This window comes from Mirounga leonina, unplaced genomic scaffold (genome assembly GCF_011800145.1).
Source record: "Mirounga leonina isolate KUSES-001 unplaced genomic scaffold, KU_Mleo_1.0 Mir_376, whole genome shotgun sequence".
In the NCBI taxonomy this organism is placed as follows: Eukaryota; Metazoa; Chordata; class Mammalia; order Carnivora; family Phocidae; genus Mirounga; species Mirounga leonina.
This window is the reverse complement of record NW_023270718.1, coordinates 3872418-3940980: the sequence shown is the minus strand read 5'-3', so window position 1 is coordinate 3940980 and position 68563 is coordinate 3872418. Positions and strand designations below refer to the sequence as shown.

Below are 68563 nucleotides of genomic sequence, written 5' to 3'. Positions count from 1 at the left end.
CACACCAAACATCAGAGCATTCGAGTGCCTTTCCAAGAAAACAGCAAGTGCCCGAGCTGCATGGGCAAGCACCAGGCCGCCCAGCTGGAGAGCATGGCCCTTAACCTTCTGCGCCAACAAATTGTGCCAAGCCCATCTGCTTCTTGGACTCTTCTGAATAGGACACGTGGACAGCTGGACGTCCATGGGACTCTGGATAACAACCACACCCTCTCCCTGTGCATGGGTGTGAGTCATATGGAGTGTGCCATTTATATGCTCAGCACAGAGCCTGATTTATAGGAAGCACTGAGCAAGTGGGTGGTCTTACCCTTCTGCCACCAGACAAGCCCCCACCCCCCACATCTCCTCCCTCTTCTCCCACCTCTCTGCCCTGCCCGCACCCATGTTTCCCATTTCCTCTCCTTCTCTGGTCTCCCCCTCCCCCGCCCCGCCCATCCCCCAGTCCTTGGGCTTCTCCCCAGCAGGTTTCCTTGGCCTTGACCCGACTTACCACCTGCCCCCACCCTCTTAGGCCAGGTCAGCGTCTGCAGAATCCAAGAATGTTCATAGCAGCTCTATTCATGGCAGACAAAAATGGAGACAGCTCGAGTGGATGGACCAACAAAATTATGGTATATCCATACAGCAGCTGCCACTTAGCAATGGAAAGGAACAAACTATGGATACACACAGCAATATGGGAGAATCTCAAAATCCTTATACTGAGTGGGGAAAAAAGCCAGGCACAAGAGATGATATACTGTGTGATTTCATTTCTATGAAATTCTATAGGAGGCAAAAACACATCTATTTTTATTTATTTATTTATTTGAGAGAGAGAGAATGAGAGACAGAGAGCATGAGAGGGAGGAAGGCCAGAGGGAGAAGCAGACTCCCTGCTGAGCAGGGAGCCCGATGAGGGACTCGATCCCGGGACTCCAGGATCATGACCTGAACCGAAGGCAGTCGCTTAACCAACTGAGCCACCCAGGCGCCCCACATCTATTTTTAACAGAAAGCAAATCGGTGGTCTCCAAGGTTGGAAGCATGGAGAGAAAAGGACTACAAATATGCCCCAAGGAGCTTTGGGGGGTAATGGGTGCTGATATCGGATCAATTACAATGAACACTTCAGACCTGTATACTTTATTTAATGCAAATTAAATAACAATTTTAAAAGTTTAAGGAAAGATTTTTTAGAAGTGTGTAAGCTTTTAATGTAAGGGTTTCTTGGTGAGAAGCGGGGATTTGAGAAGGATTAAGTGAGTCAAATCATATAATTTTTTTTTAAGGGAGGGGGCAGAGGGAGAGAGAGAATCCCAAGCAGGCTCCACACAGAGCACGGAGCCTACTGCAGGGCTCTATCTCAGATAGAGATAGATCTCCTAACCCTGAGTTCATGACCCGAGCCAAATCCAGAGTTAGACATTTAACCGACTGAGCCACCCAGACCCCCCAAATCATATAAATCTTAGCCAAGCCTGAGCTTCTAAGTGCTCAACAAATAGCATCCACCAAGACGATGGTTAATGATAGCATCACATAAAGAACTTTCTCATTGTCTTTTTCTGCTTCTGTCTCTCTCCAACCCTCCACCTGTTGCATCCCTTCCCTGCCTTCTTGTCTGGGTCCCCAGTCTCCATCTGTCACTCAACTCCTCCCAGGTTCCCATCTTCTTCATCTGTTCCTGACCCCCTTCCTCCTTTCCCCTCCTGCATTTTGGACTCTCATCTCTCAGTCTCTGTATCTCTTTCACCCTGAGTCTCTGTAGCATAGAGTAACTCAGGGCTGGACCAGACCCCGGCAGCACCAGGTATCTGCTGTGTAACTTGGGGCAGGCAACTACACCTCTCTGAGCCTCGGCAGTCTCAGCTGGACATGCAACAGGCTGCATGTAGTGACTTCCTTCGCAAGAGCACAACTGGATAGACCCTACCACAGCCAGATGATTGTGTAGCCTTGATCTGATGTGAACTCCACGGTCTTCCTCTCCAGACCTATAACCCCAATCTAGTCATGAGGAAAACTTCAGACAAATTCCATAGAGGGGTGTTCTCCAAAATATCTGACCCATACTCCTCAACACCATCCAGGTCCTCAAAACAAGGAAAGTCTGAGAAACTACCCAAGCTGAATGGAGCCTAAGGTGACGCAGAATGTGGTGTCCAGGACAGGATCCTGGAACAGAAAAAGGACATTCGGGAGAAACTAAGGAAAACTGAATAAACTAAGGGCTTTAGTTAATAAGAGTGTATCAATATTGGTTTACTCATTGTAATAAATGCACCTGCTCAGGTAAGATGTGAATGGAGCGCTGGATATGTATCTTCTTAATTTTTCTGTAAATCTGAAATCACCCCCCCCAACCCTCCTTCCCAGACCTTCCCCCTCCCTCTGTTTCTCCTCTCTGGTGGGAGCGCCCCTCGCCCCCTCTGCTGGGCGCTGCCTCCCCCCTGCTCCCGCTTCCCTCTGCTGCTCCCCTGTGGCTGTCGCCGCAAGAGGTTCTCTGACCCTGCCCTGGTCCCATTTATTTAGCAAATGCTCCAATCCTCTTAGGTCAGCCCGGCCTCAGCAGAGCAGAGAGAGAATTAGATCAGGTGGAGGGGAGGGAAGGGGGGAGACATGTGACAGGCTGTTGGGGGAGGGCAGACATATAACAGAGTGGACAGGCCCGGGGGCTTCCAGGATGCAACAAAAGCTCCTTCCGCTTATCCAACAGACGCTGGTAGGGACAGACACAGAAGGGCATCGGGGAGACAGGTGCAGAGGGCGGGGAGACCCAGCACAGAATCATCGGGGTGGGCAGTGTCGGGCATCTTGACCCGCTGAGTGCCTGCAGATTTCGTTACCTCTCATCTAGATATCTAGGGGGTCTCTAAATAGCATCTCCCTCTGAGGGTACCCTGAGGGTTTTTTTGGCGACGAGGCTGACCCCAGGTCTGAGGTGGGAAAAACCAAGACAAGCCTGGAACATCTTGTCCCCCACAAAGATACGAAGCTCTCAGAGATTACTGAGCTTTTATGTCCAAGGACCCAGGGACCACCTCCAAGAAGCTTCAATTTAAGCTTCAAAAGAAATACATCTGCAACAGGTTGAAATACATCAGAAACATAAACACTGATGGGTTCACAATGGTCCTCAAAAAAGAAAGAAAGAAAAAAAAACTGGAGAAAGTTGAGACTCCAGTGTAATATTCCAAACACTGCTACATTAGGAAGAATCGTGTATTCCTCCTGCCTTTCTTGTGGAAACTGTAATTCGGTGTAAACAAATAGCTAAAGAAGGAACCTTAGAATTAAGTAATCTTGGGGGCGCCTGGGTGGCTCAGTCAGTTAAACATCTGCCTTTGGCTCAGGTCACGATCCCAGGGTCCTGGGATGGAGACCCGCATCGGGCTTCCTGCTCAGTGGGAAAACTGCTTCTCCCTCTGCCTGCGGCTCCCCCCACATGTGCTCTCTCTCTGTCAAATAAAAAAATCTTAAAAAAAAAAAAAAGAAAAAGAAAAGAGCTATTATGCCATGAAAAGACATGGGGGAAAGTTAAATGCATATTCCTAATTGAAACAAGCCAATCTGAAAAGGCTACATACTGTATAATTCCAACTACATGATATTCTGGAAAAGAGAAAACTAGGGACACAGTATAGCGATCAGAGGTTTCCAGGAATTAAGGGGGAGGGATGAACAGATGGAGCACAGAGGATTTTGAGGGCAGTGAGGGTGTTGCAATGGGGAATACATGTAGGGTATTATAGGGTACTGTGATGGTGAATACATGTCATTATATATTTGTCAAAACCCATAGAATGTACAACACCAAGAATGAACCCTAATCTAAATTATGGACTCGAGGTGATAACGTGTCAATAGAATTTCACTGATTGTAACAGAAGTACCACTATCGTGGGGGGGGGGTTGTCGATTTGGGGGAGGCCATGCGTATGTGAGGGTAGGTGGTATACAGGAACTCTCTGGATTTTCTGCTCAACTTTGCTGTGAACCTAAAACTGCTCTGAAAAAATAAGGTCTTCTTTTTTAAATATTTTATTTATTTGACAGAGAGAGAGCACAAGCAGGGGGAGCAGGAAAGGGAGAAGCAGGCCCCCTGCTGAGCAGGGAGCCTGATGCAGGGCTCAATCCCAGGACCCTGAGATCATGACCTGAGCTGAAGGCAGATGCTCAACTGAATGAGCCACCCAGGGACCCCCGGATAGGCACATCTATAAAGTAGATTAGTGGGTACCATCAGATGGAGGGAGGGAGGAATGAGAGGTGGGTGCTTAATGGGTTCAGAGTTTCTTTTTGGAATGATGAAGTGTTCTGGAACTGGAAAGTAGTGATATTTGCACATGATTGGAAATGTACTAAATGTCACCAAATCAATCGTGTACCTTAAGATAGTTAAAATGGTAAATTTTAGGTTATGTGTATTTTACTTCGATTCAAAAAACTGCAGGGTGACAGGTACAAAAAGAAAGTGTGCTGGCGGGGTGTCTTCCTCTTCCTTCCTGTTTTGGACACAGATGTGATGCCTGGAGTTGCAATGGCCATCTTGCCACCATGAGGCAAAGAAGCAAGCAGATAAAAACCCAACAAACTAAAGAGAAGAGAATAAAAAGAACAATTCTGAAACCTTGATCACATTGTTGAGCTGACCACCAACCTCAAGACTTCTTAACAATACATGTCCTTGAATTTCTTTTAAATAGGCTCCACCCGCAATGTGGGGCTTGAACTCACGCCCCTGAGATCAAGAGTCCCACGCTCTATGGGCTGAGCCAGCCAGGTGCCCCAATAAATGTCCTTGAAGTTAAAAAAAAAAAAAAAAAAAACACAACTTTTTTTAAGGTGAGAGGAACAGCCTGTCATGAGGCACTGTGACATGGAGCCGCTGCGAGGTAGGGCTGAGGGGAGAGGGGGGTTCAGTCTTTCCCCCAGATGGAGAAAAGTCAGGAAGGGCAGGGAGGCAAGACAAGCAGTTCTCTGAATCACAGGGAAGATGCTACAGAAGCGTCGAGGGCAAAACCTCTCATTTTGCACTTGATCCTGGTGACGCCCAGCCTCCACCTGGCGTTGCTTTGATACCTCACCCCCATTTCCCTTGCTTCCTCCCTCCATTAAATCATCACCCTGATAGGTGAGGACATTTGTCTGAGGTCCCACAGCCAGCAAGTACTGAAGCTGGGACTGGTTATAGACTAAATGGAAGGGGCCCAGAGAGAGCCCTTGAAGAGAGAGAAGATATACTTTTCCCTTCTGTGTATTTATTTGAAAAGGGTCATGTCACCACGCCAAACATGGTGATTCACTCGACTACACGAAATCTCAACGACCAGAAGGGGATGCTCTGGTTACCCGGAGGGATGCGGGGGTGCTGTTCTCAAAATGGCCACACGGTGTCGCTGTTGGACAAGAATTCACTGTGTCTCCCGGTTCCGGAAAGGAGGGACCTTCCCGGCTGCATTCTTTTTGTTCTTGAAGGTGTGAACTGTCCCAGTTAAGCAAAAATAGGATCGTGGCACTTTCTCTTCCAGGCACAAGGTAAAATTAAAATAAAAGGACCAGGGTAGGTATTTCTAGCGCTCACCAATTGTTCCAGATCACCTCCCCTTCCTGAATACAGGAAGACTGCAGTCCCCTGCCCAGTTCTGCCGGTGGGCGGGGCCGTGTGCCCGTTCTGGCCAATGGGCTGCGAGGAGAGCGGGTGAGCGTCACTTCCTTGCTGACGCCTTTAAGAGACGGTGCATGGGTCTCTCTGCTCTTCCCCAGCCAGGTGTTCTGAGGATGCTGTGGGTCCAGACGCAGCAACAGGAGTCTCCAGAAGTTTAGATCTGCAGCTGCTCAATAAGGGAACTGGGGGCGCCTGGGTGGCTCAGTCCGTTAAGCATCTGCCTTCAGCTCAGGTCATGATCTCAGGGTCCTGGGATCGAGCCCCCCTTGGGCTCTCTGCTCGGTGGGGAGTCAGCTTCTCCTTCTCACTCTCCCTCTGGGCTCGCTCTCTCAAATAAATAAATAAAATCTTTTAAAAAAAATAAGGTAACCATTGGCACATGCCATGCGTATTTGATTGTAAATTTATTTTTAATTATTTATTTTTTTTTTTAGATTTTATTTATTTATTTTGAGAGAGAGAATGAGAGACAGAGAGCATGAGAGAGGGTCAGAGGGAGAAGCAGACTCCCTGCCGAGCAGGGAGCCCGATGCGGGACTCGATCCTGGGACTCCAGGATCATGACCTGAGCCGAAGGCAGTCGCTTAACCAACTGAGCCACCCAGGCGCCCTATTTTTTATTTTTTAAAAAGATTTATTTGAGAGAGAGAGAGCATGTGCACAAGGGGGAGGGGCAGAGGAAGAAGGAGAGAGAGAATCTTAAGCAGGCTCCACGCCCAGCGTGGAGCCAGATGCAGGGCTCAGTCCCATGACCCCAAGACCACCACCCCAGCCAAGACCAAGAGTGGGATGCTCAACCGACTTCACCACCCAGGCGCCCCTGAATGTAAATTTAAATAAAGTAAAATAACACATTCAGCAGCTCCTCAGTGACACTCACCACATTTCAAGTGCTCAACAGCACCGTGGAGCCGGCAGCCATATTGTTGCACGGAAAAAGTCCATCCTCAAAGAAAATTCTGCTGGACAGTGCCTCTCTAGACCACTGAACGCACGCACAAAGGACAGTTGCCCTGGAGAGGACTTTGCATGTGTTGTGTTCATCCATTGAGATTTGGGTTTGGTTTTGTTTACTTGTTTCCACTGAAGCATAACCTAGCCTAGCCTCACACGTCGGATGTCTTGCGTAAAGGGCTTGAGAGTTTTGTGTCATTTAAATTGTCAATTGGCGGGGCGCCTGGGTGGCTCAGTCGTTAAGCGTCTGCCTTCGGCTCAGGTCATGATCCCAGGGTCCTGGGATCGAGTCCCACATCGGGCTCCCTGCTCTGCAGGAAGCCTGCTTCTCCCTCTCCCACTCCCCCTGCTTGTGTTCCTGCTCTCGCTATCTCTCTCGCTGTCAAATAAATAAATAAAAATCTTAAAAAAAAAAATTGTCAATTGGCAGCACAACCAACGCTAAGCCAAATGGAGAAGTGAGAGCTGCAGGTGGTGTCGCTAGGCAGACCCCAATATGAACTGAGCGGGCAGACGGGGTCAAGGTCAGGCTCCGACAAGTCTTAGTTGCCCACTTTCTGTGATCTGTCTCTACCTGGCTTAGAACGCAGCCACCAAAGAATAGTTTGACTAAGAAAAGCGTCAGAATCCTTAGAAATGAAGACATGCTCGGGGGTGGGGAGCACTGTTTCTCACTGCTATTGTTGATGGTTGTCTTGGGACTTTTCCCGGAAATCACAGCGTATAGATCAGCGGAACACAGGCACAACCTCGTGAGCCATCGGCATTGACTTCAGGCAGGAACCACATCATCTCTGTCCTCCTGGAACGAGCGGCTCAGGTTTGAGAGTTCTTCAGCTTAGAACTGTATCTGAGTTGAGGCAAGTGGCCTCCATAATTCCAAAAGCATTAAGAGCTCCCCAGTGCTGAGGAATCTAACGGTCTTTGTGTGACCCACCACCGTAGAGGTTAGAAAATATCATTGCTGGGCGCCTGGGTGGCTCAGTTGGTTAAGCGACTGCCTTCGGCTCAGGTCATGATCCTGGAGTCCCTGGATCGAGTCCCGCATCTGGCTCCCTGCTCCGCGGGGAGTCTGCTTCTCCCTCTGACCCTCCCCCCTCTCATGTGCTCGCTCTCTCTCATTCTCTCTCTCAAATAAATAAAATCTTAAAAAAAAAAAAGAAAATAAAATATCATTGCCATGGACCCAGCAATTTCGCTTCTAGGCGTACACCCAAAGGAACCGAAAACAGGTGTTCAGACAAACCCTTGTGAACTCATGATCACAGTGGCATGATTCACAGGAGCCAGAAAGTAGAAAAACCTAAATGTCCATCAGCTGAGGAACTGATAGACAAAAGGTGGCGGATCCATACAGTGGAATATTCTTCAGCCACAAGAAAGAAAAAAAAAAGGAATAAATGCTGATCCATGCTACTATGGGGATGAACCTTGAAAACATTACACTAAAGTGAAAGCAGCCAAGACACAAAAGGCCACGCATTGTATGATCCCCTTTTATATGAAATCTTCAGAATAGGCACATCCCGCAGAAACAGAAAGCAAATTACTGGTTGCTCGGGGCGGGGAGTGGAGGGGTTTCCCTCTGTGGTGGTGAAAATGTTCTCAAATTGTTGTGCTGCGTGCTTGTTATCTGTGAATAGAGTAAAGCCGTCAAATTATACACTTTAAAGGGCTGTTGGGGGCGCCTGGGTGGCTCAGTCAGCTAAGTGTCTGCCTTCGGCTCAGGTCACGATCCCAGGGTCCTGGGATCGAGCCCCGCATCGGCCTGCTTCTCCCTCTCCCTCTCCATTGTTCTCCCTGCTTGTGCTCTGTCAAATAAAATCTTTAAAAAAAAAAAAGAAAGAAAAGAAAGAAGAAGAAAGAAAGAAAAAGAAAAGAAGAGAAAGGAAAGGAAGAAAGAGAAAGAAAGGAAGAAAGAAAAGAAGGAAGAAAGGAAAGGGAAGGAAGGAAGGAAGAAAAAGAAAGGAAAAAAGGGAAAAAAAGAAAGAAAAGAAAGAAAGAAAGAAAGAAAGAAAGAAAGAAAGAAAGAAAGAAAGGAGAAAGAAAGAAAGAAAGAAAGAAAGAAAGAAAGAAAGAAAGAAAGAAAGAAAGAAAGAAAAGAAAAGAAAAGAAAAGAAAAAAGAAAAGAAAGAAATGGCCCTCCCTGAAAGGTGTCCTGAGATACCAAGTCAGTGGTCTGTTTGAAGTGAGACTGGAGTGGCCAGCCTCCCTGCGGGTCTTACAAATGGTCCAGACCCATGAAAAATTCCTAAGTGGGCTTGTGAGACTTCTGATCACTTCCCCCCCCCCGACAGTCCCAACGCTGTGGTCCGAGGGGCGCCCGAGTCTCTATCCTCCGCCTGAGAGGCCGTTAACAGCCAACCCAGCCCCGTGCCGTCATGTGAAGGCTGGCCACGGGGTCCTCAGCGAGCTTGTCCGCCGCCGCCATTTGCCAATCTTGCTCTACCAGGGGCTAATCCAACTCAACCAATTCCTAATTTCGCTGGCAAGTGCTAGAGCCCACCCAGGATCCCAGTCCCCTAGCCAGTGGGCTCAGCCCTGTGACTTGCTCCAAGAGCCGACAGAATGGAGCATGGAAACGGCTCTCCTATACTCTCAAGGTGGTGACCAAAGCTGGCTCTGACGTCCCAGGACTCCTCTGCTTTCTGTCCCATTGCTGCTGGACTCACCAGCCCACCCAGATGCAGAGGAAGGGTGCGAGCCCCAGCTCCCATGGGAGCCCTGTCATCGTGGGCTGAACTCAGTACCCCTGCCTCAAGCTCACATGCTGAAGCCCAGATTCCATGGGAAAAACGGACACTCACAGACCCGTTCTGTTAAGCTCTTCCAATGTTTATTGAATAGTGAACTGCTGTCGATACTGCTGAACTCTGCCACTCACTCACCCGGATCCCTCTCTTGGCCACCCTGAGAAGGAAGCCAGGAGCAGGACCACCCCAAATGCCAGAGAGTAGTCAGGGGGCTGGGGGATGTGGGGAGATGGGAAAAGGCGGTGGGGGGAAGAGGAAGGAGCAAGGCAGGCAGGGTGCAGGGCTACACTCTGGGGGGCTGGGGGGCACACACGCGCACACACACAGGCAAGGACCAGGGGCATCAGTCTTTGCCCCCACTCGGCGGCCGCAGGGACATCAGGGAAAGACCAGGCGTCCATGAGACATTTCAGTCCTTCCCATCATGAAGCGTCTGCCACGAGGGGCTGGGCCAAGGTCACTGGACTGTGCAGAGAAGAGGTGGAGAGGAGTCAGCTTGCAGGGGATGAGACCAGTGGGGACCCCATGACAAAGAGAGACAAGTGATGGGCAAAATGCAGTCCCAGGGAGAAACTGAGGCACAAGGACAACTGGATGCCCAGGAGGGAAAAGTTGTAATCCAACAGGCAAAGTGGGTCAAGACTTAGTTCTCAATAAAGCTGGGGGGCGGGGGGGGTGGGTTGCTGGACAGCCACTAGCAGAGACGACAGGACACCTGTCACCTGTGCCCCACGGGAACACTTGCTCTCCGGACAAGCCGTCCGCTGAAATGGGTTTCCGTGATGCCGGTGACAGCCCACGCCCTCCGCGAGCCCCGGGAAGACCGCGGGGACAATGAGGTATCCTGGTCCTGCCCCATCGCCTCTCCCCTTCGCTGACTTTCACGGCTATCCTGTCGCTATCATCATCTGTAACCACGCGTGTAACTTTGCTGATTTCTGGAAGTCCTTCTAGCGAATCCCTGAACCCGGGGATGGTCTTAGGGACCCCTGGGAATTGCACCCACAAAAGAGGCCAACAAGAGCCCCCACTCCCTCCTTTCCCTTACATAAATCCCATTTTTGCTTATGCGGGATGAAAGCATCCACTGATGGGACCTCTCGGAACCCCAGGCAACCTCGTGCTGATGTAAGTAGCCCCCTGTGAGTTACCGAGAGCTTCGAGAAGCAGCTAAGAAGCCACTACTGGTGTTTATGCCAGGGATGTGCTCTATTTCGGGTTTTAAGACTTGCAAGCCCTGCCCCCATCCTCACAGCCGAGGCACATAACTGAGTCCGCTCAAGCCGCTTCGGAATTATGTAATTCTTGACTTTCTCTGTGTTACTTTGGGGAGCCCTCCATTTCAGACCTGCACGGGAAGCAAGACACCGCTTTGTGCGTATCGCATTAATTCAATCCGCACGTTCAAATTCACAGCGAAGGTGACCTCGCTCTGCCCTAGTAAAGGACTCTAAGAAACAGAACTTGAATTTCAAGCATTTGGAAACCAGTCCGCTGGAGCCAAGCCTCCTGGGGACAGGAACTTGGGTCCACCATATACTGGGATGGAAGAGTCCGTTCCGGAACAACAGGGGAGAAGGGGGAGAGACTGGTGCTCAAGTAGAGAGAATGGGAGAGTACGGCCAGGCTCTCAGTGTCAGGAGCCAGAACCTGGTTCTGGAGTGGGCTAGCATCGGGTGCCCAGGTGCCCAGTTCTAGAAGAGGTGGGGTTTGGAGCTCATCTGGAACACACGGGCTTGGAAACGGGAAATCAGGCTCGGGAGGTACTGAAAAGCAGTTCTATGACCCAGAGAATCATATGGACGCCACTACCCATTCTAGATAATATCGGGTCGGAAACGAGTCTTAGGTTCGGAGTACGTTAGGAACTGGCTGTCGACTGCGGTGTGTAGGAGATGGGACCCCTCACCTCTGCCTTCAGGGCACATTAGCCCTGAGCCAAGGCGGCCTTGATGGCGGCCACCAGCTTCAGAAACTTGCTCTCTGTGTCCACGTAGCCATCACCTCTCTGGGGAGGGGAAGAAGAGGGAAGGGGTGAGATCCCAACACCCAGCCAGCCTGAGAACAAGGCGAGACGGACGGACAGACACCATTACCTTCTTGGAGTGAACCAACTTCCCGGCTACCATCACTTCAAAGAAGCCGGTGGCCTGGGGAGTCCCCTCGCCGCACTGGGGAGAGAGATGTTGTTGGAGGGGCCGAGCGGCCCACTTGGGGACACCTGCACCTTCCCGGGAAATGGAGATTATGGGGGTGAAGGGCAGCCCAAACCACCCTGCTGCCGCCTCAGGGTTGAGGGACACACAAGGAGACCCATCTCTGATTCTCTTCCCCATCCCCAAGACTCACGATGTCCAGGCATCCGGGGAACTCATCTTCTAACTTCTTCTTGAGCTGAAGATACTGGGAAGGAGGCGTGGGGGGTCACAACTGTGGTCAACAGGGGCCAGACCAGCTCGCCCTCCTCCCTCATCTTCCAGGGACATCTCGGGGCTGGCCCCTCCACTTACCTTGGACTTGTACCCTCAAGCGCCACTGGTGGGAGAGAGTCCAAGAGAGTGGGTCCCAGGTGAGAGAGAGAGAGAGAGAGAGAGAGAGAGATGGTGGGGATCCGGGGAGAGGAGGAAGAGGAGAAGAGGCAGGCGGGTGGGGGGTGGGGGAGACCCAGGGAAACGTAAGGGGGCCCAAAAAGACATGAAGAGGAACGCAGACAATAAAACCAAAGAGGGGACAGAGAGAGGAGAGGACAGACACGCAGAGAATGTTGGAAGGGGCACGGGGACGGGGGACAGGAGGTGGACACCCACACACAAGGAAAACCGATACAGAGCAGGGGAGCCAAGAGACGGAGAGGGGGCGCAGAGCAAGTGGGTGACAAGGAGAGACCATAGGTATGAGACACAGGCGGGAGGGAGGGAACAAAAAACGGGGTTAGGATGAGAACCAAAGAAGCAGCACCCCCACCCACAGCCCCGGGTGGTGGGGTAAGGTGTCCCGAAAACCTTTACTCCCGGATTCCCAGGTCCTCCCAGTCCTGAGGCCGGAATCCAAACGCTTCCCCAACCCCCACGACAGGCTATTTCAGGACAGGCCGCGTGGGGCCTCAAAATGTCACTCCACCCTCCGCTTTGCTTGCGGAGGGTGCGGGGACATTTCTAACGCGCCCGCCCGCAGATCGGAGCCTTTCAGAATCAGCGGCTGCCCCAGGGCATTTCACTCCAGCTTCGGACCTGACCCCACCCTCCCCTATAAGGAAGACGGAGCTAATATTCTCCTCCTGCAAGCACTTTCTGGGAGGTGCAATGCGCTGATCGTGCATTTACTAAGCGCCCACAGGCAGGCCTGTCTTTGCAAGTCCGCACAGTGCTAGGTGCCCGCAGGGGGACGGAGCAGTCAACGAGAGAGAAAATCCCCTGTCCACTCGGGGCTTTTTCACGCTAGCGGGGAAGCTGGCTCAAACATGCACTCCCTGCGTGGTCACTACCGAGATCACGCTCTCACCCTCTGCAGATGGGGAAACCCAGACCCGAAAGGAAGGAGGGCTACTAACGATGGGCACCCACAGTCTTCATTCCTTTCAAACCCACGCTGGAACATTCTCGAACCTTCCCGACTCTCGCCGTCCCCACCCCATGACCGTTCATGGTGCTGGGGGAGGGGAAACCTAAATGCTGACAGAGGCTCCTCTCCCATTTTAAAAGTGACCCCCCCACCCGCTCCGCAAACGGAGCCCCCGGAGTCGGGTGTCTTAAATGGCCACACACGTGTCTCGGTTCCACCTTCGATAACCTGAGCTGTCCTGAGTGCCACGCACTGCGGAGGTGGATCAACGCCCTTCCTTCCCGCCGGTCCCCTCACGCCCACCCCACCCGCAGGAACCCCTTTTCTCGGGGAGGGATCTCGTGGGTCCAGCCCCCAAGCCCCAGCGCCCAGCACCGTCGGGCCGAGGGGGGGTCGCGGAGGGGGACCCCTGGCCGTCGTGCTTACCAATAAACGACGCGGATGGCGAGGGCCATGGCTGGGGACCGTAGCATGGGCGGGACGCGGACGGCGACCCACCTGGGGCGGGGACGGGCGAACTCCGCGGCCCCGCGCCCGCCGCACAAAGGTGGTTACTCGGCGTTCCACGGCGCGAACCAACGCGGCGGGGGAGCGGGGACGGCGGGGGACGGCGGGCCCCCACGGCGGGGGTCCAGGGACCCTGCGGCCCGCCACCCTGAGCCCCCACGCAGTACCCTCCCTTCCCCCGCTGGGGTCAGGCTGCGTCCCGACAGAAGCCCCGGGGGAAGCCTCTGCGCGTCCCCTCCCGGTCCCCCCTCCGAGCCAGAATGGTATGGCCCCGCGGGGCGGGGTTTGGGACCCGAGGATCGGCGAAGAAAACACAATTGCCAAGGAGGGTGGTGGTTTTCCAGCGTGGGCCGGGAGGGGGCAGCTCTCGGGCCCCTTTCCTCCCGGGGAGAGGGTGGGAGGGCCGAGTCCGAAAGCACTGGGGTACGCAGGGGCCCGCCCGGGAAGCCCAGGTCTCCAGCGCGCCCCTCGGGCCGGGCAGCTGGACCCGGGCGCCGCCTGAGCGCCGTGGCAGTTCCTCCTCTGGCGCTTTCCAGCTCCCTCCGAGGGGAGGGGTTCAGGAAAGTGCTGGAAGCTGGCCGCTAGTTAAGGGTTTAGGGCGTGGGCGCCTCTCTGAGCCTCAGTTTCTCTGTCTGGAAGATGGGCGTAATTGCCTTCAGGGACGACTCATTCATTTACCGAATATGTACTGCAGACCTACCTGCAGTCAGCGATGAAAAGATAGACAAAATCCCTTCCCTACTGGGAGTGGTTTAGCCTGGGGGCTGGAGGATAAGGGAGTTGATGTGCGCGCTCAAATTGGAAGGGCCTGAGTATCTTGCACTTGGAGATGGCTCAATAAAGACCAACTCTGCCAGAGATCTTCCTGCCCCACCTTCTGTTTCTGCCTCCTGGTCCTTGGTCCTCACCTGCTATAACCCTGGCTCAGGGCGGATGGCACACAAGGTTCAAGTTCCACTCTGCCTCTGTTGTGTGACTTCTGATCCCGGTGGTCTTGGAAGGATGTAATGAGCCTGGGATATAGAGCGCCCAACACAGGGCTGGGTGCAATCAGTGTCCCCTAAATAGAGATCTTCCAGAGCCGTCAGAACAAAAACCCAAATCTTGGCACCATCTGCCCCTGCCTGGTCCCATCCTTCCCTTCTTGCCCCCTCTCTCAGTGCCCTAGCCACCCGGACCTCACCCACTTTCCTGCCTCTGGGCCTTGGCACATGCTGTTCCTGGTCATCCTGCAGGAATCAGCTCCAACAGATTGTCACCAGCTAGACCCCAGGACCTGACCTTGACTGCCCACCTGCTGGTACTCCTCGACCTTTGTCCCACATTTTTCCTTAAGCTCTTCTTTTCAGCTCATCTCTTAACTCAGGCAAATGGAAAGGAAAACCACCCCGCCAGGCATAGCAACTGCCCTAAAAAGACCTCCAGACCCCCAGACCACCCAGACCAGTTTGAGCTCAACCCCTGACTCGCACCTGAGCAGGTGGACGGAGGATGGAGTGATCTCTAGAATGACAACTACCTTTATCTCATTTTTTAAAAAGATTTTATTTATTTGTTTGACAGAGACAGAGCGAGAGAGGGAACACAAGCAGGGGGAGTGGAAGAGGGAGAAGCAGGCTTCCCGCCGAGCAGGGAGCCAGACATAGAGCTTGATCCCAGGACTCTGGGATCATGACCTGAGCCGAAGGCAGACACTTAACGACTGAGCCACCCAGGCGCCCCGACCTTTATCTCATTATAATACTGAAATTCCCACCCAAGGTGGAGCACACGCCTCATTTACATAACATACAATGCATGTACAGGCCTGTTGCCTTAAGGTGCCTGCGGGACCTTATGCCCGCCTCTATCTAGGATGACAAGGCTTCCCTATCTAAATATTCATCCTGGGGCGCCTGGGTGGCTCAGATGGTTAAGCATCTGCCTTCAGCTTGGGTCATGATCCCAAGGTCCTGGGATCAAGCCCCACGTCCGGCTCCTGGCTCAGCAGGGAGCCTGCTTCTTCCTCTGCCTCTCCCCCTGCTCGTTCTCTCTCTCTCTCTCTCTCTCTCTCTTTGTATCCCTGTGTCTCAAGTGAATAAATAAAATCTTAATAAATAAATAAATACATACATACATAAATAAATATTCATCCTAACCCTAAATAAAAGGAACCCATCCAGCCTTGCTTGGGGAGTCACTTTTGGAAGCTATTCCCTGTGATCCCCTTATTTGCTGCAAATAAACTTTTTCTTATATGACAGCTCAACCTGGTATAGTTTCTGACTCACCAAGGAGCGAACTCATGTTGGTTCAGTTACAATATTATAAGGAAAATGTTGTGCTTCCGTGGAAAGCAATGCCTTCTCCATAGTACATCTATATTTGTTTGTCTGTCATCACAAAGTACCATAAACCGTGGCTTAAAGCACTGAGATTTAGCTCACAATTCTAAAGGTCAGAAGTTGGGAGATCTAGGGGCGCCTGGCTGGCTCAGTCGGTGGAGCGTGCGACTCTTGATCTCGGGGTCGTGAGTTTGCGCCCAATGCTGGCCGTAGAGATTACTTAAAAATAAAATCTCAGGGACACCTGGGTGGCTAAGCTGGTCAAGCATCTGCCTTCGGCTCAGGTCATGATCCCAGGGTCCTGGAATTGAGTCCTGCATCGGGCTCCTTGCTCACCAGGGAGCCTGCTTCTCCCTCTGCTGGCCGCTCCCCCTGCTTGTGCTCTCTCCCTCTCTCTCTCTAACAAATAAATAAATAAAATCTTAAAAAATTAAAAAAAATAAAAATAAAATAAATAAAATAAAATCTCCCCCCCAAAAAAGTTGGAGATCAGGGTGTCATAAAATTGGTTCCCTGTGAGGGCTGGGAGAAAGAATTCATGCTTTTCTCCTCACTTCTGGTGTTTTGCTGGCTATCTTGATGTTCCTTGTAAAAGCATCACACATAGCATTTTGTGTGTGTGTGTGTGTCCAAATTTCCCTGTTCTATGAGGACATAAGTCATGTTGGATTAGTGGCCCACCCTACTCCAATAGGACCTCATCTTAACTACGTACATCTGCAGTGAACCTATTTCCAAATAAGATCACAGTCTGAGGTCCTGAGGGTTAGGACGTCAACATACATGAATTTGGGGCAGGATGCAATTCAACCCATAACAAATCCTTCAGAGCTGTGGGCTTTGTTTTATAATCCTGTGAATTGTGGATATGTGAAAGGGACGCACAATAATTCTCCGCAGACGTGTGTGTGAATTCTGTCTGTGGAGGGACAACCCTCTCCACCTTAGCTTGAGCTCCTATAACAAAATACCACGGACTGCATGACTTATGAACAACAAACCTTTATGGGGGGGAGGGACACAAATATTCAGGCCACAGCACCTCCCCAAATGTTCTGCCTCCAGTATTTGCTTCAACATTTCCCAGTCTGTAAATGTGTCTGTTCTTTGATCCTCCCCTGAACAGGGAGAGTCCAGCTTCTAACACAGGTTCCCGTTTAGATCTGTATGCGTCATGATTTTCCCATTTTCCCCAGAGCCCATCTTGTAACAATACTGTTCTCCAGGAAGGTCTCCTAAGCCCCACGGGCTGGGTCGGGGTCCCCTCGGGGCTCCCCCCATCTCTGCAGCTGCCGTTCTGGTTCTCACAGGTCTGGTGACCTCACTGGCTTTCCCAGCACACCCAGCAAGTGGCCGGGCACAGCACAGAAGCTCTGAGAGTGTTTTGTTGGCCCGGCTCTGGGCTGAGACCTTGCCAGGAGCTTCAGAGAAAAGGAACAGCCCCCCCCCTTCTGCCCTGAGAACAAAGGGGTCTCTTGTCCAGAAGTGCGGGAGGCTGGAAGAATTAGTCATGATTTTGGGGGCTGGGACTCTCTCTCTCTCTCTCTCCCCCTCTCACACACACATAAACACACACATGCACACAGACCAAGGGTAACACACAAGGACTCACCCCCCCCCCCACCTGGCTACACCACTGCATGGCCAAGCAAACCACAACCCAGCCAGAAACACAACACAATAGCCTACACCTCTCTAGCCGGCCACACAACGACGCCAAAGGCACACCAGGACCCCTGCAGACAACAGCTGAGCCAGGGTCACGACACCTCCAAATGCGCCAGACCCAAGGGCAGCCACCTCCACCCGTGGGAGGGGGGACACACAGCCGCGCTCCAGACACACAAGAGCGTGACACAAGGCAGATCCAGCCAGCTCCCTGGGGGGCACACAATCACAGACAAGGCAGATCCTGCTGACACACAACATCATAGGGTCATTGATGCCCGCGACACATGGCTCCACCTGTCCCTGGAACATAAACAAATATGTACTACGTGAGGGCGTCATGAGTGCTGGGAAGGAAAATAAAGCCAGGAAAGATGGTAGGCAGGGCTGGGGCAGCCAATTTTGTAAACAGAGCGAGGGAGGCCGCTATGTCATTCATACGAGCAGCCAGCCCTTAAAGAGGCATGAACGGTGAAGAACCCATTTCACAGACGGGCAGACTAAAGACACTCACCTGAGGTCAGGTGACCCTAGCTGACTTGCTGCGGAGCCTGCACTCTGAGCCGGCTTCCTGTGGGCAAGATGAGAAAGGTGGGGCCAGGCTGGGTGGGGCCAGGGGGGAGTTGTGAGGGACCCCAAAAGCCCCGAGGGGTGAAGGAGGCCTGAACTTCTAAGGGTCCAGGACACCCAGCCTCTGCCTTATTCCAGCCCCAGGGAAGATGAAGCTCTGCTCTGAGGTTTTGTGTCCAATGTGTTCCTGGAGCTTGACAAGCCAAGCCCTTCTTTTTTTTTTTTTTTTAAAGATTTTTATTTATTTATTTGAGAGAGAGAGAATGAGAGAGATCAAGCACATGAGAGGGGGGAGGGTCAGAGGGAGAAGCAGACGCCCCGCCGAGCAGGGAGCCCGATGCGGGACTCGATCCCGGGACTCCAGGATCATGACCTGAGCCGAAGGCAGTCGCTTAACCAACTGAGCCACCCAGGCGCCCGAAGCCCTTCTTGTTCTTCAGTGTCTTTAACACTTGGGTGCAGGCGAGGCCAGCAGCCAGGCCACTTTCGTCTGTCTGTCTGTCTGTCTGTCGTTCTGCATGGGGTCAGGACCTCCCTGGAGCTGTGGCTCCTCCTCATGCCTCCTCCCCCCATCCAGGGATGACCACTGAGCCCTGAGCAGACTAAGCCCCAGACTGGGGAGGACCCCGTCTCCACCATTCTTGGGACCTGCATGAGCCGAGGCTCACTTTTTACTTGGGTTGTCGATCTTCTAGATCGTTAATTTATAAGAGTTCTTTATATATTCTAGCTACAAGTCCTTTGCTGGACATAATGTTTTGCGAACACTTTCCCAGTCTGTGATGTGCCTTCCCAGTTTTGCCTCAGCGTCTTTTGAAGAGCAAAGGATTTTAGTTTTGATGAAGTCCTGTTTGTTTTTGCTTTGATTATACTTTGTCCTTTTTTGGTGTCATATGTAAGGTATCTCTGTCAAACCTAAGGTCACTAAGATTTCCTCCTATGTTTTCTTCCAGAAGTGTTTGTGGTTTTAGCTCTTCTTTTTTTTTTTTTTTTTAAGATTTTATTTATTTGACAGAGAGAGCACAAGCAGAGGGAGAGAGAGGGAGAAGCAGGCTCCCCACTGAACAAGGAGCCCGATGCAGGGCTCAATCCCAGGAACTTAGGATCATGACCTGAGCCGAAGGCAGATGCTTCACCTACAGAGCCACCCAGGCGTCCCTCCCTCACCTGGCTTCTTATCTTGTTCAAATCAATCATTGCCACCAGGCCTCTGAGTGGCACCGGGGGGAGGAGAGAAACCGCCGTGCTAACCTTCCCTGCTTGTGAGCTTGGCCCTCACTTAGCATCTGGGAAATTGGCTGATAAACATTTCCTTCCAAGATATAAAACTTCCCTAAATGATAAAGGGGCTCACCATGCCTCGGCCCTTTGTACAAAACAATATGGTTCATGCTGACACCTGCTGTCCTTCTAGAAGTCTGGAATTGGGGTACAGGCTAGGCAGATGGTGCCTACGTACCAGCCCTACCCCAAATCCTTGGGTCCCAAGTCTCTAGTGGGCTTCCGTGGGCAAAAGCATTGCACACAGGTGGCCTCATGTTTGCTGCTGGGAGGGAGCCAGCACGTGGATCCCTCCAGACCACACCTGTCCTTTCCCGTTATGATCCGCAGGGTGTCCTACTCTGTCACTATAATAAATCAACTATATACCGACTCCTATGGGGTCTTCCAGCGAATCTCAGAACGCAGGGGGTGGGTGGTGGTTTAGGGGCCCCAAACCCACTGGTATCCCTTGCCAGACCCTGAGGGAGAGGAAAGAATGTGGAAGAAAAAGTCAGTAAGACACAAAGGCACCCATGTTGTTTGATTGTGTTTGGGCTTGAGGGGCCTGATTGGGATCACTCTACGAAATAAAAATTCTACTGCGCTAGGTAGGGAGAGAAGGGGTCTTTTGCAGGCCGTTTGGGGGTCTAATGCAAATTCCAAATGCATATTTCCAGCCCCTGAATTCCAGATTTTCACATCCAACTGTCTACTTGGAACCTCAAACCAGGACTCCAGATTCCTCCCACCCCCACCTCTGGGCCCCTCCTTCCCATCTGGGAACGGCAGCTCCAGTCCAGCCATAAACCTTGGCTTTCTCCTTTTCCTTGTATATCAGCCACTTATGGTGGATTTAGTCTCAAAGTGTATGCCGGGTGCACCCACCCCTCCCCACCTCCACCTGCCCCCCCACCTCCTACTGGGGCACACTGGGGTCCTCCTGCCCCATCCTCATCCTCTGTCCCCTGCAGCCTGTCCCCCTCAAGGCTGCCAGGGGGCGCCAGGCCCACGTCTGGCAGCTCAGGCCCCTCTTCTGCTCAGAACCCTCCATGGCTTCCACGTTGCTCAGTCTAAGCAGAGTCCTCACTGGGGCCCACAAGGGGCCCACACCTTCTGACGCCCTCTCTCATCTCTGGGCTTACCCCCCCTCACAGAGTTTTTTGTTTGTTTTTTCTTTTTTTCTTTTTATTTTTTTAAGATTTTATTTATTTATTCATGAGAGACAGAGAGAGAGAGGCAGAGAGAGAAGCAGGCTCCCCACGGAGCAGGGAGCCCGATGTGGGACTCGATCCCAGGACCCTGGAATCATGACCTGAGCCGAAAAGCAGACGCTTAACCGACTGAGCCACCCAGGCATCCCTGTTTTTTTTCTTTTTCTAAAGATTTTATTTATTTATTAGAGAGAGAGCGAGAACAGGTGGGGCGGGGGGGGAGAGGGAGAGGGAGAAGCTGACTCCCTGCTCAGCAGGGAGCCCAACCCCAGGACCCTGAGATCATGACCTGAGCCAAAGGCAGACACTTAACCAACTGAGCCACCCAGGCACCCCTTTTCTTTTCTTTTTTTTAAACAGGGATAATTCACATAACAAAATTAATCATTTTAGAGTGTGCAATTCAGTGGCATTTAGTATGTTCACAGAGCTTCTTCCTAATTTTTAAAATGATCCTTAAGTCTTGGGGCGCCTGGGTGGCTCAGTCAGTTGAGCATCCAACTCTTGCTTTCAGCTCAGGTCATGATCTCGGGGTGGTGAGATGGAGCTCCACGTCAGGCTCCACGCCTGTTGGGGAGTCTGCTTGAGATTCTCTCTCTTCCTCTCCCTCTGCCCCTCCCCCCGGCTAGCACCTGGTCCCTCTCTCTCTCTCTCATAAATAAATAAATCTTAAAAAAAAATAAAAAATAATGCAGTGCCTGGGTGGCTCAGTTGGTTAAGCATCTGCCTTCGGCTCAGGTCATGATCCCAGGGTCCTGGGATTGAGCCCCGAATTGGGCTCCTGCTCGGCGGGGAGCCCGCTTCTCCCTCTACCTGTTCCCTCTGCTCTTGCTTTCTCTCTCTCTCTCAAATAAATAAAATCTTTAAAAAAAAAGTCTTTTTAGTAAGCTTATCATTGGGTTGCTTATATCAACAGCTACAATTGTGAACATTGCGAATTTTCACAAAACCCATCTTGAAAACAACACACCATTTAAAATATCGCAAACATTCAAAACAATCACATCATGTAAAAACTATATGTAAAACAGGAAAGGGAACTGAGGCATTTGTTAGCACTGGGAGGGTCCTTATCTTCCTCCCCACCCCCCGTGATAATTTTTATCTCTTTCTAGGCAAGTACCAGGCGCTCAGAATCCAGGCAAATCGTGGTGTGCATGTGCATGTTTAGCCGGAGGGGCGGGGTGTTCATTTCCTTGCAGACCTTGGCTGATAAGAAGCAGATTTGCATCCTTAAAAGGGAAAGGCATATTTCAGATTTTATAGGTTTAAAAAGTAGGGCTTATAGGGTCTTCCTCCACTGGGGGCAGATTTGTCCAAAGTTGCATGGAGTTCCCCTCAGGCCTCTTCCGTTCCCATGGGGCACGCGGGGCCACCAACACAAGTGCAGGGGGAAGGAGCCAGGTGTGGCCTCTTCTGGCAAGTAGGGTACCCAAAGGAGCTACAGCAAGTATTTAGGTGTGGGCCACACCAAGGACTATGTGTGCCTGTCCCTGTGGGAGCCTACAGGCACCCAGTGCTGCCGGTGACAGAGGTATTTACTCAAATGTCACCCCCTTAGTGAGACCTTCCCTGACCATCCTTTTTTTTTTTTTTTAAGATTTTATTCATTTATTTGACAGAGAGAGAGAGCACCAGCAGGGGGAGCCAGAGAGGGGGAAGCAGGCTCCCCGCTGAGCAGGGAGCCAGATGCGGATGCGGGGCTCTACCCCCAGACCCTGAGATCATGACCTGAGCGGAAGGCAGACGCTTAACTGACTGAGCCACCCAGGTGCCCCATCCTTTTCTTTAAAACATAGTGAAGGGCACCTTTTTAATTAATTAATTATTTATTTGAAAAAAATTTTAAAGATTTTATTTATTTGACAGAGAGAGACATAGCGAGAGGAGGAACACAGGCAGGGGGAGTGGGAGAGGGAGAAGCAGGCTTCCCGCTGAGCAGGGAGCCCGATGCGGGGCTCGATCCCAATCATGACCTGAGCTGAAGGCAGACGCCTAATGACTGAGCCACCCAGGCCTGAAGTGCATCTTTTTTAAGTTTACCTTTTTCTCACACAGTAAAGTGCACAAATCTTTTTTTTTTAACCTTTTTTTTTCTTTTTAAGTAAGTTCTCGCCGAAGGTGGGGCTCGAACTCACGACCCCGAGATCAAGAGTCGCATGCTCTACCCACTTAACCAGCCAGACCCAAGTGTGCAAATCTTAAGTGGACAGCCTGGTGAATTTTTCATACGCATGACACCATTGAGCCAGCTCTCGGATCAAGATATAGATCATTTCCATTTTCCAAGCAGTTCTCTCATGCATGTTCCTTGTCAGTTCCCCCCCAAGGATCACCACACATCAGTCTGGCCTGTTCTGGAGCATCCGGTAAATGGAATCCGAGAACCCACTTTCTTTATATGCGGGTGCACGGATCAGCGGATGCACACGGATGATACACCAATGGGTGGGTAGGTGGATGGGTGGACGGATCAATGAATGAAGAGAGAGATCCACTGATGGATGAACGGGGTGAACTGACGCCCGCGGGCCCCTAGGGGTTCTGGGTAAGGTCTCAGCCTGGCAATGGGGTAAGACACAGGGCAGGGGATCGAGGGTGGGATAGTCAGGTGTGAGGCTTGACACCCCTTGCCCACAGCAAAGTGACAAGGACCTGTAGAGCTTCTGGCCTCACCCCCAGCGTGACCTGGATCCGCGGCCGTCCTGTCTTCCCGCTGGTCCTCACCCCTCCCGCCGCCCCCTCCAAGTCTGGGACGCCTGCTCACCCCCACTCCCTCTCTCCACTTGGTCCAGGCCCAAGTGGGTGTTTGTAACCAGCGCGGACATATTAATCAAGTCTCATCGACTGACCGGGACCTTGGAACCTCCAACCCCAGCTCGCTGACCCGCAGACCCCCAGGAGCCCCTCTTGGCGGACCTACAGAGACTTCTCGAATCGACTCCTCCCTATTCGGGAAGCAGCAGCTTCCTCCCACCCGAGTCTAGCTTTTATTCCGCTTGTTGCAGTGTGGCCCTTTGAGGGGTCCTGAGTAGGGGTGACGGGGGAGTTAGGGTCGCGCAGGAACCTCCCCCGACGGCTGGTTCCGGGCGCGGGCTCTGGGCGCCCCCTGGTGGCCACGGTCTCCCCCGCATCTCCACTCGCTTCCCCTTGAACTTGGAGACGCTGCATTTGGACGGTGCCTGCCAGTCCCTCAGAGAGAGGAGGACGTTAACGTTCACGCAGGACCACGGGCGGCGCCACGAGACCGCTCCCGGCACGGTCACCAGCGGCGTCCCCCCTGCCCTGGATCCCCGGGGCAGTTCTCAGCTATCGGGCCCCGGACGCCAGCCGGCCCCCCTCCCTCCCTCCTGGGGGTACTTCCAGCCTCGCGGGGTGGGGGTGGTGGCGGGCGATCCTCCGTCCTGGCCGCTTCGGCTGAGTCTCCTTTGCTGGACCCCTCCCCCCCCCCAATTTCCTCTCCTCTTTCCCTCCTTCAACCGTCCCTCTCCCTTCCCTCTCTCCTCCCTGGTTCATCTACACTCAACTCCTAGAACCCACTGCCCCTGCTTCAAAGGCCACCCGTACCCACAAGCTGAACAGCCCCCTGCGCTCCAACCCGAGTCCAGCCACTTCTGCCTCCTCGCCGTTTACAAGCCTGATAGGAGGCTCAGGCTTAATGGGGCCAAAGTCCAATTTCTCTGCCTCCCCCCCGCCCAAACCCAGTGTCTCCAGGTGTCCCAGACTCCGACTCTGGTCTTTTATCTCCCGTCTCCTCCATTCATTCATTCATTCCGTTCTCATTCATACTGTCTCCTTCTCCATCAGCCAGGGAGGTGACAGAGTTTTACTTTCTGGAATGTGCGTTCCCCAAACCATCCGTGCCCCATCTCAGTGCAGGGCACCTCCATCCATCCAAATGTTCTGCCTGGAATAAACTTGGTGTTATCCTTGATCTCCCTCTGGCCTTTGCACCAACACCACCCTCTCACCCAATCTGCATTCCACCTTCAAAACCCATCAAGATTCTGGCAACTTCCACCGATTCCACACCGGTCCAGCAGCAGCATCTCCCACCTGGACTACAGTAGTTGCTTTCTCACTGGGTTCCCTGCTTCATCTCTAGCCCCCTACAATCTGTTCCCCACCCACAGTCGGAGGGACTCTCTCCTCACATGGTCCCTACAGCCCGGCATGATCTGGTCCCCGGGGTCATCAGGGGCCCCACCTTCCACACTCTCTCCTCGGTTCACTTGCTTGCAGGCAGCCGGGTCTCCCTTGCCCTTCATGAAGTTCCCAACCCCAGGGCCTTTGCACTGGCTGTTCTGGCCACCTGGGAAGTTTCCCTGTGATACCCACATGGCTGCCCTCCTCCCCCCCATTTTATTCCAGTCTCTGCTCAAATGTCAGCTACCAGGAGAGGACTCAGTATTTTGGCTTAGTTCTTAGGTGGCTGAATGGGGCTGGGGACAAACCAAAGGGTTGTTTCAAAGGGACAGTGGACAGGACTTGGGTTGGAATCTCAAATCTGGGCAAGTCTGGGCAAATCATTCCCCTTCCCTGTGCATTAGATTCCTCAGCTGTAAAAAAAGGAGGTCACAATATCCAGACACAAGGACTTGGGACAGAGACAACTTTGTACAGATGAAACAAGTATTAATTTTTTAAATGGCATTATTGCTATTAAAGGAAAGGGAGGAATCCATGTTGCCAGGTTTCTGGCTTGGGGGCCTCATGTGAGTATTGTTCTAGAGTTTGGGTCACGGGGCTTTCGATCATCACTCAACATTACTTCCACTCCACCCCCCAAGACCCCACGAACATGTAGAAAAGGTAAGGCACAGAGGTGTGGAGTCATCCTCAGCTGTCTTGTCTGTCTGTCTGTGCTCCTGCCTCATTCATGGAAGCCTGGGCTCTCCAAGGGGAATGGAGAAAATCCTGGTTGGACCCAGGACTCTCAGGACGTCTGTGTGGCCTCAGGTAAACCTCTTGCACTCTCTGGGCCATCGTCTCGTTAGTTGGCAAATGAACACAGGAAAAAATGTCAACTTTTCACAGTGGTTTACGCTCACGCAGACCTTAGAAAGCTCTTAGTATTTTAAAAACGATTTTCCTGAGTCTGAGAGCAATGCATGGTTGTGTGGGGGCAGGGATCAGAGCCTAAATAGAAGCCACGGCAGGGGTTTTAACCAGGAAGGGGGTTACCACGGGGATGGGGGGCTGACGACAGCCCGGGAGGCTGGAGCGGCAGGCTCCGGGCCGGGCCCTCAGGAGCGACCCCCAGGACGACAGCACAGAACCCTCGGAGGCCAACGCCGGGACCGCTGGGTGCAAGAACGCCCGGCCCCGGCCGGGACCCTGGGGTGTCTTCTGCACCCCCCCATCTCTGGAGGGGTCCGCCTGCCAGAACCTGCTCCGCGGCCAGAGTCCGGCTGCGGGGGGCGCCGCCTCCAGCCTCCGCCGCCAGAGGTGAGGGGGGTCCCCCTGCCCTGAGCAACACGGGCGGAAACGGAGAAGGTGCAGAAACGCGATGGAAGGAGAAGAATCCACCGCGATCCGCCTTCCCGCGCGCAGCCCCCAGCGCCTTTCTCTGCGCATGCGTCTCCCGACTCGCACGCACTGGTCAAGGTCGTGTGGCGCCCTTGGCCGGTGGAGCAGTTCCCGGAGACAGATCCCAAGTGTTTCCCCAGCTCGCTACACATTCGTCCGAAAGCGGACTCTTTACAAATGGCGGTGAAACGGCCCAAGTGGAGACACCCCACTTGCAAATACCCGCGTCCTGCTCCTGCGTCTTTGGGCTGCTTCGGTCTCTCTTAATTTCCCAAACAGCGCGACAGCGGACGCCTTTGGGTGCACGGAGGGGTCTCCGCTTCTGAATTGCCGTTTTTGAAAAGACTTTCTCCATGATGGGAAATTCGGAGAAGCTGGAAATAGTAAGAAGGGAAAAGAATCCCCCGGAATTCCCCGCACCCGAGAGGCTCTGGGCGCCCGTGTGTTTGATGAGCGCCGCACGGACGGCGGCGGGTCCTGTTTGCTTCCGTCCACAAGGCATCTGCACATAAACACGGCCCGGTTACTACCCGCGCGCCTGTCCCCTCGGTTAGTGGCCGGGCCTGCCCGGGGCCACGACCGCTTCCTTCCATTCTGGTCTGGTCCCCCCGCCTCTGCACGATGCCTCTCCCCAAACTTCCGGCCGTTTCCTTAGGGCACGTTCCCAAGAGTGCAATTAGTCGGGCAAAAGGTAAGAGCATTTGTGAGGAGTGTTTGGCATGGACTCAAGTTTCCACTTAAAATTTTTCTTTTGTTTTTTTTTTTTTCCTGACATTGTTGTAAGAGCAAACACTCACGGGGCGCTTACTCTGTGCTAAGAACTTTCCCCGGGCAGACTCAGTCCTTGTCATAAGGCACCATGAGGTATCACTATGTCCATTTTGCAGATGGGGACTCTGAGGCACAGAGAGGTTGAGTCACCTTCACAAGGTCACACGGCTAGTGTCACACAGCCCCCTTTGAAGCCAGGAAGCCGGCTCCCACATCCAAGCTCTTGATTGATGGTTCTTCCATTTTTTGGTGTCGGATGGTCAGAGGCAGACCCAGATTTTGTGGTACCTGGAGCTTTTACCATTTGGGGGACCCCCTTCAGGGAAAATAATGTTGCAGACTGAAAAGGAGGTGCAGGGCCTTGGAAGGAACCCGTGAAATCAATGGCCCTGACACTGGAGCTCCAGCAGCAGCACGCTGGGGCACCCCCCACTCCCCCCAGAACTATGCGTTTTCAAACAGTCGAGTTTTCTATGCGCCGCCCCCCCCCCACCCCGTTCTGCTGCCATTCACATGTCGCTGTATTTGTTTTATGAGGCATCCAGGCCTCTGTCCACTTAACTCACCCTATTGTCCTTTGCATTTCAAAGGAAGTTGCAGACATCAGCAAAGCGTTAGGAGCTCAGGAGCTCAGCATTTTCTCCTCTTTGGATGTAAACTTCAGATGCGAAGTGTAATTTACGTGCGGAAAACCGCCCCGATGTGTCTTTGCCACAGACCCGTGTTCCGCACGCAGGGGGACGGACGCACTTCCCTAGGCGAGGACACGGCGCGAGCTTCCGGAGGGCTCCGCCTCATGTCCAGGCTGCGGGGCGGCCCTGGAATGGCTGTGAGCAGCCCACCACTGGGTACCCTCGTATTTGACGCATGCGCTGATGGCCGGCTCCGGGCGTTAAGAGTTTCCTCCCCAGGATGGGTTTTCGGGATTTGGGGGTCAGAGGCTGAGGCTTCAGGCTCCTTCTGCACAGCATGGCTCTCATTCTCACCTCAGCTGACCATACCCCGGCCCCGCCTCACCCATACGCACAAAGAGCCATTCTCCTGTCTGCACAACACTCCTTTTTACTTTCATGGGGGGGGGGGGGCAAGAGCAGGAACAGTTCCTTAAAGCCCTGATATTTTATGGGATGTGGGAGGAAGTGGGGTGGAGGGGCCCTGACATCAGTCTCTCCCTCCATCCACTTCTTTTATAAACTGCTTGCTCTATTTTTATAAACACCGTGTCCTGGAGCAACCTTTGCAAAGGCCACGATAAGAAAGAAGGCCAGGCTAACAGAACACGACCAACACGGTCTTCTTCCGTCTGCCAGAGAACACCGGACACAAAGTAAGAAGGCAACAGCCCGGGAGAGACGTTTGGAACGTGCAGCACAGACTTCAGGAGCCGTCAGCCGATCAAGAGCCGCTCCACGCCAACAAAAGGACGGTCCAGGAGGACAAGGGCGAGGTTTGGAGTAGCTCAGACGCGCCAGGGACGCGCCGCACGCGTACGCTCAGCCTCACTGACGACCAGAGAGCACAACGAGAACCGAGATCACACGGTAGGAAAGCTAGGAGCCCACAAGCGGGCTCCGGTGTCGCCAGAGGGCAAAACCCAGCACATCCTACCCGGAGGAGGATTTGACCGAACCTATCAAATGGCCCTTTACATATACTTTCTCGTACAGCCCAGAGATTCACCTCCAGGTCCTTGTCCTACAGATCCTTGTGGAATGGCCCACGTACGATGTTCCCGCCACGTCATGAGACGGAGCCACGGAAGCCGGTCACGGCGTGGCACACTCACTCACTGCAATTCGGTGTATGCGGCCGTAAGAAAGTAAGAGAAGCACCCTGTACAGACACAGAAAGTTCTCTAAGACACACTAAAAAGCAATCTACAGAACTACGTGTAGTAGGAGTGTATCCAAGACATAGAAAAATTAAAACTATTCTACTTTCTTATGTACTTTTGTGTATAATAGGATCACACATGGAACATACCAGAATCATTCACACTGAACTGCAGTGACAGTTACTTTTGCAAAGAAGGGAATGGGTTTGACTGGAAAACAAAGGTTCAGGGCAGTAATTATGGTGCTTTGGTATCTTTATGTAAATCAGTGATTTACAATGAAAATATAGTCCTTTGTTACTTGTAGAAAAAAGGTCTTTAATAAATCCTTCTTAAACTGGTATGGGGAGGAGGGATTAGTTCTTTCTGATGCGCTTCAGGCCCCTCACCTTTATGACCCCCTCTTGGGAGGGAATCCACCTGCGTAAAAGTACAGTAGGTGCTCGGCCAACGTCAGCAACACCCGTGTGACAGGGCTGTAGCCAAGACCTGCCTCTCAGTCACCCAGGCAGAAAGATGTGGGCTGTGTCCCGTCAGACACCCAGCTGGGATCTCCACTCCTCCTCCCCCCAGCCCCCCACCAGCCTGCAAGCCCCATCTCCTCTGCCTACTTTCCCTAAGATCTTGCCACACCAGGCTTTAGTGGAGACGAATGTTCTGGTGCTAGAGAGGGACACAGAGAGAGAGGGAAGCTGCCCCCAGAAGGGACACAAGTCACACGGGAGCCCAGGATGTCAGTCAGCGGTATTTTATTGTGGGGTGGGGGCTCCGGCATCCCGCAGCAGCTACAACCTGGGGGCAGAGGAGAGGGGACTGAGGGTGCGTGAGGGGAGGAAGGGCCCCACGGCCTCACCCCCTCGACATCCCCCAACTCTGGTTCGGGCCCTTCCATTTCCCTTTGGGGACCCTCCCCCGCCCTGACTCTGGGTTCAAGGGCATCCAGCAGGCTGCCCCTCCTGGGTGTGGCCAGGGGATCCCACCAGGAAGGAGGGAGGGACAAGGGCTCCTTCTTCTCAAGCAGCTTGGAGGGGTTCTGTCACAGCCAGGAGCCCAGTCGGCCTGGCAGGGAAGGGGAGTGCCACTCACTGGATCTCGCGGAACGCCCGCTTCTCCACCAGCTTCACTTTGTACTTGCGCTTGAACCTGTAGGAGGAAAGGGAGCGGTCAGGGGCCAGCAAGCCCACCAAGCACAGGCACGAAGCTTCCCGAAGCCCTCACTCCCCATGCAGCCCCGGGGACCCTCACTTGGCTCTCTCCCGAGGCTCGATCATGTTTCTCTTCTGGAAGCTCTGGAAACGGTCGCGGAGAATGTTGCCTTCAGGCTGCGGGACACAGAGAGGGAGGCCTCAGTTGTGTGTGTGTGTGTGGGGGGGCTCTGACCTCTCCACGGGGCCCAGCCTGGCCCTGATCTGGTGGGGTGATGTGTGTGGACCCCGGGCCACCTGGGCTAGGTTTGCAGAATCTATAGGATGGAGGCTGCTGAAGAAGCGGAGAGCATGCAGGGCAAGAGGGGCACCAAAGGCCGGGGGTCAGACCAACAGGGCGCACGGCTGGCCCACTGATGAAGTAGAGTTGACTGGAGCCCCAAGGCAGGCACAGGGCCCACGGCCGCGGCGAGGAGCCCGGGGCCACTGGGAGCCATGGCAGGTTCTGAGCGGGGGTGGGACAGGGCCCATGCTGAGCTGTAGGGAGACCTGTCCAGCACCGCAGGGCCAGGACACCAGCTTCGGGATGTGGCTGGGAGGAAAGCGTCTGCAGGTCACAGGCTCAAATCATCATGCCAGCAGGCCCCTCACCCCCAAGGACCCCGTGCCCTCAGCCCCCAGGCATCAGGCCAACCGGCCCAACCTGGGGCAGCCAGGATGTCGCCCACAGCCCCTGGGGGCATGGGGAGCAAGGATGGGTATCATCACTGGGCACGGGGGTCTCCCCAAAGCACAACACCCCAGATGGGCAAGTACCTTTAGGGTCCTGAGTGAGTCAGATAGCTCCGAGCTGAGCTGCACGTCGATGTCGGGGGCCTGGTACCTAGAGAACACGGGCGTGGGGTGTTCGGGGGCTCGGCCTTGCCCAGGGCAGAGTTCAAAGGCCCCACCCGGGCAGCAGGCCTTCCAGAACATGGGGCTCTGTGGGGAAGAGATGATCTTCCAGGAGGAGACCAGGCAGAGAACCGGGACACCTGGCCCCCCCCGCCCCCCCAGGAGCCCCCCGCCGGGCCTCACTTGAGCCGCCCCAGCCTCCGGGGCCTGTCCGCCTCCGCCAGCCGCCGTGCCCGCCGCTGCTCCCGCCGCCGCGCCAGCTCCGCCAGCCGCCGCGCCACCTGGGCCTTGATCCCGCGTAGCCTGAAGAGCTCCTGGTGCCGGAGCCGCGCGGCCCGCACCTCGGCCTGCTGCACCCGCTGCAGCAGGGCCGGGCGGAGTCAGGGGCCGGGCAGAGCGCCGTCCCCCCTCCACTGAGGCCCCTCCAGCGCCCCCTCCCCCGACTTCTTCACAGCCGTTTCCTGAAACCAGCGTCCTTACCCACTGGTGGCCTGCAAATCCCACTCCCCAAAGATTAACGACCAGGGCACAGAGACTCGGTCTAGAACACTCCCTGCTGCATCCTGAGCCCAAGTGCTGCCAGCGCAGCAGGGGCAGGCCGGAGCCCGCGGTGCTCACCATCTTCTGGGCGGCCTTCTCCCGCCGCCGCTGCTGCTCTGTCTTCTTCTCCACGGCGGCGGCCAGGCGTACGGGTGCAGGGGACGCCTCCCCGCCTGCGGCCTGCTCCCCTCCAGCCTCGGGGCCCTTGTCCGGGCCCTCGCCCGGCTCCCCCTCCCCGTCCGACTCCTCCAGCAGCCCCTGGCACAGCTCCTGGAAGGCAGACTCCTGGGGCGGGAGGGAAGCGGTGAGTCGGGGCCGTGCGGGCGGCCGGGCAGGGAGGGGTGGGCAGGTGTGAGCTTACCTGGGTGGCAGGCTGCTCTGAGGGGGGCAGGGCCAGCTGCCGCTCCAGCTTCTCCGCGTCCTTCTGCCGCTGCAGCTCGACCTCGTGGGCTGCCAGCAGCAGGGTCTAGGTGGGGAAGGGGGTCGGGGGTGAGGCCCCAGGCCCCCCAGGCCTCTCCTGGGACTTACAGACCTGGCCCCACCCCTGCACCCAAGGCCCCTCTCCACCCCCCGCACAGCCAGGGGGCGCTCTCTCCTCCCAAGCCTCCTGTCTGCTCTGTCCTCTCTCTTAGAGGACCGCCTGATCCCTGATCTCTGCACGCAGTACGGTTTTGTTCACGCGAAACACAGAACAAGTAAATCTGTAAAGACAGGAATGACAGTGGGGGCTGCCTAGGAAGATGGGGCATGGGGGGGTGGTGGTGATGGCCGATGGGCGCCACGTTTCTTTCTGGGGGGATGAAAACATTCTAACGTACTGGTGAGGGCCACACAACTCTGCAGATACGCTAAAAACCAGTAAATTGTGTGCAGTAAGTGGGCGAACCCTCAGGCATGGGAATCCTATCTCTGTAATACAGTTCTGTGAAGGACAAAAGACACGGACTGATCTTTCCACGTTGTCCCCCAGCAGCCACGTCAGTCCACGGGGGAACGGACTACGGTTCGTGGTCTCCTCTGCTTGTGACCAGCCTCATCCTGCTCCCGTTCAGGGTCACGGGGTCTGTTTCTGCGGACACCTTTTATCGGAGCAGAAAACTGCTCGCTCTGCTCCTGGTCGGCTAAGAGGCCCTCTTACCACGAATGAGGCTGAACGGCACTCGCTCGAGCGTCCTGCGTCTCCTCAATGATCTCAATCTCTCTCTGGGGACCTGTGCTCCCCGGGGGCAAAGGGTCTGTCTCCTCTGTTCATGACATCCATCGCCAAAATACACAGTGACTCTCACAGCCAGGTGTCCCACTGCTGACCCAACCTAGGCCTGAGATAAATCTTACCCGCTCAGACTGCTAATATTTCTTTGAAGCCTTTTGCATGTAAGTCCCGTGGACTCCCCGAAAGGTGGCGTGGTCTCATACACCCCCGGGCCTTCGTACATGCTGTTCCTTGCACACGCCTGAAACACCCATTCCCCTCTTCCCACAGCAAGCTCCTCCTCACATCTCTGGTCTAAACTCTGATATTGCCTTCCTCCAGGAAGCCCTCCCTGACCCCCAAGGCTGGGTTTGGCGACTCCTCTGGGTTCCTTCATCCCAGGCCTCTGGGTCATTACTGTCTGGGAACAGGTCTGTCTCCCCCGCTGGACCATGAGCCCCAGGAGGGCAAGCGGGGGGCTGCCTCAGTTGCTGCTGACTCCCCAGCAGTGGGTGGATATAGAGGAGGTACCCGGTGAGGCCAATCCAACCAAGCAGCCAGGCCCCAACTGAGGAGAGACCACGTACCTGGTGGTCCTCAAAGGATGGGTTGTAGGAGGCTCCGGCCGGTGTCACCTCCACGGCAGGGACCTGGGAGGGCTTGGTGTGCAGATGTGGTGGCCGCTGGAGGAGGACAAGGCAGCATGAAGCCTGGCAGCCCCACGACTCGAGACCTCACAAGCTTGGGTGCTGGGATTCCAGGCGTGGTAGGCGGCAGAGGCCTCGGCAGGGCCCACGGCCTTCAAACTGGGAGGTACCTGTGGGTCTGGCGTCTAGAACAATGGACACCTGCTACCCAGCTGCTGTGCTACCCACGGGAGCCACATCCCCAGGAGAAGCAAGCTCCCTGCAGGGAGAGGTCCTGCCTGCCTTTCCTGAGAAAAGTCCCCGTGACCCTGTGGTGGGCAACATCGGCAAAAACAGGGGTACAGGGCACCTTGATTTTAGTCCCCAGTCTGTCACCCTGACACCTGCAGCAGGCTTGGGAGAGGGTGGGGGTGTTCTCTGTCATTCAGAGCAGATGACAGCGGATAGAGGGCTGGCAAAGACTCTTAGCATGGCCCCGGGCCCTGCCGGGAGCTGGTGACAAATGCAGAAACCCAGGTCCACAAGGAATGAATCTGAATCCGATCAGGACCTGCACCTCAACAAGACTAAGGCAGGGGCGGGGGGGTGGGGTGGTGGTGGCTTCCCAACTGGCCTCTGCCTCAGCAAAGGCCCTCAGTCCCCAGCAGAAGCCTGGGGGTAACCCTGGAAGCCCCCTGCCCCCACCTGCTCCCCACCCCCGACTGCCCGCCAGTCCCAGTGGTTCTGCCCAAGGGCGCCATCTTGGGTCCCCCCCACCCCCACGATCCCGCCTCTGCAGAGCTGCCACCTGGACCCCATCACTCTCCTATGCAAAACCACTCAAAGGAACACTCCATACCCTGAGTGGCGCTCCCTCCCACCAGGCCAGCGTCCTCCGGACCTCCTACTAAGCCCTGCCCCTGAGCGCTCGAGTTCCCTGCCTGGAGGCCCTTCCCTCCCGTCCAGGTCCAGGCCTCTTCCCAGTGAAGCTTTGCTTGCCCCCTGAAGCACCTCCCGCTGACTGCCACCACCCGGCTCTCTCCTCCGGAGGCACTAGCTCGAGGCCCAGCTCCTGCACGTGTGGTCTTGGCCACAGGCTGAGACCGAGGCTCCAGGGCCCCAGTGTAGCTCCCACCACCCCAGCCCTCCTCCGACCCATCACCAAGGGCACCCTGCTGCCACAGTCTCACCTTCACCCCTTTCTTCTTGGTCTGCTCCAGGAAAAAGGTGTCCTGGCCAGCCAGGGGTCGCTCCAGAGGGTCTGTGGAGGCAGTGAAGGGTGGTTGCTGGGGCTTGCCAGTGTGGCCTGAAGGGCTCCCTCCCATCCCTCCCCGCATAAAGACAGCACCGAAACATGGGTAAGGGAAGGACTGACTCTCAGACCCCGACGGGTTTTGAATGCCAAGCAAAAGAGCATATGGACAGGTCCAGAAAGCAGAAGGGAGCCAAGGCTAAGGGGCAGGGGGCGGCCCTCAGGAAAATGCACTCGGGAAAGGGGAGCCCCTCCAAGACGTTGAACTCTGCTGAGGGTCATCGAATCAGCACCTGCAGAGTACCTCCCTTAGACATTGTGCTCTTGTGCAATGCACAACCTGCACAACCGTGCATGGCAGCCTTGTCCCCACCCACAAGTAACAACAGAGGCACTCACTGTCTTTGGCCCAGAGATCATAAAAAGGCTGCTTAACGGTGTCTTGGGGCCCAGGCTTGGCTTTGGTCGCGGGAGGGTTGAGGAGCCGGGCCTGTGCCCTGCGCACCTCCCGGGGCAGCTCGCCCTGCTTGGCCAGCTTCTCCCATAGCTGCTCCTTCCGTTTGAGTTTCCTGGCATTGGGGACCTGGTGGGCGAGGACGCTGGGTGGAGGAGAAGCAGCACAGGTGGAGTGAAGCAGAGGCCTGAGAAAGGGCCCAGCTCCTCCCAGTCAGGCTCTGCACCCCCACTACTCGGCAGCTCCTCCTGCCTCTCCTACCCAGCTTCAGAGCCCATCTCCTGACCCGAGAGCCAACAACACGGCGGCCTTGGCAGCCCTCGCCCTGTGGATCTCCCAGAAACCTCACATATCACTTCAAAACCAACCTCAGGTTCGCCCCCACAACCGTTCCTCCCATATTCCCATCTCAGGAGCCGCCCTCTATCCACCCCATCACCCATCCAACCTCTCTTCCTTCAGAGCTGTCACTCAGCCAGCCTGATGGGCCTCCTGATGGCTCCCGGCCATCCCTCCTCTCCATCCCCAGAGCTCCCGGGTGGGCTGAGGCCCCGCACTTGCCTGCCTCAGCCACAACACCCCGGCCCCCACCTCACTTCCTCCTATCTACCCCCCAAAGCCCTATCCCTCTCCTCCAAGTGATGCTCACCTGACCCCCTCCCTCCCTAGGAACTCCCTTAGGGCCAGAAGTGAGTGGCATCGCTGCACAGAAGGGCACGATGCCAGAGCCCAGCAGGGAAGACGGGTCTCGGGATGGGGGGACACTCACTCTTTGGGGGCAGGGACCTTGGATGTGTTCTCTAGGATGAGGTCAACACGAAGGGGTTTCTTGAGAAGAAGTGACCTTTTCTGGCTTTTGGTCCTCTTCTTGTTTAGTTCTGGGGTTGGGAGAAAGGAGCGCAATCAAGGGCTCGGGCCTCCTTGCTTCCCAAGACCAACTCCCCACCCCCTGCATTTCAGCTCCACGGCAGCCATCAGACCCGCATCCTGGTGCAGACACGGAGGCCCCAGGCTTCCACCTGGGGAAAGAGGTGCCCAAGGTGTCCAAGCTCTGCCCAGCCCCCCAACACACCCATTTCCTGGGCCACCTGGAGGCAGCCCTGTGCTGGGAACAAAGAGAGGGTCAGACCCACAGCCCTGCCCTCTAAGGACTCCCGGACAAGGCAGGAAAACCAGGAATGCTAAAGAGAAAGAAGGCGACCAAGTGACACTGAGGCCCAGGGAGCTGGACTCAGGACCCAAAACGGCTGATTCTCAGCACAACGGTTTTCCACCTGATAGCAAAAAGCAAACTCCACGACCAAACACACTAGGACAGAACCCACGTCCTCTCGTTTCCTAGGCTACATCATAGAAGACTTTACTCCTCTGTGCTTCCAAAATGAGAACCTTCATGCCTAACTCACGGGGTTGTCTGGAAAAGTAAGGACCACGACAGCATGAGGCACCGTGATCACCTGGGAAAGCCCACAATCCCTATTATCTTTCTTTTTCTTTTCTTCTCTGTGTCCCCAGGACCTGAAACTAGGAGCCACGAGTCGGTCAGTCACGTGCCACTGGAGCTGCTGTCCCACCAGAACGGAGCCCGCAAGCCACAGCCAGACCAAAAGACCATGAAGAGTGCCTGTATCTTTCCTTTTTAAGCCAAAAGCAGAATCTATAAACTGCCTCTTCTCTGTTCCCAAACAGACTTCATACTGGCCAAAGCAGGCCTTCGTGACTACCCTACCTGTTCACCAGGGCGGGTCCTGCCTTCCCCTTGCTGTTACACACCCGATCGGCTCACTCCTGTGAAAGGTGACCTCTTTAATAATCATCTCTCACTCTCTTGCTCAAAGTCTCCTGCACCTCAAAGCAGGTCCCTTTCCGGCTCACTGAAACAGGCCCTCTCACGTTCCAGACCCATGGACTGAACCCACACATGCTCCCTAAGGGCATCCTGCTGTTAAAGCCCCTTGCCATTTGCTCATTAAAGCAGACCCTTAGCTTGTTTTCTATCCCCTCATTAAAGCGATGGTCTATTTTTGGTCTGTTTTTCTACCTAATGATGGAAAGCCTATCATTCGCTCAAGCCACCCCTAACTCCCCTCTCCTGTACTCTGTTTCAGCAGCCCCCCCGCCCCCGCCACCCCGGCTTTTTGGCAAATAAAAGCAAGCAGATTAAGACGAGCTTCTTACCTACTTACCTAATACCTACTCGTTAAAGCAGATCCTCTTATTCTTATTCAAGCACATCTTACTAAAACAGGTCTCGTCCCTTACAGCTTTTCTGCAAGTTAAGCAGAGACCTGCTAATTTACATCTAATCTACTCAGAGGCAAGACCCCTGCTGGCTTCTCTGTGCCAGATGGAGACTTGGGAATTGCCAGATTGAAGACTGAGAGCTGGGAAACCTCAAAAAGAAAACCTGATTTGTTAGTCTTTCCTTCCAAGCCCTCTTATTTATAGTAAAGACCTTTTCCAGCCTATGCCTGCCATCCAAGCCATGTCAATGATAAAGACTCTCTCGGAGACTGAGACGGACTAAATAAGGACCAAGCAGGCACCACCGAAAGCTCTTCCTCACCTTTTTTCTTGGAGCCGGTATCCACGAAGAAGAGTTTCTCATCTGGGGCCTCTGATACCAAGCCACTGGGAGACAGAAATGCAGAAGGTCAGCCGGAGACGTTGGGGAGGGTGCAAGCTGCTGGGGAGGGAGGTTTAACCTCTCAGGGGCCAGGCTTTCCTCTAGTACTACGCTCATTCAAGCGCCTTCTGTCCGCCACGGGATCCCTCCACGCTAAAGCTTCTCCCTTCAAATCACAGAACTTAGTACTTAACAGATCATAATGCTCAAAATATCGTACTATTTAATCCTCAGCGCTACGCTAAGGCGGGTGCACGGGCACACTTACACTACAAGTATTACTTACTTCCCTAAATTCTAATTTAACTCTGGGAGTTCTGTATCTGCTGACCCAACCCAAGCCCCAACCCTCACCCGAGCCCAGCGGTGGCCGGAACACCCACGCGCAGCCCCCCGGGAAGTCCCCCCAAGCGCGCTCGGCCTCGCACCCCGCCACTCCGAACGAGGCCCGGCTCCCGGAAGTCCCGCCCCACGCACCCGCTCGTGCGCTCCTGCAGCCGCACGTCCTCCAGGAACTGGTCAACTTCCAGCCCCAGCGGCTCCTCTGCGAGCCGCCGCCAGCCCCGTTTCTTATTTCTTGGGCCTCGCCGCCGCCGCCTCAGCGCCGGGTCCACCGAAGTGGGCCGCAGTCCCAGGAAGCCGGAATCGGCCTCGCTTTTCGAGCAGTGCGTGCTGCCGCCGTCACTGCCTCCCGGCGCCATCTTGGCAAAGGAAGTCTCGGCTCGCCGGCGCCCCGAAAGCCCGTTTGTGGCCTGCGCGCGCAGATCTCCCGCCCCCTCCAGTGACCTACTTCCGGTTACCGCCATCTTGGTAAAGTGTCTGGAACCGCCAAGGGGCGGGGATAAAGGGTAAATGTCTCCTCCCTCTTATGCCAAGTCCCGTCGGCCGCGAGTCGCGGGTTCGCGGCTCTAGCCCTAAGCAAACAGCTTTACTGCGGCTCAGGAGTATTTTTAAAATCTGCGTATGGGGTGCCTGGGTGGCTCAGTTGGTTAAGCGACTGCCTTCGGCTCAGGTCATGATCCCAGGGTCCTGGGATCGAGCCCCACTTGGGGCTCCCGGCTCCGCGGGAAGCCTGCTTCTCCCTCTCCCACTCCCCCTGCTTGTGTTCCCTCTCTCGCTGTGTCTCTCTCTGTCAAATAAATAAATAAAATCTTTAAAAAAAATAAAAATAAATTAATAAATAAAATCTGCGTATGTTTTTAATCTGTAACTTACTGATTATTATTTTTAGTCCAGCTGTCTTAAAAAAGAAAATCAGAACCGTCGGTGGGAGATTCGGCAGAAGACACGCTCCAGTCTCAGAACGTTTGGCTTCTCAGTGTTGCGATCCTAGAATCTTGGAAATCCAAGAGATTTCCGAATGTCGAGTTGGGAGCACAGAACCTCATATATGCGAGGAGTGTTAGAAACAGTGTTGGCAGTGTAGGCTCGGAATCAATCCTGGGCAAACTGCTTCGCTGTGCCTCACTTTCCTCATCTGTGAAACAGGGACGATTATGGTACATCAGCCTTATAAATTATTCAGGAGAGGAAAACGAGGATAAACGCGCGGCGTTTAAGATTGTGCGTGGGGGATGCCTGAGTGGCTCAGTAGGTTAAGCGTCTGCCTTGGGCTGGGATCATGATCGCGGGGTCCTGGGATCAAGCCCCCAGTCGGGCTCTCCGCTCAGCGGGGAGTCTGCTTCTCCCTCTCCCTCTGTGCTTTCTCGCTCTCTGAAATAAATATAAATAAATCAATCTTAAAAAAAAAAAAAAGATTGTGCCTGGTATATCTCAATGTTAGCTATTGTTACTGGCTCGGCCCCTGAGGTTTCGTCTTAGAATCAACTAATCTTTGCTGTTTACAAATAAGGAAGGAAGCTCGGAGGCCCTTGGGCGCTGGCAACCATTCACAGGCATCCAGGGCTGCCTACAGGCCGCTCTGGACGCGAAAGGGAAGAAGGCACAGAGAGGGAGGGCGCCACGCCGGTGGTCGCACAGCGGAACCCAGCGGGATCCTCGCGACCCGCCCTGGAGCCCCGAGCGCGGACCGCCTGGCTCCGGGGTTTCCGCGCGCAGCCCCCGAGTGCCCGCCAGGGGGCGCTGGGAGCCGCGAAAGCGGGAGAGCGCGCGTGGGCGGGAAGCGCGAGCGGTCAGCGTGTCCCGGCCGCGGTGGGTGTGGTCGGGGGGCTCAGCGCGCGGGGTCCGCAGGCCGAGGCCCTCGGGCGTGAGCGCGCGCGCGTGCGCACACAGGGTGGTCCCTGTGGGCAGCGTCACCTCCCCTCCAAGAGCCCGTTTGGCCCTGGTGTTACGTGTCAGCAGTGGCGTCCCAGGTGGCGCACGCTGGGGGGCGGGGCGGAGACACGATGTGCCCGAGTCGCGCGCACACAGCCCCACGCCCCAGGGCTTGGTTCCCAGGCCCCCGCGGCGGGAGGTGGGAGGGAGGGATGTCCCGGAGGGAGGGCCCCTGAGTAACTTTTCTTCGGAAAATATGTCCGTCTGGCCCCCAGCCCAGGCCTGAGTCATCAGGCTCTGCGGCATTGAGTCATGGCCTCCACCCCCCGCCCTTGGGACCTTGGAGGGGACCCCCCCCCCAAACCTCAAGCCCTGCCCAGCGCTCTTCTTCCCCGGGAGTCTGGGGAGAGCCATCCCCGCCCCCCCAACCCATCCCAAGACAGCCTGACTTCCACGTGGTTAGAAGCCTTGGCTTTATTTGCTCTGTGGGAACGCTGTTCGCTGTTCGCTGTTCGGTTCACAGGCCCCTCCTAGGCATGGGGGGGGGGGGGGTGATGGTGGGTGTGGAAATCCCCGCGAGCATCGTGGGGGGGCGTCGTCCCCACCTATGTCACCCTTCCCCGTCTTTTCCATGGGGTCCCCCACCAGGGTCAAGCACTAGTAAGTGGTGAAGGCACCGAAGGGTGGAAGGCCGGACGTGAGGGGTCCCTTTAGGGAGGAGAAGGGAGAGCTATAGCACCAAGAGCCCCCCACCCCCCAACGCATCCCTGAAAGGGGGACTAAAATAAAGCCCTGGGGCCTTTATATCTGGTAGGGGCTCTACTTAAATATGGGCTGATGGCAGAGAGGCTGTGCCCCTGTGGTCTACAATTCAGGCCACCAGCTGTGGGGAGCTTAGGGACGGGGGCAGCCAGGCTGGGTTTTCAAACCAGGGCCCGTGGGCCGAAGCCAAAAATACCTCAAAGTGGGCACAGTCTGGGCGAAGCAAGGAGAGAAGGGGCTTTTCTGTCTGCTAAGAATCCTTAGTACAGAAAGGGGTGTAACCAGAACTGGGCAGAGGGGCTGAAGAGGGGTCCCTCTGAGGAAGTAGGAGGTTGTGTCTCCCCTCTGAGCCCCCACTGGTCCCAAGGCGTGAGAACACGATGGAGTTTGGGGGGACAGGCGGTCCTTGCCTGGATGGGCAAGAAGTGGGGAAGGGGGCCTTTGTGTTTGTTATTTCCAACAAGGGGCCACTGGACTATGGGGAGAGGCGAGGGGTCCTGCCCAGAATTGGGGATCAGGCTGGTTAGGGCCTGTGTCCGTGTGTGTTTGTGTGACTGTGTGGGTGCTCCCTCCTGAGAATGTCAGCCCCCTGAGGGCAGATACACGTGTCTGTTTTGCTCTCTGCTCCACTCCCCAGTGCCCAGAACAAGCCCTGCACATCCAAACATAGTACGTGCTCAATAAATACTTGAATGAACGATGACTGAATCGATGCCTCTGTGCGTGTGTGTGTTAATGTCAACGGGATGTGCCTAAGTGTGTGTGAGGGTAGAGATGCAAAGGCCGGGCAGAGAAGCCTTGCCCCTCCCCTGGTCCCCACTGTCTGGCAGAGGGGAGTAGAGAGACCCCCATCCTTACAGCTGAGAAGGTGGGCAGGCAGCGTGCATGCAGGCTGGGGCGGGGGTGTGTGTGCAGCCAGCTGGTGCTGGGGAGCCACAGCAGGGCAAGAGGGAGGGAGGGCCGGCAGGCAGTGGCTGGCTCACTCTGCAGAGCCCTTGTGGCGCCGCTTGGAGGGCGGCACCAGGCGGCGGGGCAGGTTGGTGGGCAGCCCGTGGCCCTCGAGCTTGGCCTCGATGAGGTGGCTGGCCAGGGCGAACTCCTCGTCATCCAGCATGCCGTCCCGGTCGACGTCACTCAGCTTCCAGATGCGCCCCAGCACCGAGTTGGGGAGCTTGGTGCCCACCATCCAGGTCTTGGCCTTGGTGCCGCTCAGCTTGCCATCGGCGGGCGCCAGGTTGTAGAAGATCTCGTCGTACTTGGACTTGTCCTTGGTCACCACCCACTCGGCCTCGTCGTCCGAGCCCTCCTCGCCGTTCTCCAGGGCCTCATCGGGCCCCCGCTCCACGAACGGGCCCATGTGGGTGCCCTCGAAAGCGCCGCCCTGCACGCCCACCTCGGTGCTCTCCAGCTCTTCCTGCCGCAGCAGGGGCATGAGCTTGGCGATGTCGTGGGTCAGCATCTCGTCCAGGGCCTCCAGCAGCTTCGGCTTCAGCGAGTGGAATTTGGTGAAGTCGTGAGCCATCAGCAGCTCCTGTTGTGGGGTGAGGGGGAGAGGGGAGCACTGGGAAGTCAGGGGGCACCGTCCTCAAGGCCCCCCAGCCCCGTGGGGGCAGCGGGACCCTCGGGCAGCTCACTTGGTAGCAGGTCCCGGCTGAGAGGTGTGTGCCTGTGCAACCCATTTCACTCGGGCACCCACCACTCAGAAGAGACTAGGACAGCGGGGTCCCAGGGGCCCTCCCCCTGCGCCAGGCGTGTCCCCAAGATCACTGGACGGTAGGGACGTAAGTGGCCCTGTGAGGACTTAGACCAGTAGCTGTTTACCAGCCGGCAGAGGATTTCAGTATTCCGACAGCGCTCCCAGCCTTACCCAGCACAGCCCTGACTCTGCCCAGCCTCTGGGGCGCCCCAGCTGCAGCTGGCCGGCACCCCATCCCAGTTGTGCAAATCGAAAAAATTCCATTCCTGCTGCTCCATTAGCTCTGTCACCCCACTTCACAGCAACGGGTGAGTGGCTTGCTGCCAAGTTTGGAGGTTAGGTTTGGGATGGCCAGATTATTAGGAGCTCCTGGGACAACCCTCCCCCTGCCCCCCTCCCTCCAGAAGTCCTCTTGTGCTAGAGCAGCTGTGGGGCTGGATTTGTGGTCACGCTGCTTCTCTCCGGCGGCTGCTCTGAGTCGCTCTGAGTCGCCCGCGCCAGGAGACTCACAGCAAAGCCGATCTGGTTCATGGCACCACACTGAGGCAGAAAGGCCCGCTGATCTGGACATAAAGGGGTGCGGGGGTCTGGACTCCAGGGCCAGCCTGCCCAGGTCCCAGTCCAGTTCTGCCACTTAGGAGCTGTGTGCCCTCAAGCAAGTGACTTCACCTCTCTGGGCCTCAGTTTCCACACGTGTAAAACAGATCAATAACATTCGCGCTCCCCTCCCTTGGGGGGATGGGAAAGGCTAATGAATTCATCGGGATAGTGTTCCAGAACTGTCAGTGTAATCCTACCAGCTGCTGTTTATCTAGCCCAGTGGTTCTCAGCCACGGGAGATGTTGTCCTTCCCCAGTGGACACTTGGCAAGATCTAGAGCCATTTTTGATTGTCACAGCTGGGAGGGGGGGTGCTACAGGCACCTAGAGGTCAGGAGGATGCAAAGATCCCGCAATGCACAGGACACCCCTGACCACGAGTGCTCTGACCCCAAATGTCAGTAGCGCTGAGGTTGAGAATCTTGATCTAGCCCCAGCTCTGTGCCACACGCTGATCTTAGGGGGCTGCAAGCGCTGGCGGATTCAGCACCCACCGCAATAGGTAAGTACTACGACGATGCCCATTTCCCAGTTGAAGAAACTGAGGCTCAGGCAAGGTGACTCGTCCAGACTCAAGAAGCTAGTAAGTGGCCGAAGTGAAATGCAGTCTACCAGAATTCCTCAGAGTCTTGGGTTAGAAACCATCTCAGACCCAAAGGTCACAGGCTTGGAGTATCATCAGCCTAACGTAGTCTCAAAACAGAGGCTCAACGCCGGGCTGGGGGGCTAGTCCCCGCCTCCTCCACACCTGGTTAATCCTAGACCTGGACATGCAAGGGGTCCCCCCATTCCCATTTGTCCCTTCATCCTCAGCACTGGAATCCCTGAACATTACCTGGGCACCTGGCCACCTAGAAGGAAGACTACACTTTTCAGCTTACAGCCAGCCTTGGCCATGTGGCTACCTCTGGCCAATCGGATGTCAGTGTACCTTGCATACACAACTCTAGAATTGTCCTTTCCAATACGGGAGCTATGTGTGGTTATTTAAATTTAAATTAGCTAAAATTAAATAAAATCTAAAATGTCAGTTTTAATGGGGCTAGCGGCTACCATATTGCAAGGCAGAGCACAGAACATTACCATCATGGTAGGAAGTACTATTGGACAGCACTGTTCTAGAAAGTGTCCTTAAAGACAGAGACTGTTCAGATAGCTTTCCCTCCCTTCTCCCTCATCCCTTCTTGCTGGCTGGAATGCAGTCAAAATGGCTGGAGTTTTGGCAGCCATTCTGTACCATGTGGGGATCTTGGAACTGGAGGCCGGGCATGGAGGAGAACTGAGACAGAGGCGGACTTGGTCCCTGGCTCTGTAAAGCACCAAACCAGCCCTGGACCACCTTCTAGGATTTTATGGAGAAAAACAAACTTCCATCCTAATCAAGCCACTGTTCCTTGGGGTTTTCTCTTCATTCCTTTGTCCTAACGCACACAACCATGCTCTTATGGAACCATTTGCAGGAGGTGCTTTCCAGAACCTGCCCTCCATCCCTCCCATTTTCGAGGCCCCATCCCAAAGCCCACAGAAGCTGACCCCTTCTGCCTCCCTCCTCTCACCTGCATCTTCTGGCAGTCTGGGAAGTCACCGGGAGATATGTGATGCTCTAGCTGGATCTTGGCAAAGATGACGGGCAACTTGAGGATCAGCTGCTTCTTCTTGTTCTCCTTCCCAAACACGGAGGGCATCTCCTTTTTCAGGTAGCTGATGATGTATGCGTGGACCTGTAGGAGGAGAGCGCTCACCTGAGCCTGCAGCACCATCACCCGGGGCCCCACACCTGGAGCTCCTGATTCGCATGGCCCGGAGGGGGGCCTGAGAATGTGCATTCTGACCCTTACAGGTGAGTTGCTGCTGCGGCAGCTGGCAGCTGAGGGCAGAAGACCCCCTCCTCTCCTAGGCAATCCACCCCCACCCCCCAATCTACATACCAGCCCGAGCCTCTCCCTGGATTGCCTTGTCCACATTCCTGGACAGCTCCGTCTTTTGACGCCCAGCGGATTCTGGGCCTGGCCCCCAGAGCTGTGTCACCCTCAGCTGTGCCCATCGCGGGAACAAAGGGCACCCCCACCTGCTCCCTCCCCAGGTGAGGCCAGACTTCCCGAAACCTTTCCTGATTTGATGCTTCTGACTCCTCACCAGCCACATCCAACCACCAGCGAGCCCTTTGCCTTTTACCTCCTACGTCTGTCTGCTCTGTTTTCACTGCTTTCCACCTCAGGAGGCCACCACCCCCACCTCCCCACGCCTGCCTGGGGAGACACAGAAGGCACCCCACTGGTCTTCTGGCTTCTCTTGCCCCTGCAATGCCTTCTCCAGGCAGCGGCTGGAGAAGTCTTTTTGTTTTTTAGGAACAAACACCAGATCATGAAACACTGCTCCGAAGTTTCGATTTGCTTCTTATCCAAGTACGAAATTCCGACCATAGCTGACAAGTCCCTACAGCAGCAATTCTCAAAGCGTGGTCTGGGGAACCCCAGGGATTTCCCCCCCCCCCAGCCTCTTTCAGGGGTTCACATAGTCAAAGCTATTTTAATAACAATACTAAGGTGCTATTTGTCTTTTGTGCTCTCATCCCCCCCCCCCCCCAGGGGACAGTGGAGTTTTTAAAGGCAACAGGAGGTGTGATACTGTAACTGAAGCAGGAACAGATGTGCAAAATTCAGAGGTCTCCTTCGAAGCCAGACATTTAAGAGATTTGCAAAAATGTAAAACCAGGCCACCATCCTCTGGAATTTTTTTTTTTTTTTTTTGGTTTGGAGAGAATTTTCATAAAATGTATGGGACTTAGGTTACCAAGTCCTGGGCTTATGGTTATTTAAAAACTGATCTTATAATATCTATTATCCATATTAATTAATATAAATTGAACTATCATAACTCATCGATAACATTTATCATCAATAAATTGCTACTTGTTAATAGTTAAATGGTTATTGTTGGTTAAGCCAATATTACTAGATAAATATTAAACATTTTCTCAGTTTTAACTTCTGGTATGTCCAATGTAGACAGATTCAACCCATGTACCTACGCACTCTTTGGGGCGCTCAATCATTTTCAAGAGTGTCATGAGCTCCTGTGACTGGAAGTTTCTCTAGAGTCTGGCTCCTGGTGTTTCATCCTGCATCTTCCCCCCCCCCCCCCCCCCCCCCCCGCCCTGCCCCCGTGCCAGCTTCCTCACCTGCCATCCTTGTCCCAGCATGCTAATATTTTTCTTACCACAGGGCCTTTGCACATGCCACTCTCTGCCTGCAGCCCTGCTCTGATCTCCCCAAGCTGGCTCTCTCAGCTTCCTCTTGATGTTAACCTCCTCACAGAGGCCATCCTATGAGAAGCAGGTGCCCCAACCACCACCATCTAATTATTTTCTACCGTCACTTCCCTGCCCCCCACAATGTTTATTGCAACCCATCCTTATTTTGTTTATCTGGTGGTTTACTTATTCTGTCTCCTTCCATCAGAATGTGAGCTCCAGGAGGGCTGGGACCTTATCTGTTCCCTCTGTCCCCAGCACGGGCACGGTATGCACAGAAAGCACTCAAGAAATACTTGTGGAGGGAAGCAATGAACTTGGGAACCTTTGAGCCCCAATCTCCAGAGCTATCAAAAAACAAACAAGGAGGGCAGAATCATGAACATTTGCATTTTTGAACTGGAAGCTCAGTAATTAATGCATATGCTTAAATAAAAATAGACTATATCTGGATAAAGACACAAGAAACTCCTCATGGGGGCTGCCTCCAGGGAAGAGGCCCTGGAGGGGTTGGGGGGAGGATCAGGGCTGGGAGGGAACATGTTTAACCGAGCTTAAATGCTTTACCATGAGATGGTCTTAAATGTTCAATGGAAAACACTTGTTTGAAAGTTCTCTTAATGAATCATAGGTTTAGAATGCTAAAAATTTTGGCGGTCCCTGGCTGGTTCTGAATCCTTATGTCCTCCCACCTCCACCACTCTGCCTCCTGCAGCCATCCTGGGCTCCTTGTTTGAGCCTGTTCCTGCCTCAGGGCCTTTGCACTTACTGTTCCCTCCTCCTGGTAGGGCCTCCCCCAGACCTCCACTCTCCCTCCTTCAGGTCTCTGCTGGGAGACCCTCCCTGACCTCCTTAAAACAGTCCCTTGCCAATCTCCTTTCCTGCTTCATTTTCCTTCCTGATCCTTATCACATACAATACTGTATGATATTATAGATTCATTTGTTTAATATCCACTTCCCCAGTGAAAAGTAATTCTACAAGAAAAAAACAACATTAACTCATTTGTTCCCTGCTCTATCTCCAGGGCCCCAAACAGTGCAGAAGCACGTTGTAGGTGCTCAGTAACTGTTGAATGAATGTCACTGAGCCGCCTCAGAGAAGCTCGGTAAGAAGATTCAGGGCGGAGCGCCTGGGTGGCTCAGTTGGTTAAGCGACTGCCTTCGGCTCAGGTCATGATCCTGGAGTCCCGGGATCGAGTCCCACATCGGACTCCCTGCTCGGCGGGGAGTCTGCTTCTCCCTCTGACCCTCCTCCCTCTTGTGCTCTCTGTCTCTCATTCTCTCTCTCTCTCAAATAAATAAAATCTTAAAAAAAAAAAAAAAAGATTCAGGGCACCTTGGCCTCTTTGGTATCAGACTCTCCCAAGGTCTTGGCCTCAAATATCACAACACAGTGAAATCGCCCCTTCTCACCGTTACCACTTCAACCAAAGGACGGAGCCAGGTGACTCATCCACACCCTATATCGTACAGACAGGGAAACCGAGACACCGAGGGGTAGTTACCCAGAATCCAGAAAGGCCCTGTACTTTGGGGGAGAGTGTGTGGGGAGGTAAATGGTGGGGACTGTTGTTTGATGGCTAGACCAAGTGTGGTGGCGGAATCACACGTGGGGAATGTGTGGGTGACACGGAGCAGGGGAGGGGCAGGGAGGCTCGGTCACAGTTGGACCCTGGGTGAGGGGCACTGGGGAGCCACAGATGGATCCGAGGGAGGTAGGGGAAGGAACGGTCGGTCGATAGGTGTGAGGGGGGGGTCAATGGGGCAGGGGCGTGGTCAGGCTGGTGGGCGGGACCTGCGAGCGCGGGCCAATGGGGGCGCGGGGGCGGGGCCTAAAGTGGCTCCTCGGGGACCCAGAAGAGGGAAGGCGGGAGGGCGCTGATGGCTTTTCCAGAGAGGAAGCGGGGGAAGGTGCCAGGAAGAGATAAGGTGGGAGGGCGGGCTGGGCCGGGGCGCGGGTCCCGGACTCCGGGGTTTGTCCGGGTTTCCGGACCCGCCTCCTACCCGGCGGGGGCACCAGGTGTCCGGCCCGACCCCGCCCCTCTGTCCCACGGCCCTGGGCCCCAGCCCCCGCCGCTGTCTGCGTCCCCGAGGGGCCGGGGGTCCGTGGGAGACCAGGGCGAACCGGAGGGGGGTGCTGAGAGAGACACGGAGGAAGACAGGCGGGGAGATAGAAGGAGAGACGGACAGAGAATGAGGGAAGGGGAGAGGAAGAGCCCGAAAGAGAGAACGAGTAAGAGGGAGAGAGATGGACGCTGTGAAAGAGGTAGAAATGAGGAGAAACACAGAGAGAGAGACAGAGACACAGAGACAGTCCAGAGCCTGGGTGGGGGAGGAGTTAAAGGTGGACTCCGAGGCTCAGAGCCGTCCCTGCTGGGCCGCTCCCTCCCAAGGAGGATTCCTGGGGCGGGGGTGGGGGCCCTGACTCACCCCCTCTCTGCTGCTCCTTAAACCAACACCTCAGGCTCCTCCACCCCCCATAACCTTCTAGGCCTCCCTGCCTGCCCAGCTTCCTGCCCCACCTCCACCCTGGCAGCCTCTCCTATGAATGTTCCATTTGGCCTCCAAAATCGCTCTCAAACCAGTGCTCCCCTCCCCCTCCCAAGGCCCTGTTGGGATCCAGGCTCCTCCTTGTTCCTCTGTCCCCAGCCTCCTCCATGGTCTCTGGCCCCAGTTTAACAGCCCTTGAATCCACCCACCAAAAGGCAGCCTGAGTAGGACCCTGTCCCTCCTCTGCTCTGAACCCTTCCATGGCTCCCCAGTACCCTCAGGACAAAGCGCAGTTTCCAGGCCACAGCCCTGGGTGGTCTGACTCCTACCTCACCAGCCTCAGATTCAGTTATTTGCACCATCTACACGGGGTTCAACACTGACATTTCCCCTCTTCCTTGAACTGGCCATGTTCTCATCTCCGGTCCATGCAATTGCTAGTGCTACCATCTAGAATTCCTTCCCCTCCTCATCCTCCTTTTCCTCCCATTTGCAGCTCTGATGCCCTCTCCTCCAAGAAGTCTCCCGCCCCAATTCCCCCTGGGCTCCCCAGGACCAGCCCTGACCATGCTGGCTCATCACTGTCTGGGGATGGGTCTGTCTCCTCCCCTGAACTGCCTTGGTCACTGCTGTGCCCTCAATACCACCCAACACAGGGCTGGGGACAGGGGAGATTTTGTCGAACAAGAGTGTTGGTTCAAGGGCATTCGTTCAATAAATATTTACGGAGCACCAACTCTGTTCCAGGTTTTGGGGATACAGCAGCGAACAAATTTAGACGTCTCTGATTCTGTGAAGCTTACATGCGAGTGGAGACAGGTAGTAAACCCAGAAACCCAATGAATGGATGATGTGGATGATGTCCGGCCAGGCAGCAATGAATGCTATGAAGGAAACTACAACGAGGATAAAGCAAGACTCACATGACAGGAGCGGGGAGGGAGTTATAGTCATAAGAAGGGAGGGCAGACAGGGAAGCCTTCCCGAGCATGTGGAGCAAAGAGGAGGTGAAGGAGCGAGCCAAGTGGGAGAGAGGCGAGGAAGGGGGAGGGGTTCCAGGAAGAGGGAACAGTAAGTGCAAAGGCCCTGAGGTAGGAGCAAGGAGGCCAGCGTGAAGTGCAATGGATGATGGGAACGGAGTGGAAGAGCAGGACAGCGAGGAAAAGCAGCGTGGAGGTGGAGGGGGAATGGGACGGCTGCGGACCTCACTGGAGTCCTGGGTGGCTTGTGCGCAGAGATGGGCCATGATACAACGTGACTGGTGGTGGGACGTGGATGACAGGACACAGAGGAGACAGGAGATGCGGAAATAGAATGATACATGCGCAGCAGCAGGGGGATGACTCCCCATGCCATTCGGCTTCCCCCACTCCACCTTGCACCAGAATGACCCGGCCTGGAGGACTCTCTTCGACTGGTGAACTACCTCATCAGAGAGCCCATAAGCCAGTTGAGACAGGATGGGAGGCAGGGCAAGGGCGGCCCCTGCCTCCGCGCTCCAGCCCTGCCGCCCCCCACCCCCGCCCTCCTGCGAGGCTCACCCGCACCAGCCGGGCCCTCTTCACTAGGTCGTTGAGCTTGCGCAGGGCGGCGTGGCGCGGCAGGCCCTGGATGTCGCGGAAGAGGTCCTGCTCCTCCAGCTCGAAGAGGTGCCGGTTGTCGGGCACCAGGAGGGGCTGGGACCAGAAGGAACCGATGTAGACACGCAGCACCTCGGGCGTGCCCACCACCTTGCCCAGCGCCCACATGAGCGCCCCGTAGACGCGCATGAGCTGCTGGGTCTCAACCATGTCCGCCTTGTTGAGCACCACGCGGATCTTGTCCTCGTGGCCCCGCAGGGCGCCGATGGCCTCGGAGAACTCGTCGGAGATCTCCAGCTTGTGCGCGTCGAAGAGCAGGATGATGAGGTCCACGCGCTCCGCGAACCAGCGCAGCACGGCCGGGAAGTCGTAGCCTGGGGGTACGCAGTGGAAGCGGCACGAAGCGCAGAGGTCAGCCCCCCTCCCTCCAGCCTTTCGCAAGCATCCATTCCTTTGGTTGGATAGCGGACTGTACAGACGTTCAGGTTGTTAACTTTCGAAAACCTTCTCTGGGCGAAATAGCCAAGGGCCCAAGAGTACCCCCCGGCTCTGCCCCCCCCCCCCCCCCCCCCCCGGCCCCAGAATTACCTCATCACTCTGGCCCCAGGCCCTCAGGCCATCTGGCTACAGAGGGCTATCACCCGCCCCCTTTTCATTCATTCCTTAGGTAGATATTAATGGCGAGCGCAGGTCCGGACGTACGGGTTGTTAAAATACTGAAGCGTTTCTTAACAGGCTCTCTGTGCCTCTATGAACCTCCCCCCACCCCCCACCCCCGGGTCTCCCAAGTGCCTCCATCACCCCAGCCCCTCCCTAGGACTTCTGGATCTCCCCACAATCCAGCAACTGAAGAGTTCACGTTGGCTCTGGCTCTGCTCTCGCCAGAGCAGATGGTAAATATTTTGAATTTATTTAACAATATTTACAGAGAGTCTTCTGCTGTGTGCCAGGCCCTATCCTGGGCACCCGGAGATAACCACAGAGGGCACAGAGACAAGTCCTGGCCTTCATGGAGTACCTGTCTCAACAACGCGCTTCATTCATTCATTCCTTCCTCGTTCACACCCTTCGCTTTTGCTGCTCACTCGTGCATTCAGCAAGTGATGCTTAGGAGAGTAGGGAGGAGGGGGTGGGACGCCCTGACTCGGCGGTCAGGCAGGCCTGGGTTTGAATCCCACCTCTGCCCCCCCCCCAGCTGTGTGACCTTAAGCAAGTAGAAAACCTCTCTGAACTTGTTTCTTCCTCCGTAAAATGGAGGTCCTAACAGAATGTGACTTGGAGGGCTGTTGCGGAGGTTAAAAGAATATAAATGAGCTAATATATAACATACAATAAGAGCCCATCTATAAAGAGCTTAAAACAGTGCCTGTTTAAAATGGGTGCGCTTTAGGCATGTCAACTGTACCTCAATTAAACGGTTAAAACAGGGGCGGCCTGGGTGGCTCAGTGGGTTAAGCGCCCGACTCTTGATTTCCCGGGTCATGATCTCAGGGTCGTGGGATCGAGCCCTGCATCGGGCTCTGAGCTCAGGGTGGAGTCTGCTTGAGATTCTCATTCCTTCCCTGTCTGCCCCCTCCCCCTGCTCTCTTTCTCTAAAAAAATAAATAAATAAAATCGTAAATAAAATAAGCCGTTAAAACAAGCAAACACAATCTGGGAACACGGTAAGTGCTCAACAGTTATCAGTTGTGATACATGCGGGGCACAGTGGGGGCCTCCTTCGGGAACTGTCCCCAGAGCCGTCCCTGTCCTGTTCTCATCCGGATCACAGTCCACTGAGGACACAAACCCATCCCCAGAGTCGTCAGGTCGGGGTGGGGGAGCCCAGCGGGAGCACCTGACCCAGCTTGGGGGGGGGTCAAGGAGGGCTTCTCAGAACAGGGGACACGGTGGTGACCTGGGGGACGAGGCATTACCTGGCAGAACAGGGAGCCCTCACGGCTTGCTCTCCCTGAATCATCTAGTTGAATCTTCAAAACACCCTCGGGAGACAGGCGCTTTTGTGATCCTCATTTTCCAGATGAGGAAACTGAGGCACGGACAGGTTGAGGGATTGACTCGAGACACGCGGGTGGGAGGCGCGGAGCAGGAGCCTGCTTGGGTCTCTATGCTCCACTGAAGAGCGGGTGCTGGGCGCATCCTGCCAAGGAGGGAGCAGGCTCCTTATGGTCCCTGGGGACTGGATGGGGGGGCATTGCTCGGGGGGAGGAAGGGCCAGGTAACCAGAGGGATGGCAGCTGGGGCTCCTTCTCTCCCCCAGTGTCTAAATGCGTGTGCACACACACAGACAGACACACACACACACACGCACACACGGGCCAGGATTTGGAAAGTGTGTCTCATGTGGGGTGGGAGGAAGGAGGCAGGTTGAGTCAGCGTGGGAACGAGAGACGTGGAGACGCGGCAGAGCGTACCCGGGGCGCACAGCTACGACACTCACCGGGGACACAAGTGTCCGCACATCCACAGCGCCCACTGTGTGTGGCACCCCGAAGTGCTTGGCAGGTTTGACATTTAATGTGGACCCTCCGTGCAACCTACGAGGCTGAGGCTATCATTATTCCCCTTTTACAGATGAGGAGACTGAGACAGGGAGAGATGAGTGGCTCGCCCAAAGCCATGGTGTAGCAATAGCAGAGCCCAGATTTGAGCCCCACCAGAGGCTCCCGTAGGCTACGATCACACAAAAATGTGGGCACAGATTTGATACGCGAGGGCAGCCAGCCACGCATCCCACCGATGCATACAGATGAGCACACACATCCGGACACAATCGTAGCCGCGCGCTCCAAGATGTGGACTCCCAGACACACCCCTGCTCACACACACACACACACACACAAATCCACAGACAGACCGACTCGCCTCCTCTTCCTCTACCCAAGCTGCCAGGGAAGGAGACCCCGTTCTCTACTCTCTCCGCCTCCCCACAACCTTGGGCCCCCACCGAGCACCCCTCCCGCTCTCCCCTCCCGCTCTCCCCTCCCACTCTCCCAGGCCCAGCCCCAGGGGCGGTGCCCCAGGAACTCCCGGCCCGCCCTCCTGCCCGCCCCCGCCCCGCCTCCTGCCCGCCCCTCCCCCCTCGCCCCTCCCCCCGCCCTCGGGCTGGCAGCCCGCCCTCCGATCGCTTCTGCAGCTGCCCCCTGCCTGTCTCCCAGGGGGACACGCGCCCGCTGGGTAGCAGCCAGGGACACCATCACCCTCCGCGCTCCCGCCCTGCCCGGCGGCCCAGCGTCCCGTCCCCTCTGCCCCACAACGCAGCCTCCTTTGCCCCAGTCCCGGGCCTCGAAGGCCGCCGAGCTGGCGCGGGACAGACACTGCGGGGTGACTGGGGCGGGGCGGGGCGCAGATGCTGAGCGGGCTGGGCAGAGGTGGGGGCCGGCTCCCCCGGAGGCCCGCTGGAATTCACCCCCCGCCGCTCCCCCTGCACAGCTGTTTATAAATTCCAGGCCCGGCCTTGGCCCGCGCCCAGATTCCCCCTCCCAACCCCTGCTCAGCCCCATCTGCGGCCCAGAGGTGGAGCCAGGAGCATGCCCAGGGCCCAGGGCCTCCCTCCTCTCTGGGTCTCCTGTGTCTCTGTAAGGCTGCCCGCACTCGGGATCTGTCTCTGACTTCGCTCGTCTCTGTCTCTCTTGATCTCTCCCTCCCCATACTCCAGACCAGCCCAGACACGGAGCGACAGCCTGCTCACACGTGTTCAGGCACACGCCTCCCCTGTCCCCTCTACGTGCACAGACATGGAGGAACCACAGCCTTCTGCCACCAGCCAGCTCAGGGCGGGCTGACACAGGCCCGAGTCTTAGCAGAGACCCAGCCGCCATCTCCCTCAGACCCAGGACTCGGGCCCCACTCACCCCGGCTCACTCTCTGCTTGGCGCCTGACAGGATGCCCGGAGTGTCGATGATACTGATGCTCTCCAGGACCTGATTGGGGAGCTGGGCACACATGAACCTGAGGCAGAAGGAAAGTCAGGGGTCAACACAGGGAGAGGCAGGAGGAGAGGACCCATAAGAAGGGAAAACCGGGACCACACAGAGGGTGATTCAGGTACAGAGCAGGGAAGAATCTCGAAAGATCAGGACAAAGAATAAGAGCTATTAAAAAAAAAAAAACAAAACTGGGCGCCTGGGTGGCTCAGTTGGTTAAGCAACTGCCTTCGGCTCAGGTCATGATCCTGGAGTCCCTGGATCGAGTCCCACATCAGGCTCCCTGCTCGGCAGGGAGCCTGCTTCTCCCTCTGACCCTCCTGACCCTCCCCCCTCTCATTTGCTCTCTCTCTCAGTCTCTCTCTCTCAAATAAATAAATAAAATCTTAAAAAAAAAAAACTGAGAGCTGATGTTAACTGATCACAAACTTTGTGCCACATGCTGTGCTAAGCCCTTTATAAGCGAGTGGGGACTATGGTTATCCCCATTTTCCAGATGCGGATAAGAGAGGCACAGAGAGGTTAAGTCACTTGCCCAAGGCCACCGAGGTAGAGAGGAGGTGGACCCAGGCAGCCTGGCTCCACTGGCTTCCCTGCTACCCTCGAGGAGGCAGGAAGGGGGAGGAGCATGACGAGAGGAGGGAATTGGAGCGGGAAAGAAAGAAACACAGGCGGGGGTGGGGGCCAGGGACCGGGAGATGCACCCCTGCCTCCCAAGCTGTACCACCTGTTGAGGAAGGTGTTCCCAAAAGGGTTGAGCTTGCGGAAGGGCTTGTCGGGGTCAACCACAAGGGCGTTGCCCGGCACAGTGCCCTCGGTGTCCCCGTGCATGACAGCCACGAAGCAGTCAGTGGTGGGCTCGGGCCCCACGCGGGAGCCTGGCACCTCCTGCTCCAGCAGGTACTGGATGAAGCTGGTCTTCCCCGTGCTGTACTGGCCAGCCACCAGGACCATGGGCTTGCCGTCGAAATCGGCATCCTCCAGGGCCGGCGAGTGGAAGGCGCCGAATCGGTAGTGCTCCTCGAGAGGCAGCAGCTTGGTGCGGTAGAGCTCCTTGAGGGACGAGGTCACCGTGCGGATGGCCTCGGGCTGCTGGCCCCGCGCGCCGCCCCGCTTCAGCCAGCTGAACATGGTGGCTGCACGCTGCCCACTGGTCTTGCTGAGGGAGACGGGCAGGGGAGAGCTGCCTGCAAGGGGGGGACAGGGTGTTGATGGGGGCCTACCTGGCGGAGGAGGAGGAGGAGGAGGAGAAGGAAGGGAGCTGGGAGGTGGAATGGGCAGAGGAGGGTGGGAGAATGGGGAGGGGGAAGCGGCAGAGAGAGAGCTCGGTAGGGCAGGAGGTGATGGTTCATGGAGGAAGAAGGTGATTATTCCAGCTGGAGGAAGAGAAAGAGATTAATGGTGGGATGATTGAAGAAGCAGGACTGATGGTGGGAGGCCAAGGGATGATGGACAAAGGGAAGGATGCAGAAGCTGCCTAGAAAAAATGTATTCCTTCATCCGTTTGTTCTTTCAGTCCTCCCCCCGCCCCATCCTTTCACATATTTTCACTGAAATCACCTCATGTGTCAGGAGCTATGGATCCAGAAAGAGGCCTGAGACGGGCCCTTACCCATTCAAAGCCCCCATTGAGGAGGGGACCTGGCACCAAGCAGCCAGTGATGCCTGGGAAATGCCAGGCAGTGGACTTGTGGGCACCAGATGGGGACATAGTGAACCAACCACGGGATCAGCAAACTCTGGCTGAGCTGACTTTTGAACTGCTCCCTTCCATGCACAACAGGGATACCGTGCAAGACAGGCAGAGAGGGTGGTGTGTGCTAAGGCCCCGAGCTGTGAAATGCATGGAGGGGGTTGCTGGACAGAGGAGGGGTGAGAAATAAAGCTGAGGAGTTGCCTGGGTGCACCCAGGTCATGAGGGTCCTCAGGTGATCACAAAAATATTAACATTTCTGATCACTGCATGCCGGACGCTGCTCTAACTCATTTAATCTTCCTAACAACATGGTAAGGTAGGGCTGTTATTATCCCCATGTTTCTGTCTCACAAAGGGGGCTCACGAAGATAGCAATAACTTGCCCAAGATCACTTGGTTGGAAAGCACTCAGTCTGGGACACCAGGCAACCTGACCTCGGAACCTGTGTTCTTACCTGAGTTAGGAAGAGAGAATCACCAATCCAGCAGTGGCAAGCACCCCCAGCACCCAGACTGTGTTCTCTATATTCCCTTACTATCTTTTCATTCTCTGTAGGACCTGTAGTGATGTCCCCTCTTTCATTCCCAATATCAGTCATTCGTGTCTTTCTTTTTCTTTTTCTTCCTTGATCAGTCTAAGTAGATGCTTATAATTTTACTGATCTTTTCACAGAACCAGCTTTTGGTCAGATGGGAGTCTCCAAACACCATTTTCCATTAAAAAAACAAATAAACAAACAAATAGGGCTTCTTGGAGAAATGGCTGATTCTAGGGCTGGGGCAGGGGAAGAACAAGTGAGCCTGGATCAGGTAGTGGGAAGGTGCTCAAAGATGGAAGGGGCATGCCACAGAGACGCAAGGACCAGCCTGAAGGAGCTCCCACTGGCCAAAGATGGGAGGATTTGAGCATCAAAATTAACTGCAAATCAAAATGTTAAACTCCATAAAATCACAATGATACTTAAAGGAAAATGAATAAACAGAAAGGAAAAGGAGTAGAGGGGAAAGAGTGCCGGAGAGGTAAAGGAGAGGCAGGAACTGGGAACTGGGATGTTGGCAGAGGGAGGGGTCCCTGGGCGGTGTCCTAGGCAGGGAGGGGTCCGAGGGACATTTTAGGGGTAGCTGGACAGACCGTGGGGTTGGTGAAGTAGGAGAGGAGCTCTTGAGTGGGAGGAGGGACCAAATAGGACAGAGATGGGTAAGGGCAGTAGAGGGGGACTCCAAGGAGGGGATCTCTTCTGGCTGAGAGGATGGGGAGGCCAGTTGGGAGTGGGGGAAACTGAGCACGATGGGAAGAAACGAGGAGGGCAGGGGGCACTGTTACAGGCTGGAAGGAGCTGGAGGGAGTGGGGAAGACAAGGAGGTTTCGCGAAGCGGGGTGCTGGGGACCCCGGGGACACCGCTACACATTGCGGGGGGTGGGGACTGAGAGTCTTGGGGCGGCAGGGGAATAATCACGCTCCTAGGCTCCGCGGGCCGGGCGGGGTTTGGGAGGCGACAGCGGCGGTCGGGGACCACTCACCGATGGGGCGCGCAGGCGGCTGCACCGGGCGGCGGGCTGGACAGGGGTCCCGCGGGGATCCGAGGCGCCCGCGGAGCGGCCTGTGGTCGAGGTCCCGTCCGGAGCCGTCTGAGCCGGGTGGGGCCCGGAGCGGGGAGGAGGGAAGGGAGGGGCGGGGGGGCGGGACCAGGCGCCCCCCCTCCCCAAACCGGGAGCCCGGCCTCTGGCGCCCCCTGGTGGGGAGTGGCAGGGCGGCTTCTCGAGATGGGTGAGAGCGGGCTTCGAATCCGAATCCCGGTTGTTCAAAATCCGTTCCACCTCCGACACTGGGCCACTCCCCGATCTCTGTCTCTCCTCTCAGCATGGGAGTGCTAATATTAATACTGCTACTAACAACAACAGCAGCAGCAACAACAATAATAATAGTTTAAAAACTTACCTGAGTTCATGAAATTCCTCTTCTCACAACCCATCCTGGCTCCTCTCTAGAGAACTCAAAGTAAAAGCCAAAGCCCTCAATGGGGCCCACAAGGCCCTACGCGGATCTGCCCGTTCCCTTTGCCCTCACCTCCCTTCCTCTCCCCCTGGCTCACTCTGCTCCAGCCACCCTGGCTTCTTTGCTGTTCCTCAAGCACACCAACAGCCCTCCAACCTCAGGGCCTTTGCACTTGCTGTTCCCTCCACCTAAACCACTTTCCCCGCAGGGATCCGAACAGCTCACTCACTCTCCTCATTCGTGCCTGCTCAAATGCCACCTCCTCAGAGAAGCCCTCCCTGATCTCCTTATTTAAGGCTGCCCCCACCATCTATCCATTATCACTGCTTTATTTTTTTCCACAGTTCTGATTATTCTACATTTCTCTGCTTAAGTGACTGTCTCCCTAGCAAGAACACAAGCCCTCTGAGGACAGGGATTTCCAACTGGGTGGTTTCCTGTCGTGTCCCCAGGTTAGCACCGTGCTGGACACACCAAAAGGAGTCAGTAAATATTTGTTGAGTTAATCTTTCACGATTATTGAGCGCCTCCTTATATGCAGGCTTATTAGCTAAGAGTATTAGCTCATTGAGTTCTTAGAATGTCCTGAGAAGTGGCTATCGTTATCCCCATTTTACAGATGAGATAAATGAGTCCCAGAGAAGTGAAATAAAAAAACACAGAGGGATTGTTCAGGGCTTAGCCCTGCACCTGGCCCCTAACTGGTGCTTAAAAAACATCAGGTCATATAATCCAGGTCTGGAGCTGGGTTTTTTTCTCTCAGCATGGGAGTCAGAGCATACAAAGCCTCAAGTCAAATCCCAGCCCTGCTACTTGCTTGCAAGAGAACCTCAGGCAAGCAATTCAGTCTCTCTGAGCCTCAGTTTCCCCATCTATCTTACTACAAAGGACCACTTCCTTTGGGTCTTTGTTCAGATGGTACCTCCTCTGTAAGTCCTACCCTGACTCCCCCCAACCCCCCACCACCCTGGTTCCTACTTCCTTTTCCTTCCTAGCACTTAGCACTGTCAGCCAGAAGAGAGATGTTCCTTATTTTTACTTCTTTTTGCAATTTTATTTTCATGTATTTATTTTCAGTGTGACTTATTTTTAATCTTTCCCTGCAGGAATGTCAGCTCCTCGTGGGCAGGGGCTTGGGTCTGTTTTGTTTGCTGTTGTCACCCCAGTGCCTAGAACAGGGCCCAGCCAGCAGGCATTCAGTTAAATATTTAACTGGCTGAATTCAATAATGTACATAATGGGGGGGGGGCGCCCGGGTGGCTCAGTTGGTTAAGCATCTGCCTTTGTGGCTCAGGTCATGATCCCAGGGTCCTGGGATCAAGCCCAGTGTCGGGGGGGGGGGGGGGGGGTCCCGGCCCAGGGGGGACCCTGCTTCCCCCCCCCCCCTGCCCCCCCCCCCTGCTTGTGCTCTCTCTCGCTCTCTCTCTCTGTCAAATAAATAAATAAATAAATCTTTTTAAAAAATGTACATAATGGGGGTGGTGAAAATGTTCTAAAATTGATTGCGGTGATGTTTGCACATCCCCTGCAAATACACCAAAACCATTGAATTGTGCACTTTAAATGGGCGAATGGCTTCTGAAATATCTCAATAAAGCTGAATAGATCGATCGATAGACAGACAGACAGATACAGTTGACCCTTGAACAATATTCATTCATGGGTCCACATATAAGTCGATTTTGTTCGAGAAATGCAGTACACTATTGTAAATGTATTTTTTCTCATGATTTAATTTTTTTTTAGAAATAAGCTTTTCTTAGGCTTGAGTATTACATATTTTGAGTATTTATTACAGCTGCTAGCGTGACCCTAACTAACAAAGGATTTGAGTGGCTAACAATTGAAGGACTGCAACTTTTTTTTAGAAACATTTAATTAATTTATTTATTTAAGTAATCTCTCCACCCAATGTGGGGCTCGAGCTCACGACCTGAGATCAAGAGTCGCATGCTGTACTGACTGAGCCAGCCAGGCGCCCCTCTTAAGATTTTCTTAACATTTTTTCTCTGGCTACTTTATTGTAAGAATACATATAACATACAAAATATGTGTTAATCGACTATTTATGTTATCGGTAAGGCTTCTGGTCCACAGTAGGCTAGTGGGTAAATTTGGGGAGAGTCAAGAGTTATACGTGGATTTTCGACTGGGGGGGTCGGCACCCATAACCCCCATGTTCTTCAAGAGTCAACTGTATTCTATGGGGTGCCTGGGTGGCTCAGTCATTAAGCATTTGCCTTCGGCTCAGGTCATGATCCCAGGGTCCTGAGCAGGAAGCCTGCTTCTCCCTCTCCCACTCCCCCTGCTTGTGTTCCCTCTCTCGCTGTCTCTCTTTCTGTCAAATAAATAAATAAAATCTTTAAAAAAAATAAAAAGAGTCGGGGCGCCTGGGTGGCTCAGTCGTTCAGCGTCTGCCCTCAGCTCAAGTCATGATCCCAGAGTCCTGGGATTGAGCCCCGCATAGGGCTCCCCGCTCTGCAGGAGGCCTGCTTCTCCCTTTCCCACTCCCCCTGCTTGTGTTCCCTCTCTCGCTGTGTCTGTCAAATAAATAAATAAAATCTTAAAAAAAATAAATAAATAAAAAATAAAAAGAGTCAACTGTATTCTATACAGAGGTGTATGGATATAATACATTTTATACATAATTATATAATTATAATACATGATCACATACAATGTATAACGGTATATATGATATATATTTAATCACAGGCCTGGGGCTTAGTGGCGACTAACGTTATTACAGCTAGGAGCCAGGTCCTCTTCTCAAACCTTGACATGGGGCATCTCCTTCCCCCTCGGAGGCGACCCCGGCACTGCTCAGCCCACTGCGTCGTGCTCAGATGAGATTTGGGAGGGTCCGTGAACTTGGACATGGAGAGAAACATGACATCTGGATCGCTTGCTGAGATTTCACGGTTTCTGTCAACCGTGAACAACAAAGCACAGTGACATTAGTGGGACCTGTATTATTGCCACGGAGGGGAATGTGGTTGTTTTCACCGCATCGTGGTTGTTTTCACCGCATCGTGGTTGTTTTCACCGCATCATGGCTGTTTTGGGGATTTCCAGTGATTGTTTACTCACCACTGATTAGACCCACCGCTAGCTCTTTCTAATTAGTGTCTTAATACAAGAGCCCTTATTACCGTGTCACAGATTCGGGGGGGGGCTTTAAATACACCGATAGCTGGATTTCAGTATAATCGGTCCCCTTGTCATCCTGCCCTGCCTCATTTTATTTTTATTCTTAATAAGATTTTATTTATTTATTTGAGAGAGAGAGAGATTGAGCAGGGAGGAGGGGCAGAGGGAGAGGGAGAAGCAGACTCCCTGCCGAGCAGGGAGCCCGATGCGGGACTCGATCCCGGGACTCCAGGATCATGACCTGAGCCAAAGGCAGACGCTTAACCGACTGAGCCTCCCAGGCGCCCTGGATGACGCTGCCTCATTAAACATGCTTTGAGCTCTCAGTTACTGGGGCAATTGTCTTGTCTTGCTGTGTCGCTGATCTCTGAATCGGAAAGTCTCCGTGTGACAAGTCTCCCGGTGCCCTTATAGTCTTGGGAGCCCTCTCCCCACGGCACAAACTCACCAAAAAAAAAAAAAAAAAAAAAATTTTCCCCCCTACCTCTCTCCCTCCCCAGTTGTCAAAACCGGGTGGAGAAATTCTGGCACATTCTACAACATGAATGAACCTTGGAGACGTCACCCCAAGTGAAATAAGCCCGTCACAAGAGAAGAGATACTGTATGATCCCACTCTGGAGGTGCTGAGAGCAGTGGGATCCATCCCGACAGAAGGTGGTGGCCTGGGCTTGAGGAGCGGGAGTCAGCGTGTAAGGGGTTCGATCTTCAAGTTCAGAGGAGAGCCGGTGGTGGTGTTTGCACAATGTGAAGGAAGGTACTGAACGTCCCTGAGCAGCGTACTCAGAAATGGTTAAAGCGGTCAGTTTTATGTTATGTATATTTTATCACAATTAAAGAAGGAAAAAACAAACAAACAAAACAGATGGAGCAGGTGGCCAGCCAGAAGTTAGGGATGAACTTCGGCCGCGGTCAGTCTAGGGTTCCAATCCTGCTCTGTGCCCAGGCGACTCTTTTTTCCCCAGATGCCTCGCTATGGAAGAGGAGACGCCACACGCACCCACCGAGCTGGTTCTAGGTTCTGGGAGCAAGGGTCTATGAAGTTTGGTCCCCAGTTTTGGTCTCCTCCCCAGCAGGGGGGGCGCCCTCTGGCTCCTGCACTTGCCCTCTGGGAAAGGCCTTGCTGTTGCCCGACGCGCCCACTTCCCTGGAAGCTGGGTGTGCAGAGGCCAAGATCGTGGGCTTGCAGCCAGAGCGCCTGGGGTGCAGCCCAGCCTGCCACTGACGGCAGCGGGACCTCAGTTTCTTCATCCGCAAGATGGGGCTATCAATCCCCATACCGGGGCTTCTGTGAGGATCAAATAAAACATCCTGGGTGAAGGGCTTGAAACAGTGCCCATGGTAAGTGTTCCATAGTCAGTCATCGCTGATTCTCTGCTGGGGCTGCATGCAGTCAACCTTCCAGAACCAATAGGTATTCAACAAATAATATGTCCAGAACCTTCCGCGGCCTTCCAGAACCTTCCACGGCCTTCCAGAAGCCCGCGGAAATCACCGGCAAACTTTTTCGCGCAGCCACGTGGGGTCTCCCCGGAGCTCTCGGGGATCCAAGGATGTTAAGAACTGCGTTTTGCACGTGGGGAAGTAGATATACAGCTAGGAAGGGGGACCGTCTCTCTCTCCGTGGCCCCACATACCAGCTTCCCCGCCACAAACACCCCTAGGGCCTGCAGAGAAACTGGAACATCACCCTGGTCCTGCCGCGTCACCGGGCCCCTGGACCTTAGCAGTGGCCTCTTGGGCTGGGCTCCGGGTCCGCACTCGCCCCATCCGTTCCCCACGCGGCCGCCAGAGGGCGCTCAGGAAACCCAAGTCAGCTCAGCCCTCGGCTTAGAACCTTCGCGGTGGTTCCGCCATAGCTCAGCAAAATCATCACCATGAAGCATAGGGTCCTACACCACAGGCCAGCTTTGTTCTCTCTGACTTCACCTCTCATTCCCTCCCTCCCCCTCCCACCCCCCAGCTTCCAGCCGCATGGGCCTCCTTGCTGTCCCGCAACACTCCAGACATGCTCTTGCCTCAGATGCTTCCCCCCCCCCAAGAACTCCCTGTGGCTCCCTCCCTCATTTCATGTAGGTCTCTGCTCAAATGTCACCTCCTCAAAGAAGTCTCCCCTTCCCACCCGATCCCGGACGCCTTAATGTGCAGTTACACAGGTTGTTCACTGCACAAAGCACTCACTGAATGGGTGAGAGGAGGCTGGAATCCAGCTCACACTCTGCCCTTCAAAACTCAGTGCCTGGAAGAAAGGGGCACTGCTTTCTAGTTCACACAAAGGCGTCCTAGTTTGGGACTAGAGCCTTGTCCATTCCTCTACCCACCCCCTACCCCCGCCCGAGGAGATACGCAGATGTCCTAACCCCCTGCACCTGTGAATGTGATCTTATTTGGAAAGAGGATCTTGGCAGATGTAAGCAAGTGAAGATTGAGATCATACTGGAGTAGGGTAGGCTATTATCCAATATGGTCTCCTTTTAAGAGGAGACACCAATGCCGAAAAAGGATGTAGCCACAGGACCAGGAACACCCGGAAAGTGGAAAGTCAAGGAAGGATCCCCCTGCAGAGTTTCTAGGGGGAGCATGGCGCTGCTGGTGCCTTGTTGTGGGCTGTCCAGCCTCCAGAACGGGAAAGAATAAATGTCTGTTCTTCTTTTTCTAAGATTTATTTATTTACTTTAGAGAGAGAGAGAGCGAGAGCAGGTGCATGAGCAGGAAGGGGAGAGGGAGAGAATCTCAAGACTCCCCGCTGAGCAGAGTCCAACGTGGGGCTTGATATCACGACCCAAGCTGAAACCAAGAGTCGGTGGCTTAACCGACTGCACCACACAGGTGCCCCAGATTTGTCCTCTGAAGCCCCCCCAGGGGTCGAGACTTCTGCCTGCCATGTTCAGCTGCACCCCTGTGCCCAGAACAGGGCCTGGCACCCCTAATAGGTATTCAACAAATAATATGTGCAATGAACCCTCACAATCCCTTCCCCCACCCAGGTCTGGACCCAACCCCCAGACTTCAAACAACACCCCCCTCCCAAGGACCCAAAAGCAATGGGGCCGAGACGGAGTCAGTACAGTTTTAAAAAAAGGATCAGTTTTTAATTTACAAGAGTTCTAAATGTACAGAATTCTCCTTTAAAAAAATCGTTATACACAATAAATACAGTACAAAAAAATTTATCTTACAGTACTAGTTTTGTCTCCGAGATTTCAAAATCTGGCGCGGGTGGCTGGCGGCAGGAAGAACAGAGGGAAGACTGGCTGGGGAGGGATGGAGGGGTGGGGAGGAAGACCCGGGTTTCCTGTTTTGTTGGAGGTGCTCGGATTTCAGTCGAGGGGCGGGAGGGCTCGAAATCTCTCTCTCTCTCTTGCTCACTCGAGCACACACACAGGGACACGGGACGCGGAGCTGGACGCACACACATGGATGGGACACAGGTGCCCGCGGGCACAGCCCTCCGAGGTGGGGGTCCGGGACGCTGGCTGACGCCCGCCCTTCCCTGCGTTTCCTTTTACAGCCTGGGGGGGGCGGTAGGGAGAGGCTGAGCGAGGCTCGCAAAGGACCCTCGCGGCTTTGAGCGCCCTCGACGCGTGTGGATCTGTGCGGCCACACGGACAAGCCCAGTACTGGGACACGCGCGAGCAGTGGGTACGACCAGGGTACCTCCATCCCGGGCAAACACACACGTGTCCCCCCCCTCCCCTCCCCCACGGAGGGGCAGAGTGTGGCAGGAAGCGGGAAGAAATAGGAAATGACACACCGGGATCACCCCCACCTTTGGCAGGGGGACATTTTACATTACAGCCCCCTCCCCTCAACCCACAACCCCCACCCAACAACCCGGCTGAAGCAGGAAGTGGGGGAGGAGGCCTTTGTGACTCAAATAACTTAGGCAAGAAAAACCGGTCAGGGGATCCCCGGCTCGTGTCCCCCAGGAGGCTGAGGTCAGGCGTGCCCGGCTGCCGCGCTGCCCTATCCCCCCTCCCCCCCGGGCCCCCCGCCGGCGTCCCCGCGTAGGCAGGGCAGGACGTTGGCCAGGGAAGCGAAGACCAGCCCGGTGTTATCTGTTCAACGTCCTGGCGCCGAGGCCACCGTTGTGACTGGAGGGCGGGTAGGCCTCTGGCCTGTGCAGGGGCGTCGGGGAGGCAGGCGGGACGGCCGTCGGGGCGGCGTGGGGGTACGGGGGTGCAGGCGTCCGCCCCGGCGCCTGCTGGAGGTTCAGGATGCTGTCGATGGCGCTCTGGAGGTGTTCCGTGAGCGTGTCGTCCTGCGGGCTGTCGCTGGAGAAGCTGGCCTGGTCCACGTCGGGCGACTCGGACTTGCGCCGCTTGGCGGGGGGCGCCTCCCAGCCGGGGTCCCTGCTGCCGCTGCCCTGCCCGGCGCTGGCCGCGGGCTCCGGGGGGGCCCCCTTCAGCACGCGCTGGTACAGCTCGTCCTCCACCGCGGCCAGCTCGCGGATGAGCCCGCTCGTGGCCTCGTCCACTTTGGTGGGCAGTGGCGCCGGACTGCTGCCCCCCGCTCTGCCGCTGCCCGCCCCCTCCCCGGCCCCGCCGCCCGGGGCCTCCACGTTCTCGCGGTAGGTCTTGCGCAGGGGCAGCCGGGGGCAGTGGGGGGCCAGGGCCGTGGGCTTGCGGTCCGGGGCGGCGGGCGGCGGGTGGTCCACGGTGCCGTTCATCTGGCCCGGGGCCGGGGGCGGCGGCGGCGGCGGCGGCCGGGGCGGGGGCTCTGCTGCCTTGAGGGCGGCAGGGGGCGGGGGCTGGTGCACAGGGTCCAGGGCGGTGTTGTGGACAACCTTGCTGAGCCCAGCTTCCTGCTTGATCTTGAGCTTGAGGCCGATGCGGCTGCGGGCCTCGTAGGTCTTGATGGGAGGGCGGTTGCGGGAGGGCATGGGGCCGTCCTCGTCGGCGTCCAGGGAGGAGGCGGCTGAGGAGGAGGAGGAGGAGGACAGGGAGGAGGACGCCCGTGCCCAGGTCACCGAAGGGGAGCCCCCCGCCCCACCGTGCCGAATCACCAGCTTGGTTGGCAGGTGCAGAGGGGGCTGGGTGGGGGCCCCGGACACTGAGGATGGTGCTGGGCCGTGACCAGGGAGCCGGTGGCCCTCGGAAGAGGCAGCGATGGGGAGGCCAAGAGAGCGCGAGGAAGACACATACTCATCTGCAAAAGGGGGGGCGGCAGGGAAAGCATGAGACGCCTGTGAGGAGCTAAGAGGAGCCCGCATGCGATGGGCATCGACAATCTGCCAGGCCTGGGGGCCAAACCCTGGACTCATCAGACCCTCAGGACGCACTGCTGGGTACCACTCTTTTCAGCGATCCCCAAACCCCCTGATGTGCCAGCAGGAGCTGACGCCAGAGAATGGCCCTTCAATGTTGCAACACCCGGGGACGCCCGGGTGGCTCAGTCGGTTAAGCGTCTGCCTTCGGCTCAGGTCATGATCCCAGGGTCCTGGGATCGAGACCCGCATCGGACTCCCTGCTCCGCGGGGAGCCTGCTTCTCCCTCTGCCTCTGCCTCTCTCTCTCTGTCTCTCATGAATAAATAAATAAAATCTATAACTAACTAACTAACTAACTAACTAACTAAATGTTGCAACCACCCCAGTCCTGGCTCTGCTCCCTGCTTTTCTGTCCCCCTGGGGGTGGTGGGATGTCCCGGCCAGAATGGAGTGGAATGGACACACAGGGATGGAGGAGAACAAACTCAGTTCTCTCCAGTTCCAGAGCCCGGAGGTCAGGGTAGGCCCCGCCACTGCGGGAAGGTGGGGTGGAGAAAGGTCAGGCCGTGCACCCCGTCTTCCTGCCCCCAGGCTGAATTCCACTGCAGGGGCAGGAGCTGGGGACCCCTCTCCCTCCCCTCCCCTCCCCTCTCACCGGGCTTCTCCTTGGCCAACTGTTTGTCCAAGGCAAGGGTGGTCTTCTCCTCCTGAATGAACATTCGGTCGATCATCACCATCTCCGCGGAGGGGCTCACCCTCTGAGGGGGAGGAAGAGAGGATGGGCCAGGGAAGAAGCCAGGCAGGGGAGGGCACGTGGGCAACCCGGAAGGATGGGAACGGATTCCAAACGGACTTGGGATCTGACTACCAGCCTCCCTTCCTCCCGAGGCGTCAAGGAGAAGGCCCCCCACCCCAACGGGCCCAAAGTGGCCAAGGGGACTGGGCGGGGCCTCCCAGGGAGGAAGGTGACAGCACCCTACCCGGGACTCCTCCAGAAGCAGGAGGCGGTATTTATTGAGCATGGCCTGGGTGCGTTTCAGCAGCTGTGTGGAGACCGTCTCAAACTCCTCGTCCACTGTGGAGGAAGAGAAAAGGTCCAGGGGCACAGACGCCGGGGAGCGGGGCTTGCTTGTCCTGAGCCTCAGTCAAGCGGACGCAGAGGGGTGTCTGCCCCTGCGTGTGTGTGTGGTCTCTTTCCACCCCCCTCCCCACGCCAGGGACCAGGGAGGGAGAGTCCCGGGGGAGCAGGGGGAAGGAGTGGGGGGCTCACCTTTGTGGTAGTCATTGGGGGAGGGGAGGGCACCCTGGTAGACGTGGTAGGGCAGGAGGCGATGCAGGGCATCCTCGAAGGAGGGGAAGGCTGTCTTGTAGTCAGGGTGCAGGACGGAGCCCTGATGTTTGTGCAAATGTTCCAGGAAACTGGGGGGTGGGGTGGGGAGAGACCACACACACACATACACACACAGACACACAAACACACACACACAGCTGGTGGTGAGGCCGGGAGAAAACAGACCCCGACCCTGAGCCCCGGGGCCCCAACACAGACAGCAGGGAAATGCGTTAATGTGGGCTGGACGCGCTTGTTCTGTCTCACGGACTCTGGCGACAACGCAAGGGACCAGGTGCTATCATTATCCCCACTCTACAGATGGGGGAACTGAGGCCCGGTGGAGTGATGTTCCTCCACCCAAAGCACATACAGCGTGGGGAAGAGGCAGAGCTGGGAGCCAGATGCCAGGGCTTGAACCTCATCCCCCTCGTGCTATCCTGTCTCCTGCCACCTGGGGTCAGCACGTCCTTTCTCTGCCTCAGGCCCAACAGCAACCTCAGGAAGGTGGGGAGCGAGGGAGGCTGGTCCATTGGGTGGTACCATCCAGTTCTCTCCTGGGCTGTTTTCTACCACATCGCGTGGCAGTGAGTTATGTCTCTTCATTGTGTGACTGTCTCTCTCTCCCCAGACATGTTCATCTCTACCCTGAGCTGAAGACCAGCACCCCCACCACACCATGGGAGCCGGAACCCTGTCTTGTTTTCAGAATCCAGCACAGGACTGGGCACTGAGTGAGTATTTCATAAACACAGTAGAAGGAGAGCAGAAGAGAGAGAATGCAGGCAAGCATCCAACATTTACCCATTGCCCACCCAGACCCCATCCATCCAAATATCCATCTATCCACCCAAACACCCAGCCAGCCAGCCAGCCATGCACCCAGCCCAGACACCATCCATTCATCCATCCATCTAGCCAAACACCCGTCAATTCATCCATCCACACACCCATGTATCCACCCAAACACCCATCCACCCAAATATCCATGTATCCACCCAACCATCCATCCAGATCCCCATTCGTTCACCCAAACACCCTTCCATCCAGCATGCACCCACCCCAGACCCTCTCCATCCAGCCATCCAGCCAAACACCCATCAATTCATCTATCCAAATACCCGTTTATCCAACCAAACGCCCATGCAGACCCACATTCGTCCATGCACCTACCCGAACTCCCATCCATATCCATCTGCCCAAACACCCACCCGTCTTACCACAGTCACAAGGGATCCTCACCTGTCACCCTCTCATCACTACTATTACCACCCCGCTCTCTAGAAGGGAAACTAAAGGTCTTTGAGGGAAATTATATTGCCCCAAACCACAC

At 55.3% G+C, this 68563-nt stretch overlaps 4 protein-coding genes and 1 non-coding gene across 9 annotated transcripts in view; all 5 read right to left on the bottom strand.

The window, feature by feature from the left end:
• Window positions 1–9421: 9421 nt before the first annotated feature.
• SELENOW (selenoprotein W) lies at window positions 9422–13493 on the bottom strand. Its single transcript, XM_034986887.1, has 6 exons — window positions 13348–13493; window positions 11871–11895; window positions 11710–11763; window positions 11457–11531; window positions 11270–11368; window positions 9422–9825 (listed from the first exon to the last, which is right to left on the bottom strand). The coding sequence occupies exons 1-5, from the start codon at window positions 13392–13394 to the stop codon at window positions 11288–11290; spliced, it is 282 nt and encodes a 93-aa protein (XP_034842778.1). The 5' UTR covers window positions 13395–13493; the 3' UTR covers window positions 9422–9825; window positions 11270–11287.
• Window positions 13494–27918: 14425 nt separating this feature from the next.
• Window positions 27919–38148, bottom strand: NOP53 (NOP53 ribosome biogenesis factor). Of its 3 annotated transcripts, none has more exons than XM_034986884.1 (13): window positions 37805–38148; window positions 37268–37332; window positions 35471–35579; window positions 34647–34846; window positions 34186–34256; window positions 32957–33052; window positions 31539–31643; window positions 31256–31462; window positions 30821–30996; window positions 30560–30626; window positions 29844–29920; window positions 29685–29741; window positions 27919–28597 (listed from the first exon to the last, which is right to left on the bottom strand). In XM_034986884.1, exons 1-13 carry the CDS (start codon window positions 38131–38133, stop codon window positions 28531–28533), a joined length of 1626 nt encoding a protein of 541 aa, XP_034842775.1. In that variant the 5' UTR covers window positions 38134–38148; the 3' UTR covers window positions 27919–28530. The 3 variants fall into 3 exon arrangements, with proteins under 3 accessions (XP_034842775.1, XP_034842776.1, XP_034842777.1); XM_034986885.1 differs by lacking the exon at window positions 27919–28597 and adding an exon at window positions 29331–29390; XM_034986886.1 differs by lacking the exon at window positions 27919–28597 and having other exon boundaries at window positions 29681–29741.
• On the bottom strand, window positions 30409–30517 carry LOC117998403. Its single transcript, XR_004675993.1, has one exon. It is a non-coding gene; the product is annotated as a small nucleolar RNA SNORD23 (small nucleolar RNA).
• Window positions 38149–40003: 1855 nt separating the features above from the next.
• On the bottom strand, window positions 40004–57191 carry EHD2 (EH domain containing 2). Its single transcript, XM_034986883.1, has 6 exons — window positions 57069–57191; window positions 54578–55037; window positions 53778–53875; window positions 49885–50297; window positions 44155–44319; window positions 40004–41834 (listed from the first exon to the last, which is right to left on the bottom strand). The coding sequence occupies exons 2-6, from the start codon at window positions 54979–54981 to the stop codon at window positions 41283–41285; spliced, it is 1632 nt and encodes a 543-aa protein (XP_034842774.1). The 5' UTR covers window positions 54982–55037; window positions 57069–57191; the 3' UTR covers window positions 40004–41282.
• A 6566-nt stretch (window positions 57192–63757) lies between these two features.
• Window positions 63758–68563, bottom strand: part of BICRA (BRD4 interacting chromatin remodeling complex associated protein) — an 82062-nt gene continuing 77256 nt past the window's right edge. For all 3 annotated transcript variants that reach the window (XM_034986882.1, XM_034986881.1, XM_034986879.1), the window contains 4 exons: window positions 67171–67319; window positions 66881–66975; window positions 66556–66658; window positions 63758–65840 (listed from right to left, as the gene is read on the bottom strand). In XM_034986882.1, coding sequence (XP_034842773.1) covers window positions 64747–65840; window positions 66556–66658; window positions 66881–66975; window positions 67171–67319 — 1441 coding nt within the window. In that variant the 3' untranslated portion in view covers window positions 63758–64746. The remainder of the gene's footprint in view (window positions 65841–66555; window positions 66659–66880; window positions 66976–67170; window positions 67320–68563) is intronic.

Excerpts from the sequence above, each read along its gene's own strand:
- NOP53 (XM_034986884.1), bottom strand. The coding sequence starts at position 38,133 with ATGGCGGTAACCGGAAGTAGGTCACTGGAGGGGGCGGGAGATCTGCGC. Across the intron at positions 37,333-37,804 it reads CTGCAGGAGCGCACGAGCGG|TGGCTTGGTATCAGAGGCCC; the intron begins GTGCGTGGGGCG and ends TCTGTCTCCCAG. Across the intron at positions 31,463-31,538 it reads CAGAGCAGCCTGCCACCCAG|GAGTCTGCCTTCCAGGAGCT; the intron begins GTAAGCTCACAC and ends CTCCCGCCCCAG.
- EHD2 (XM_034986883.1), bottom strand. The coding sequence starts at position 54,981 with ATGTTCAGCTGGCTGAAGCGGGGCGGCGCGCGGGGCCAGCAGCCCGAG. Across the intron at positions 44,320-49,884 it reads AGAGGGCCCGGCTGGTGCGG|GTCCACGCATACATCATCAG; the intron begins GTGAGCCTCGCA and ends CTCCTCCTACAG. Across the intron at positions 41,835-44,154 it reads CAGACTGCCAGAAGATGCAG|GAGCTGCTGATGGCTCACGA; the intron begins GTGAGAGGAGGG and ends ACCCCACAACAG.